This window comes from Carassius auratus, chromosome 28 (assembly GCF_003368295.1).
Source record: "Carassius auratus strain Wakin chromosome 28, ASM336829v1, whole genome shotgun sequence".
Classification (NCBI taxonomy): Eukaryota; Metazoa; Chordata; class Actinopteri; order Cypriniformes; family Cyprinidae; genus Carassius; species Carassius auratus.
In genome coordinates this window covers 5,015,129-5,069,323 of record NC_039270.1, presented here as the reverse complement: position 1 = coordinate 5,069,323, position 54,195 = coordinate 5,015,129, and the positions used below count along the sequence as shown (strand labels likewise).

The following is a 54,195-nucleotide window of genomic DNA, read 5'->3' as shown; positions in this document are numbered from 1 at the left end:
GTTCACAGTTTTTGTTCTCCATTGACATGTCACGACTCAAATTCGCTCAAAATAAATAAAAAATGTACAGGCAAATATGAAATAATTCGGGACCGATAGAGCAGTCAGTTATAACGAGCAGCAGCTCACAGTTAGCCGCCTCACTCACAGAAAGACGACAATAACGGTCATATTTTTAAATGTAGAAAGGCGCGAACCGATTCATTGTCCAGTTTCCTGAATGACAGCCAGATTAACCAATCATGATAGAAGTAATAAAATAAAACTACCAATGGGAGTTGTTTCAGTGTGATAAAGCAGCGAAATGTATATAGTTTTATTGTTGTTAATGATGATAATATTTAACATATACCTTTAGATTTTAGAATAGGTATCATGACTAAAATATTTTAAAATGCTATTAAAATAATTAATTTAAATAATTTAATATAAATAATTTAAAAGCTTGTTAACCTTTTTCTACCATTTAGCATTAAACATTTTTAACGTTGTTTCATTAAAACAACTGACCTTATTTCAGCCATATTTCAATGTTGAAAGTTGGTCATGTGCTGGAAGTTTTTCAACAGTTCATCTTTAAACGTTGAATCAACGTTGTTTCAACGTTGAAACCACAACTGACCTTTTTTCAACCATATTTCAACATTGAAAGTTGGTCATGTGCTGGATGTTTTTCAACCATTCAGCTTTAAACGTTGAATCAACGTTGTTTCAACATTGAAACCACAACTGACCTTATTTCAACCATATTTCAACATTGAAAGTTGGTCATGTGCTGGATGTTTTTCAACCATTCAGCTTTAAACGTTGAATCAACGTTGTTTCAACGTTGAAATCACAACTGACCTTATTTCAACCATATTTCAACGTTGAAGGTCGGTCATGTGCCGGCTGGGTAGTCATCAACAGCCATTAGGTAAATTGCCTTTAAGGTAAAATTGCGCATCAGAATGGACAAATTAGTTTAAGGGAGAAAAAAAGAAATAAAAAAAAATGCCAGCGAATGAACATGTACAAACTGTCAATAGTCGCAGTATCAGTATTGAAGGAGAAGTGCTGGATTTTCGTCTTTTTTTTCTTTTTTTTGCCCCGCAACTCACTTGAAGAACCCTTACAAAAAATAACCATGGTTTTATTATAGTAAAACTGTAGTAACCCATGGTTTTTTGGCGTATTGACTGCCATTTGTAAAACCACAGATTTACTACAAATACCATGGTTAAACTATGGTTAATATAGCAAAACCATGGTTAATTTGTGGTTACCATGGTTTAACTACAGTAACCATGGTTTTTTGGTTTTATTTGTAGTAAAACCATGGTCAATTTTCGTAAGGGTTAAGTTCAGATAAATGGAAACACCATACACTATGTAGCCTAACAATCCTTAATTGAAGAAATGTGGCAAAATATCTCAAGAGAGAACCTCATATTATTAAATTCAAAAGTGCTTTGCCTGCATCTTAAACCCTCTGTCAAACTTTCTGCGTCCGCGAGTCCGCTATGGACCGTTAGAAGGCGTGATGTAAAAATCGTCATTAGAGAGTGTGTGCAGAGGCTCTAGCAGACGACCGCGCGGACAGGTGCGCGTGGTCAGTTGGCTTCAAAAGCAAAATTGCACATGTGCAGGCAGTGTGAAGAAGCTCATTGCTACTCGAACCTGTGCAATCAGTCAATAAAAGAATATAAAGACAGCGATGTGCAATAATTCTGGGCAATTGTAGAACTGGCCATCAGCCTGCCCATTCAAAAGTATAAATTTAAGAAGTCTGCCTCCGCGCTGGCCGTGTACACGTCCGGATTGCTCATGCGGAAAGTATAACACAGGCGTTACAATCGCAACTTCTTTGTGTTACTCCTTTCAAGCTAAATCTCACAAAATTGGTCAGCTCCCGACAGCATCAGGCGTTATATTTATGGGGAGTAGAATTGTTTATTTCAATGAATGTAATAGATTATATATCATAATAGTTAGGCTATAATATTATAAATCAGGTTGGTTTGTATTGCTGACGTTATATGTAAATTATATGCGTAGACTTGCACTTAGACCATAGTGCGGCCCGCTGGAAAAAAAGGTTGAGAACATCTCGGTTACGTATGTAACCTTGGTTCCCTGAATGTTCCCGAGATGTTCCCTATCATAGGTCACTTCGATGCTGCGGTGACGTCACCACGTATGGGAACGATATACCAAAACGCCTGACGTACCTGATAACTGAGATCCGAGGAAGCATCTGCTCAAGCGGAGAGAACCCGGGAGCCAGGAGCCATCCTCACATCCAGACTGTAGGACTTGATAAAAGTGCTCGGTGAGGACCATCCTGCCGCAGCACAGATATCATCCATAGAAGATCCACTGAGAAAAGCTTGAGAAGAAGCCACAGCTCAAGTGGAATGAGCCTTAATTCCTAAGGGCGAAGCGAGTCCGCGCGCCTCATAGGCCAAAGAAATTGCCTCCACCAGCCAATGGAACATGCGCTGCTTTGTAACCGCATGGCCCTTACTTTTATGTCCAAGACAGACAAACAGCTGGTCAGAGTCACGCCAAGGGGCTGTACGATCCACATAAGTCTTTAAAGCTCTCACAGGGCAAAGACTTAGATCTCCTGACCCAGCCTCAGCAGGTGAAAAAGCTTCCAGGAACACTTGCTGAAAGCGAAAGAGGTTAGATGCGACCTTAGGAACATAGTTAGGCCTGGGCCGCAGCAGCACCTTCACAAAGCCCGGTGCAAATTCCATGCATGAGGGTGAAACAGAAAGAGCCTGTAAATCCCCAACTCTCTTGAGGGAGGATAAAGCCATGAGAAGAAGTGTCTTCAGTGTCAAGAATTTATCCGATACGGTCTCCAAGGGCTCAAACGGATGCCCTGATAAACCTAGCAACACAATGGATAAACCCCATGAAGGAACTCGCACAGGGCGGAAAGGCCTCAGCCGTCGCGCACGCTGTACGAAACGAGAAACTAGTGGATGACGCCTCATAGAGGCACCGCCTATGTATTCGTGGTAAGCTGAAATGGCTGCCACGTAAACCTTAAAAGTGGCTGGTGTTACGCCATCCGAAAAACAATCCTGGAGGAACTCCAGCACTGAAGCCACTGGGCAGTAAACTGGATCCACATTACGATTGCCACACCAGGCTGTAATCAGTCTCCACTTGAAAGCATATAAGCGTCTCGTAGAAGCTGCTCTAGAATTCAATATAGTCTCAGTGGTTTCAACAGAAAGACCGGGACATACTAATGCACTCCGCTCAGTGGCCACGCCCACAGTTTCCACAGATCCGGCCTCGGGTGCCAAATCAGCCCCTGTGCTTGTGATAATAAATCCTGTCTGAGGGGAATCTCCAAGGAGAGCCCGCTAGCAGACTGATCAGATCCGCAAACCACGGCTGCGTGTGCCATCGCGGAGCCACCAGCAGCAGCCGTTCCACTCTGTCCCGCCGTATTCTGCATAATACCGCTGGGATCAAACGAATCGGAGGAAAAGCATACAGACTGGTCCTGGGCCAGCTGTGAGCTAATGCATCCACGCCCAGGGGCGATGGGGGGCATAGGGAGAACCATAGCAGGCAATGCGTAGTCATGTTTGACGCGAATAAATCCACTTTCGCTTGCCGAATATCCGCCATAAAAGATTCACCGTCTGGAGGTGTAATCTCCATTCTCCCTGTTCCAGAGCCTGTCTGGATAGCATATCTGCTCCGAAGTTCAAACGTCCGGGGACATGAACAACTCGGATCGACAGAAATTTTCTCTGAGACCAGAGAAGAACACGTCTCGCCAGCCTGCACAGGGGCGAGAGCGTAATCCTTCCTAATGATTCAGGTATGAGACAAACGCTGTGTTGTCTGATCTGAGCAGCACAAGACGGCCGATCAGCAGATTCGCGAATTACTGGAGAGCCAGAAAACTGCCAGTGATTCCAACCGGTTTATATACCAACTGCGTTGTGCAGCTGTCCACACTCCATGGGCTGGTAGCCCTTGACAAACAGCTCCCCAACCGGTCAAAGACGCATCCGTCGTGACGGTCTCTGGGAAAGCTCAAATCCCCAGCCGAACCCCGGTAGGAGAAACTCGGTTGGCATCCATAGCTTTAATGACATCACACAACTCCGTGTCACCGAAATCGTCGGATGCGGAAGACAACGGGGTGAAATATTTCGTCTTTCCGCCCACTTTTCCACTGAAAAGGGCGCATGTGAAGTAACCCCAGACAAATTACGGGGAATGCCGCTGCCAATCGTCCAAGTGGTTAACAGACGGACGCCCTGGAGCCGCAACGGGGCCAGAGCTACATCCATGCATTGAGAAGTACGGGGTCTACGACTTCTATAGCCCCTTTGCTCAGCAGAGTTGACATCTCCTGTCACAACACTGCTATTACCATCAGTCTACCACCGTGGAAAGAATTCAGCGGAAAGAGGCGGGCCTCTAAAAAACTAATTGGTGTATCCGTGACAATTGTGCGTAACACCCATTGAGAAATGCCGGGCAAGCGTTCCACGCGACCCAAAACGATACTAGCAGTCTCAAATTTCTGCTTTCTGCAACGCTGTCATACACATAATGTCCGTGTACGGAAAAGCCTGTGGCATTCGTGCACAGGGGAAGTGTATGCATAAGAGCTATTGCGTCCCGTTGTGTATAATCCTGAACGTGTCCACGGCACGAATTAGACCAACGAATTGAACATCAGGCTCTGCCGCTAACTAAAACGGCGGCTGTGCGAGCCGTCATAAACGGGTCGTCTGTGTAAGACCCTTGAATCGCCCCTCAAGATCTGAAAGCTGGATTGCGCAGTGTCTGAGGGATTATTATTTATTATTTACGCCTGGCGTCACAGCCCGATCCAATGCTGCTCGAAGCGCTGTTTGCTGCGAGACAGTCAATGTTAGAGCGTAGGGACTGCAGTGAGAGTGTTGGATGCGCATTAGCGGTCCATCAGCACTCTATAGTGGAGGGCACAGTCCCTGGCGAACATGAAGTAAAGCGCATGCGTAAACTTGCTGCGTTTCGTTGTGTATAATCCTGAAGCGTATCCACGGCAGGATTTAATTCACCAAGATAAAAATCGGGCCACGTCGCCATTGCGAGAACGTGGCGGCTGTATGAGCAGTCATAAACTGGCCATCTCTGCCAGCCTTTTGTGCCGTCCCTCAAACTCTGAAGGCTGGATTGTGCAGAGTGTCTGAGGGGGCGCTCAAATGATAGCTCAATCCAATGATGCTCGAGGTGGCTTTGCTGCGAGACAGTCAATGTTAGAGCGTGGGGACTGCAGTGAGAGGGTTGGATGTGCATTAGCAGTCCAACAGCACTCTCTAGTGGAGGGCACAGACCCTGGCAAACATAGAAGGAAAGCGCAAGCGTCAAACTCGCCGCGTTTCGTTGTGTATAACCCTGAAGCGTGTTCACGGCAGGATTTAATCCAACAAGATAACATTAGGCCACGCCGCTAGCGAGAACGCGGCAGCTGTGTGAGCCGTCATAACTGGCCATATTCGCCAGTCTCTCGTGGCGTCCCTCAGACTCTGAAGGCTGGATTGTGCAGAGTGTCTGAGGGGGCGCTCAAATGATAGCTCAATCCAATGATGCTCGAGGTGCCTTTGCTGCGAGACAGTCAATGTTAGAGCGTGGGGACTGCAGTGAAAGGGTTGGATGTGCATTAGCAGTCCAACAGCACTCTCTAGTGGAGGGCACAGACCCTGGCAAACATGAAGTAAAGCGCATGCGTCAAACTCGCTGCGTTTCGTTGTGTATAATCCTGAAATGTTCACGGCAGGATTTAATCCAACAAGAAAACATTAGGCCACGCCGCTAGCGAGAACGCGGCAGCTGTGTGAGCCGTCATAAACTGGCCATATTTGCCAGCCTCTTGTGCCGTACCTCAAACTCTGAAGACTGAATTGTGCAGTGTCTGAGGGGCGCTCAAATGATAGCTCAATCCAATGATGCTCGAGGTGCCTTTGCTGCGAGACAGTCAATGTTAGAGCGTGGGGACTGCAGTGAAAGGGTTGGATGTGCATTAGCAGTCCAACAGCACTCTCTAGTGGAGGGCACAGACCCTGGCAAACATGAAGTAAAGCGCATGCGTCAAACTCGCTGCGTTAAGTTGTGTATAATCCTGAAGCGTGTTCACGGCAGGATTTAATCCAACAAGAAAACATTAGGCCACGCCGCTAGCGAGAACGCGGCAGCTGTGTGAGCCGTCATAAACTGGCCATATTTGCCAGCCTCTTGTGGCATCCCTCAGACTCTGAAGGCTGAATAGTGCAGAGTGTCTGAGGGGGCGCTCAAATAACAGCTCAGTTCAGTGACGCTCGAAGTGCTTGTGCTGCGAGACAGTCAATGTTAAAGCGTGGGGACTGCAGTGAGAGGGTTGGATGTGCATTAGCAGTCCAACAGCACTCTTCAGTGGAGGGCACAGACCCCGGCAAACATAGAAGGAAATGCATGCGTCAAACTCGCTGTGTTTCGTTGTGTATAATCCTGAAGCGTGTCCACGGCAGGATTTAATCCAACAAGATAAACATAGGGCCACGCCGCTAGAGAGAACGCGGCAGCTGTGTGAGCCGTCATAAACTGGCCAAATTCGCCAGTCTCTTGTGCCGTACCTCAAACTCTGAAGACTGAATTGTGCAGTGTCTGAGGGGGGCTCAAATAACAGCTCAGTTCAGTGACGCTCGAAGTGCTTGTGCTGCGAGACGGTCAATGTTAGAGTGTGGGGAAAGAACGAGAGGCTTCTCGTAAAGAACCGTAATAAGAGAATAAAATTTGCCGAAATAGACACGACTCGATACGTCTAGACGAGACTAGGTCGCGGCGGAGTTTGGCGCGATCCGCTCGGCTAGAGAGGTAGTCAAACGGCATCGCTATATAATAGCAGTCCGCCATGTCACTTAATCGTGGCAAAAACCCGCGCCGTTCGTGATATGCGCTCATAAGGCTGCTTCCAGGACCTCGAAACCTCTTGGTGGAGGTCCGTGAGAAGGGTAATTTATCCACAGCGCGGATAGCCACATAATAGCACACTGAGGAAGGGGAAGCGCGTTTCTCCTGTCCGCTCGGAGGGAGAGAACCACTTATGCTGGTCAGAGCCTACTCTGAGTAGAAGCTGCGGTTAGACCACATAGTATAAAAGCAAAACTGCTCTGATTAACGCGCTCGAGTAGGGGAGAGCGAGCAAGTGGAAAACTCCAGTGCATCACTGTACTCATAGTCAAGCCGCACATATCGCCCCTAACCAACACCTCGTGCGGGGCCTCGGCGACCGCAGAAGCGAACGGTGGGGGTTAGACGCGAGGCGACTGAAGAAATAGACTCCAGAGCGGATACTTTTCTTATTTTACCATAGCCGTAGGCTATCACAGAGAGAACATGAGAGAGGCTGCAAACAAATCTCTCATGAGTGCCTCCCTGTGATAAACCCATATACGGCTCTTACCTTTCGTTGACTCATCGCGTCCGCGAAAGAGGAGTTAACACTGCTCGAAGAAAATCGCTGGAGAACGCGAGATGATAGGGCACAGATGATTCGCTATTCCTGAAGGAATGAAATCTGAGCGAAATGGCGCGCTGCACCCAGGTATATCATGCGTGCGCATGCGTAGGGTGGTGCTATGCGCCATTTGGCCAATAGGATTGGCGGGATGGTATAGGGCTTCAGACATTTGTCACACCGGAGGTGTTCCCATACGTGGTGACGTCACCGCAGCATCGAAGTGACCTATGATAGGGAACCACTGATATAAAGGTTGCTGTCCCATTTTATACAGGAATTGTTCATTTTAAAAAATCGAATTATATTGTTAGTTTTAATTATATTGTTAACACAAGTTCATTTAGAACTTTTTTTTTACCTATAAACTCCTTGAGAATTTAAAGTTAGTTTAATAGTATTTAAATTCAAGTAAAAAAAAAAAAGGTTTTAATTTCTTCAATTATTTGTATTAATTAATAATATGTTACCATGTTTATTCTTGTAAAAAAAAAGGTGTTTATTCTTTAGGAAAACAAAGGAAAAAATAAGGGACAATCCGAATATTTGTTTTGCTTTACCTATTTATGTAAGCTACAATTATTCAAATAATAATAATAATAATAATAATAATAATAATAATAAAATAATGTCATTAAAAAATACCATTGGCCTGAGTAATTTTGACCATTATAGAATTGTGACTTTAAAGATTAGTCATATAGGTAGTAAAAATACTGTGAAATTAATAATGGCATGGATTTTAACTGAAGGTTTATGAAACATTAGCCAATAAAGCATTTTTTTAAACAACGGAACTTAAAGTTGTGAACTAAAATATTATTTCAACCATACAGCATGTGAATAAATAAAATGCATAATTTTCATAACATTTCATTATTCATAAAATGCATAACGTTTCTGGTGTTTGGATTTGTACTTCAATATACAAATTTCAGAATAGTCCTAGATCTCTTTAACAGCATTAGCTCAATGATATACGTCTTCCTTCCGTTAGACTTTTCCTGTCTTGTTAAATGTTGGGCTCATGATCAATAAGTTCGCCTCAATCTGATTCAGTAAAGTCAAACCGCAGACAGTGAAGCCTCTGAGACCCGCCCGCTGTGAGGCGGGAACAGAGGACTTCGCTTGGTCTTAAAGCCACCCGCAAACATCCACCATCACAAATAACAATGATTTTCGTAAAATAATGATTAATTATTAATTGATGATTTGTTATTATCATTATGGTCTTGTGAAAATAATAATATGGGTTGCGAGAAAATTATGAATACAAATAGTAGCCTAGTGCTGCTGAGTACAGGCATGTTTCAGCCCAGTAACACGCCGTTCCTCAGAGCCAAAACACAGACCGAATTCTGTTCAGCTGAAGGTGGTTGGGTTTTGGATAGTTATTCATGGCTTGTGGGGTCGAGATAACGGTGTGAATTGCTCTTTCCGCTTTAGTGAACTGATGCTCGTTCTGTTTATGATGAAATGTTCTGACACTGTGTTCAGATGGTTTGACACTATAGTGTGATGTCATCAAGTTTAGACACACTTTTCGCTGTGGGACACAGATGACAACTCTCCGTCTGGTGTAGACACAGACAGTGACTGCTCTATTTACAAATAAGTTCTATAAGAAAAAACAAAACAAAAAAAATCTAAACCAGTGGCATAACGAGATGGAAATATAAACTAGAAAAAATATTAAAAGGTCCTCCATCCATGACACTGACTCACTGCTGAGCTGCCAGTTTTCATCTGAACAGCTCTTAAAGGTGCCATCTGTAATGTTTGGCAAAAAAAATCAAGTCATACTCCACATTCCATACCAGATGGGGGCAGTATGCCTCAATAAAGTGAATTGGTCTACTCTAGAGTAACAAACGAGAAACGGCATAGTCTCTATGCTCCGCCCCTACTTTCACAACAACACTACAGCCATAGCCGAAGCCTAACTGTGCGTTCACACCGCCGGCATCTAGAGCGTCAAAAATCGTTCTTGCCGCTCTGCTCACGACGCTGCTGAAAGATTTGTGAGCGCTCAGACGCTCTAACGTAGATCGAATGCTTATTTTGTATTTAAAGCTGCCGCAAAGCAAACAAGCTTGTTGATCTTGTGCAGACTAACCACAAGGAGTTATAACCTCATTAAATATTGTTGTGGACGAAATATTAGGATCATTTACTTAAAATGAACAATCTCAGACACCTTGGTCCACGTATCACTTTTAAATTATTTTTTTATGTCCCTGTAGGCAAACAGGGACACATCATAGATTAATACAAACGCTAAACAGCAATAATCAACCTGTGGCTTTCACGCCACACATAAATTTTTTCACGCACAGAAAAACCACGAAGCAAAGAGGACACGGAGACCAACAGACTAGGCACAGGAGGTTAGTTATGATACATAGGGCTGTGCAAAAAATCGAATGCGATTTTCATGCACCTCTCATCAGTAAAGACGCTCCTGTAATAAGAAGTATATCTCCAGCATGTGCATTCAGATCAGGGTTGCCAGGTTTTCACAACAAATCCTGCCCAGTTGCTTCTTAAAACTAGTCCAAAACTAGCCCAATCGCGTTTCCGGGAGGTTCCCCGATAAAAATTGCTTCCCAGGGTTAAAATATAAATTTTTGGGAAGGGTTTCCCTGGTAAAATTAGCATTTTTAAAATTAGCAATTAGCACCAGTGTTGCCAAGTCTGTGGTGGTTGTTTTTCATGTCCGCTGGTCACAGCAAACCCAATACAAATAACGTGATATTTAGCCCCTAAAATGCGAATTATACCAAGGCAACCCTGCTAAAAAACCTATATTTTAACCCCGGGAAGCAATGTTTTATCGGGGAACCTTCTGGAAGCGAGATTGGGCTAGTTTTGAGAAGCAACTGGGCAGGATTTGTTGTGAAAACCTGGCAATCCTGATCTGAACACACGTGCTGGAGATATACTCCTAATTACAGGAGCGTCTTTACTGATGAGATGTACATGAGTAAAGACATGCACAGCCCTATATAATAAAATGGGTAACGTTAAGTTATAGCTAGCTAATTATCAAACGCAGCTACGGTTAGCCATCGCTAACATTAGCATGTTTATCGAACAGCCTATACATTTCTATGTTATAACTTCCCGAAAACAAATACACAAACATATAAAACAAACTTCTAGCGAAATACTAACAGCATCTAATTTGCAAGTTCGGAGTCGAACCTCATTTCTTTCAGGTCCATCAGTTGTCTCCAGCGATTAAAAGCAGTGCCGATGTTTACTCTGGTATTCTTATCGGATTTGATTTGTGATTCCGAGCGCGGTTGTTTCCCTGTAGCGGGTGTTGGTCTCTTGCCAAGGGCTTCAGCTATCCTTCCGCTCTCTTCTCTAAACTGAAAGTAGTGGGCTGTACTTTCCACACGATAGACATCAGGTTCAGGTACGCCCTGCGAGTTATTCGTGTATTGCAGGTTGGCTGGTGGTTATGTTGCCCGCATACCGCCTCCCACGGCCAAAACTGGTATTACAACACCTGTGGGCCCGGGGCTAGTAATGCTAATGCTAATTAAGGTTGATTTCGCTGCAGCACTATAACTTGACATTTTTTTAATGACATCATCGCCCTTATTTCTTCTCATTCTTTTGATGCGTGTAGGACATGTTATGGATATTTTTACCTCAATTTCTGCATATGGCACCTTTAAAGCTGAGTGGATGGTTAAATGCATGATGGGCTAGTATTAAAAAAAACAGCATCTTTCCAGCATTAAGGTAATAACAGTACTGTTTTTTTATCATCTTGTTGCAGTTTTGACTGCTAAATGAATGATAAAGAACTATATTAAAACTTGTTTTGTAAAAATTCTTCGTCATTTGAATATTGATTTAAAAATCGGTTTAAATCATAAATCAGATTTTTTTTTCTAAAAAAAAAAAAAAAAAAACTGGGATTTTTTTTTAGGCCATATGATATTACCCTACTTTAAAAGCAAGTAAAGAAGGTTCCCTTTAAAATTACTTTAGTTGTCAATTACTAAAGCTTTTTTTTTTACATCGTGTGAATGTTGTTGATTATAATGAGAGAACTTGAGTTTAATCGTGAGGACGTTTTATTAATTCTTTAGACACTAGGCGCTTTAACCACAAGTTATCAAACAAGCGCTTCAAAGCACATTTTCACAAATAGGTGTCAGTTTTGCCTCGCTGATGTGTTACATTTGACTGATTCAGTCACGGAAAATGAAAGAATAACACTATAGTTCAAATATTTAATATTCACAGATGAAAATGTGGTACTTATGTGGTTATGTGCATTTCTTAGAATGAATTCAAGCAGGATAAATGTCAAGCCTGTGCCTGTGCTTATATTTTCTGTAAGCTACATGGTATTAAACCATATTTTAGATTTGACATATTTAAAAGGTGTGCAGTATTATTTATATTATACGAATTATGTGTAATATTATTCAAAAGAAATTGTGGTTTACTTGCATCATAGCATTAAAAGTGTTAGCCTATTTTAGGGGGTAGGCTACATGGATTAATATGCAAAATGCCAATATTTACATATATTATGCCTATATTTTAATTCCAATTTTAAAATTCCTTTAATAAAAAACATGCATTTTTGTTTGCATTTTTGCAGACAAGCGGATCACTCGTACCGACCGGAAGTTCTCAGCGTTGACGTCGAGAACTTAAACAAAGAGGGGGAAAGCGTGGAGGGCTGCGTGCTAAGCTAAGGCTAAACCCACATCGACCAGCTCTGCCCAGCATCTTCCTTGCCAATGTACGGTCTCTGATGAATAAGATGGACGAACTAAAGATCTGGACCCTCACACAGAAATGGCTTATGGACTGTAATGTTATGTTTTTCACTGAAACATGGCTCTGCAACGATGTTCCAAACAGCGTGGTGCATATGGAAGGACGCTCTTTCTTCAGGGCTGACAGAGTAGCAGCAAGCTCTGGTAAAAACAAAGATGGTGGAGTATGCATTTATTTAAACAAATCATGGTGTAAAGACTGTCATTGTTGATACCTACTGCTCTGCTGATCTGGAGTGCCTGATTATCAAGTGCAGGCCATTCTATCTACCATGTGAGTTTACTTGCATTGTTTCTGCTGCAGTTTATGTACCTTCGGACGCTAATGCTAACGTGGCTATGAACGAACTTTGTGCTGCTATTAGCAAATTATAAACCCTGCACCCGGATGGAGCCTTTATTGTTGCAGGGGACTTCAATCACTGCACTTTAAGATCGGTTTCCCCTAAATTTCATCAAAATGTCTCCTGCACTACAAGGAGACATTAAACACTCGACCACGTTTATACTAATGTGACTGATGCCTACAAAGTCACACCCCTCCCCCATCTGGGTCAGTTTGACAACCTCTCTTTGTTCCTGCTCCCCAAGTATACCCGGTCATCAAATGTGTGAATCCTACAATAAGGACTGTTAAAATCTGGCTGGAAGGTGCTGACTCCACTCTTCAACATCAATTCCAGCACATAGACTGGAGTGTGTTTGCTGCCCAGGCCACCACAAACTCTCAGATTAATATTGACACTTACACCAACTCTGTCCTGGAGCACATCAACAGATGTGTGAACAGAGTGACCTCACACAAAAAAATACAAATTTTCCCCAATCAGAAGCCCTGGATGAACAGAGAGGTTCGCCTCCTGCTCAAAGCAAGAGATGCAGCCTTCAGGTCTGGAGACTGGGAGGCTTACAGCTCAGCCAGAGCCAACCTGAGGAAGGGTATCTGCCAGGCCAAACTCAAACATAAACAGAGGATTGAAGAACATTTCAATTCTTTTGTGGCAAGGCATACAATCTATCACAGATTACAAACCACCTAACTCTGTGCCCCCCTCCAGCTCTGCCTCCCTCCCAGATGAACTCAATCACTTTAATGCTTGTTTTGAACAAAATAATAAGGAGATCTCACTCAAAGCTGAGCATCATCCCAGTGAACTGCCTCTCACACTCTCCACATCAGATGTTTACTCCACTCTGTGTATCCCTGACGGAATACCTGGTCGTGTGCTTAAAGCCTGTGCGGAGCAGCTGGCTGCGGTCTTCACGGACATTTTCAATCTGTCCCTGGCTCAAACAACTGTCCCCACTGTCTTCAAAACCTCCACCATCGTGCCTGTACCGAAGCACTCCACTGCCTTAGTCCCTAAATCCTGTCTCCCTGCTACATTAAACCCATTCCAATTTGCCTATCGCAACAATAGGTCAACAGAGGATGCCATCTCAACAGCACTTCACTCTGCCCTCACCCATGGTGGTAGGTCTGATCAAGGATGACGATGAGTCAGCCTACAGGGATGAGGTGCAGCACCTGGCTATGTGGTGTGCCACCAACAACCTGGAACTAAACACCCAGAAGACAAAGGAGATCATTGTGGACTTTAGGCGGACTAGGAATCATGCACACACACCCATCTACATCAACGGAGCTGTAGTGGAGCGTGTGTCGAGTTTCAAGTTCCTTGGCATCCACATCTGAGATGACCTCACCTGGTCCCTAAACACCTCCACCCTAGTCAAAAAGACACAGCAGCGCCTTTACTTCTTACGGAGCCTTAAAAAAGTTCACCTCAGTCCCAGGATCCTAGCTGAATTCTACCACTGTACCATTGAGAGCATACTCACAAACTGCAATCCAGTGTGGTACAGCAATTGCTCTGCATCTGACCGCAAAGCACTCCAGCGGGTGGTGAAAACTGCTCAACGGATCACCGGCACCCAGTTAACTTCCATCGAGAACATTTATCACAAGCACTGTCTGGGCAGGGCAAGAAACATCATCAAGGATGCCTCTCACCCTAACCATGGACTTTTTACCCTCCTTCCATCCGGCAGGCGTTACAGGAGCCTACGCTCTCGAACTAGTAGGCTCAGGAAGAGCTTCTTCCCCGAAGCTGTGACCCTTCTGAATGCCACACCACCAATCTAACCTGCACCTGCTCTTTTACTGCACTGGTCACAGTACTTTACATACATTATTTTGCACTATTCATATTTTGCACAGACTGCACACTATAAATTGTCTAAAATTGTTACTGTACAAGCACAGTAAACCATTTCTACAAAAAATATCATTAAAAATACAAAATTACAAAAAATAGCACTACTGTTATTTTGCATATAATACATTGTTCAACAATACTTTGCACACTCATTCAACTGTATTTATTACCACTGTTCTCACGTTCCTACTATTCATAATGTATATATAATCCTTCATTGCTCTGTTCATAATGTACATACAATCCCTACATTGCATTCATATTTCTATTCTGTATATACTCTGATCAATATTATATGTAGCAACTCCACTGTACATTCTGTATATCATAGCTTTACTTACTCTGCACTTTTATGTATATAAAACACTATATTCTTGCACTTCTGGTTAGATGCTAACTGCATTTCATTAGCTCTGTACTTGTACTCTGCATAATGACAATAAAGTTGAATCTAATCTAATAAGCCATATATCCCCACCATCATACTGGTTAACTTACGCTCTTTGGACAATAAACTGGACTACATCCGATTAATACGCTCAACTCAGAGGACTGTAAGACTGTTGTGTTTTTGTGTTCAAAGAAACATGGCTAAGCAACAGCTTTCCAGATTGTGCCATTCAGATATTTAATATTTAAGGCTCAGAACGCTGCCTTCAGAGCTGGAGATTAGGTGGGCCTGAGAACAGCCAAGGCCAACCTATCCCGCGGCATCAGAGAAGCTAAAGCCGAGTTCAGACTCCACGATTTTAAAAGTAGTAGGGTCACTGTTCTTTTCACACTATCTTAGCCAGCATTCAGTCACTGCTGTGTTCACACTGCATGACTGTACAATAGGAAGAATCGCCAACAGCTCTGTCTGGCACGCAAACTATGACTAAGTAAACTACTAAGATTCTCCTTTTCCTATTTGGCGCCTAAACTCTGGAATAACCTACCTAACATTGTTAGGGAGGTAGACACACTCTTGCAGTTTAAATCTATATTAAAGACCCATGTCTTTAACCTGGCTTACACATAACATACTAATATGCTTTTAATATCCAAATCTGTTAAAGGATTTTTAGGCTGCATAAATTAGGTAAACCGGAACCGGGAACACTTCCCATACCACCCAATGTACTTGCTACATCATTAGAAGAATGGCATCTACGCTTTATTAGTATGTTTCTCTCTTATTCCAAGCTCACTGTAGCCACCAGATCTAGTCTGTTTCCAGATCAGAGGGTCACTGCAGTCACCCGGATCCAGTACGTATCCAGACCAGATGGTGGATCAGCACCTAGAAAGGACTTCTACTGCCCTTAAAAACAGCAGAGACCAGGGCAACTAGAGCCCCAGATACAGATCCCCTGTAAAGACCTTGTCTCAGAGGACCACCAGGACAAGACCACAGGAAACAGATGATTCTTCTGCACAATCTGACTTTGCTGCAGCCTGGAATTGACCAGGGCACCTGGAGCCCCAGATACAGATCCCCTGCAAAGACCTCATCTCAGAGGACCACCAGGACAAGACCACAGGAAACAGATGATTCTTCTGCACAATCTGACTTTGCTGCAGCCTGGAATTGAACTCCTGGTTTCGTCTGGTCAGAGGAGAACTGACCCCCCAACTGAGCCTGGTTTCTCCCAAGGTTTTTTTCTCCATTCTGTCACCGATGGAGTTTCGGTTTCTTGCCGCTGTCGCCTCTGGCTTGCTTAGTTGGGGTCACTTCATCTACAGAATATCGTTGACTTGACTGCAAATAAATGCACAGACACTATTTAAACTGAACAGAGATGACATCACTGAATTCAATGATGAACTGCCTTTAACTGTCATTTTGCATTATTGACACACTGTTTTCCTAATGAATGTTGTTCAGGTGCTTTGACCCAATGTATTTTGTTTAAAAGCACTATATAAATAAAGGTGACTTGACTTGAAATTTCACAACCAAACACCTGCGAGATGTGACAAGGAAACAAACATGGATCACTTCCAGTCTGCATATCGGTCCAACCGGTCGAACGATGATGTCCATCACCAATGCAATCCACTCAGCACACACACATATAGACAAAAAGGACTCGTACATCAGAATGCTGTTTATAGACTTCAGTTCAGCATTCAACACAATCATACCTCAACAACTCATTTACAAACTGGTCCAGCTTGGGTTCAATAATTCGCTGTGCAATTGGCTGTTGGACTTTTTGACTGGAAGACCTCAGGCAGGACGGGTCGGCAGCAACACATCCTACTTCATCACACTGAACAATGGGCCTCCCAAGGATGTGTGCTGAGCCCCCTCCTCTTCACTCTGCTGACCCACGACTGCACACCATCACACAACTCCAACCTCTTCATTAAGTTTGCGGATGACTGTGGTGGGTCTCATTAGCAGCAAGGACGAAAAAAAATAACTGGAGTGAGATAAGCCACCTGGCTGGATGGTGCAGTGACAACAATCTCTCTCTGAATGTGCAGGGAAGTATATTGTTGTTGACTTCAGGAGAGTGCACACAGCATGTTCCTCTGACCATCAACGGTGCAACTGTGGAGAGAGTGTGATGTGCACACCCAGGAACTTTGTGCTGCTCAGAGGACCTCTCCTGGACCGACAACACTGCAGCACTGGCAAAGAAGTCCCAGCAGCGTCTCTACTTCTTCCGCAAAAAAAGAAAAAAAAAATGCTGTGCACTCCGCCACGCAAATATTTAGTGCACACTCAAATAAAACCTCCTGCAACAACACGATGACGTCACATTTTCCAAGCTCAGCCAAGCAAAATTGCGGGCACATCGAGTATAAGCCAGCCTTGACAGAAAAAGGAACCGATGGCCGGCCAATCAGGGTTCGTCTTTGGGAGTTTTTTTTTTTCTTAAATTTTATTTATTGTTTGTAATTATTTTATTTAAATTTATGTGTGTGTACTTCTTACATGTTTTGTTGCTAAAATAAATGTAAATTCAAATCAGAGAGTCTTTCGTGTCTGGAATGGATGTATTAAGTCAATAAGGCATCAATAATATAATAAGATAACCTTGTTTGAAATGGGTTGGGCAAAAATAAAATTTTGGTTTTGTCTATACTTCTAGGTACTTATATTATATTGACTGGTTTGAATAGAATGTCATTAATAAAAAGAGACTAAAATACCACTTTCATTGAATAAAACTAGACTAAATGTCATGGGTTTTCATAGACTAAAACTAGACTAAAAAGAGTATGAATGTGACTAAAACTAATGACAGCTCTAGTGTATTTGTCGTTGATTGCTGTTTTTTCATGTCTGTTCAGATACTTGAGCATAGTTCACGCTATTCAAATACGAACCACAGGTGAAAAGATCTGTTGATTTCGTTACACACCCTGAAGAAATGCGGAAATAAGTGACTCCCAGTCTTTGAAAGTAATTAACATGGTTTATGAATTATTAGGTTTTCAAACCCCTTTGATTTGAAGCAGACAAATATGTATAAAATTTGTATTTCGGTTTGAGACCCATTCCAAAACCCCAGATTTACAAATGCTGAAACCGCACTCCCTGGCCTACCTTAATGATCCACTTAAATTCTCTTCGTGCCGTACCATCGAGGATGTTCCTCTGATGAAGACTGCCCTGGAAGTCACAAATGCTGTCAGTTTGACTGTGGGCCTGTTTGCGTGCTGCCTGTTTTCAGTGAGTTTCAGTTAATAATGGATGCTATGGCTGAAAACACACACAGTAGTAACCCAATGAATTCCATGTACGTTCTAAGAGACTTTGCCTTTTGTTGTTCTCCTCTAAAGTCGGTTTGAATTCATCCCTTAGGATGGTTTTAAGGACAGGATGGCTTTACAAAATAAAGCCGAATAATACTTTGAACGGTGGTCCTCAATTCCAGTACTGGAGACCCCCTGCTTTGCACACTTTGTATGTCCCCCTTATTTAACACTCCTGAACATCAGCTTGTCAGGAGAGAGAGCCATGAACTGGACCAACAAGTTGATCTCAATCAGGTGTGTTAAATAAAGGAGACCTGCAAAATGTGCAAAGCGAGGGGGCCCCAAGGACTATAAAATTGAGAACCACTGACGTGGAATAGAATTCTTTCTGTAGCTAAAACTTGTTATTCATGCTTTGAATGTTTTGTTGTATAACGAAGTGGCATACTGTCTATATCAGGGTTCCTCAAATCTTGCCCTGCACTGCAGAAGTTGGCTCCAAACCTTATCAAAGTCGCCTGCATGTGATTTTTCTAATGATCCCAAAGACATTGATTGGCACTGATTAGCATGCCCAAGTGTGTTTGATTAGGGTTGGACCTTAACTCTGCAGTAATGTGGATCTCGAGGTCCAGATTTGAGGATTCCTGGTCTATATGCACAAACTACAGCTGACTATCTGTGTTCACGCAGTGAAGCCGGGTCAGTGTCCCGTACCGGAGATGATTCCACTGTGTGCTAAAAGCTGTTTCCGTGATGGCCAGTGTCCTGCCACGCAGAAATGTTGCCCAACCACCGGTGGCTTTGCATGCAGTGAACCACGTGGTCAGGGAAGAGGTCAAGCAAGTTGCCAGGGAAGCGGAGCTGGTCAGGGTGCAGGACAGGGAAGCGGAGCTGGTCAGGGTGCAGGACAGGGAAGCGGAGCTGGTCAAGGTTCAAGACAGGGAAGCGGGGCTGGTTAGGGCGCCGGACAGGGAAGCGGGGCTGGTCAGGGAGCCGGTCAGGGAAGCGGAGCAGGTCAGGGTCAGGGAAGCGGAGCAGGTCAGGGTCAGGGAAGCGGAGCGGGTCAGGGTCAGGGAAGCGGAGCGGGTCAGGGTGCCGGACAGGGAAGCGGAGCTGGTCAGGGCGCCGGACAGGGAAGCGGAGCTGGTCAGGGCGCAGGACAGGGTGCAGGTCAGGGAAGCGGAGCCGGCCAGGGAAGCGGAGCTGGTCAGGGAGCCGGACAGGGGCAGGGAAGCGGAGCTGGTCAGGGAGCCAGACAGGGTCAGGGAAGCGGAGCTGGTCAGGGAGCCGGACAGGGAAGTGGCGCAGGACAGGGAAGTGGAGCTGGTCAGGGAGCCGGACAGGGTCAGGGAAGCGGAGCGGGTCAGGGCGCCGGACAGGGCAGCGGCTATGGACAGGGCGCAGGTCAGGGCAGCAGCTATGGACAGGGTAGTGGAGCTGGACAGGGAAGCGGACAGGGCCAGGGAAGCGGAGCTGGTCAGGGAGCCGGACAGGGCCAGGGAAGCGGAGCTGGTCAGGGAGCCGGACAGGGTCAGGGAAGCGGAGCGGGTCAGGGCGCCGGACAGGGCAGCGGCTATGGACAGGGCGCAGGTCAGGGCAGCAGCTATGGACAGGGTAGTGGAGCTGGTCAGGGAGCCGGACAGGGTCAGGGAAGCGGAGCTGGTCAGGGAGCCGGACAGGGAAGTGGCGCAGGACAGGGAAGTGGAGCCGGTCAGGGTGCAGGACAGGGTCAAGGAAGTGGCGCAGGACAGGGAAGCGGAGCCGGTCAGGGCTCAGGACAGGGGAGCGGAGCCGGTCAGGGCTCAGGACAGGGTCAGGGAAGCGGAGCTGGTCAGGGAAGCGGAGCTGGTCAGGGAGCCGGACAGGGCCAGGGAAGCGGAGCTGGTCAGGGAAGTGGCGCAGGACAGGGAAGCGGAGCTGGTCAGGGAAGTGCAGGACAGGGAAGCGGAGCCGGTCAGGGTGCAGGACAGGGTCAAGGAAGTGGCGCAGGACAGGGAAGTGGAGCCGGTCAGGGCTCAGGACAGGGTCAGGGAAGCGGAGCCGGTCAGGGAAGCGGAGCTGGTCAGGGAGCCGGACAGGGCCAGGGAAACGGAGCTGGTCAGGGAAGTGGCGCAGGACAGGGAAGCGGAGCTGGTCAGGGAAGTGGCGCAGGACAGGGAAGCGGAGCTGGTCAGGGAGCCGGACAGGGTCAGGGAAGCGGAGCTGGTCAGGGCGCCGGACAGGGCAGTGGCTATGGACAGGGAAGTGGAGCTGGACAGGGAAGCGGCTATGGACAGGGTGCTGGACAGGGCAGCGGCTATGGACAGGGAAGTGGAGCTGGACAGGGAAGCGGCTATGGACAGGGTGCTGGACAGGGAAGTGGAGCTGGACAGGGAAGCGGAGCTGGACAGGGTGCTGGACAGGGCAGCGGCTATGGACAGGGCAGCGGCTAAGGACAGGGCAGCGGAGCTGGACAGGGAAGCGGAGCTGGACATGGTGCTGGACAGGGCAGCGGCTATGGACAGGGAAGCGGAGCTGGACAGGGCAGCGGCTATGGACAGGGCTATGGACAGGGCAGCGGCTATGGACAGGGCAGCGGAGCTGGACAGGAAAGCGGCTATGGACAGGGCAGCGGAGTTGAACAGGGAAGCGGCTATGGACAGGGAAGCGGAGCTGGACAGGGAAGCGGCTATGGACAGGGTGCTGGACAGGGCAGCGGCTATGGACAGGGAAGCGGAGCTGGTCAAGGAAGCGGCTATGGACAGGGTGCTGGACAGGGAAGCGGAGCTGGTCAAGGAAGCGGCTATGGACAGGGTAACGGAGCTGGTCAGGGAAGTGGCGCAGGACAGGGAAGCGGAGCTGGTCAGGGAAGTGGCGCAGGACAGGGAAGCGGAGCTGGTCAGGGAGCCGGACAGGGTCAGGGAAGCGGAGCTGGTCAGGGCGCCGGACAGGGCAGTGGCTATGGACAGGGAAGTGGAGCTGGACAGGGAAGCGGCTATGGACAGGGTGCTGGACAGGGCAGCGGCTATGGACAGGGAAGTGGAGCTGGACAGGGAAGCGGCTATGGACAGGGTGCTGGACAGGGAAGTGGAGCTGGACAGGGAAGCGGAGCTGGACAGGGTGCTGGACAGGGCAGCGGCTATGGACAGGGCAGCGGCTAAGGACAGGGCAGCGGAGCTGGACAGGGAAGCGGAGCTGGACATGGTGCTGGACAGGGCAGCGGCTATGGACAGGGAAGCGGAGCTGGACAGGGCAGCGGCTATGGACAGGGCTATGGACAGGGCAGCGGCTATGGACAGGGCAGCGGAGCTGGACAGGAAAGCGGCTATGGACAGGGCAGCGGAGTTGAACAGGGAAGCGGCTATGGACAGGGAAGCGGAGCTGGACAGGGAAGCGGCTATGGACAGGGTGCTGGACAGGGCAGCGGCTATGGACAGGGAAGCGGAGCTGGTCAAGGAAGCGGCTATGGACAGGGTGCTGGACAGGGAAGCGGAGCTGGTCAAGGAAGCGGCTATGGACAGGGTGCTGGACAGGGAAGCGGAGCTGGTCAGGGCGCTGGACAGGGTCAGGGAAGCTGTGCAGGACAGGGAAGCGGTCAAGGGAATTGTCGGCGATGTGGCCAAGGTCAATGTTGAGGTCAGGGAGATGTTCCTGGGAATTTTGCATAATACTTTCTGGAGATCTTTTCTAGTGCTTTTATTCAAATGGCATGTTTTCCCTGATTGCTCAGTTTAGAAAGATTTTCTGTCTCTACCACTACTACAACCTCCTAAAATAAATAATTGCTTGGTTTGAAGAGTTGGTGTTTCGTATCACTTGGCCGTTTTCTCACATAAATGGTCTCTGGCATCAGTGCTGTAAGTTTCTCTCCCTGAGTACTGGATAATAATTGCATGAGAAAATCATGATTTTTTTATTTTTTTTATTTTTTTTGGTGTGTGTATTAAATTTATTCTTGCCAAAGCTGAATAGTCTGCAGCCATTACTCCTGTCTAAAATCATTGTATTATGCTGATTTGATGCTCTAGACACATTTCATTATGGCTGAAAACAGTTTGTAGGGCGCAAGTGACACTTCCATAAGCTCTTGTGATTCTGCTGAGGCAATATGTTCAAGACAGCATGTTTCTAAAAGACGTTGATTCTTAAACCGTTGTACTAATAAACCTAGGAATAGCATAACCTGTGTTACAGGTCAAAAGCTTATTGTGGATTTAGAATTGAAGTAAAGCTTGGTGTGTTTGTGAAAATAAACTAAGTAAAAGAGGCTAGATTTAAAATGTTTCATGGTAAGGTTGTTGCGACAAACCGGTTTGGGAGACAAACGTGATATTCAAAGTAATGATTATCGATAGCGTGTTAATTTGGTGTGCGTGACGATATACCAGTATTCGCCACATGTAAATACTCCAGCACCACTACCTGGCTTAGCTCCCAGGTGGCAGTATTGTGCCTTAACACCTGTCATACAAGAAGATGATGCTGCCACTCTGAGGAGAGCTGTGTTCATCATAGTATATTGCCATTATTTTACTAGTCCTAGACTGAGAAATGTTATATTAACCTGTTAACAGCGGGTTTTCTCTGTTCATAGAGTACATCTAAATAAAAATGTATTTAATAAGTACCACATTTTCTTTACTCGTCTTGTTTTTGTATTTGCAATCAATATGGCACTTTATTTCTTTGCTCAAATCTATTAACCGTTACATGATTAAAACCGAGCAAACCCATTGCTACATTAATCTTGTAAAATGTTAAGTTGGTCGTAGTGCCACACACTTAATGCCTCATCTGCGGTCATTCTTCAATGAGGTTCATTAGTTGACATTAGTTAATTACATGTATAAATAAATAATAATGAACAATATTTCCACAGCATTGATTTATCTTGGTTCATGTTAATTTGAGCGTTTACTTATGCATTATTAAAATCTCAAGTTGTTTTTGTAAACGTTCATGTACTGTGAACTAACATGAACAATGAACCACCCTAGTTTTATTGACATTAACAAAGATTAACCAATTGTGTAATCAATGTATTGTTCACTGTTAATTCTTGTTAGTTAATGCATTAATGTAAATTCTATATTATCTATATTATCCATGTATTTTGTAATTTTGTTTACGTTTATATATTTTTTGGGGTGGATGTGCAAAATGTAATGACCCTTACGAAAAATAACCATGGTTTTATTATAGTAAAACTGTAGTAACCCATGGTTTTTTGGCGTGTTGACCACCATTTGTATAACCACAGATTTACTACAAATACCATGGTTAAACTATGGTTAATATAGCAAAACCGTGGTTATTTTGTGGTTACCATGGTTTAACTATAGTAACCATGGTTTTTTGGTTTTATTTGTAGTAAAACCATGGTTAATTTTCGTAGAGGGAAAAGGAATACATATTACATTCAAGTTAAATCGTTTTGATACGTATGTGTTCAAATGAATGTAATAACTTTTCTTGTACATCTTTTTTTATTATTTGGGGAAAATTACACCTACAAGGTCAGGGTCCAAGCCAAATTTCATCCATTTTCTTCAGGAGACTTGAGGACTACTGCACCAGTTTGGAGAACAATGTTAATAATAAGCAAACAAGACTTGTAACTTTTACGAATATACAGTTGTTGATTACTGAATAAATGGTTTGCACACTCTTGTACATTACTGTTGTAAGTTTTGTTCTGGGTAATTTTCAAACACACCTACTGGTACCACAACATGATCGCTGTAGCACCTGACCACTGCATATTCATTTTGCAGTTGATAGTGTCGCCATAGAAATGCACCATCCTCTCCTAATTAGGCTAGCTTAATTTATGACATGGCTAGAACGCAGCATTCAGCTGGTCCAACCCCAATCAAACACACCTGAACTAGCTAATCAAGGCATTTCAGATCACTGGAAAGCTACAGGCAGGTGAGTTTGATTGGGGTTGGAATTGACCTGTTCTTGAATCTTTAAAATTCGATTTTACAGAGGTTGATATTGCAGCAACACGTATTTGTCTTAGTTTTGTGCGGTTTGCTCACAGGCTGGGAGGATGACAGCTCGAGTGTATTTCTCGTTGATTGCTGTTTTTTCGTGTCTGTTCGGATACTTGAGCATAGCCCACGCTATTCAAAGACGAACCACAGGTGAAAAGATCTGTTGATTTCATTACACACCCTGAAGAAATGCGGAAATAAGTGACTCCCAGTCTTTGGAAGTAATTAACACGGTTTATGAATTATTAGGTTTTCAAACCCCTTTGATTTGAAGCAGACAACTATGTATAAAATTTGTATTTCGGTTTGAGACCCATTCCGAAACCCCAGATTTAAAATTGCTGAAACCGCACTCCCTGGCCTCTCCTAATGATCCACTTGAATTCTCTAGTGGATGGTTTCTGTCCGGCGAGGCTGACGGTCGTGCCGTTCCATCGAGGATGTTCCTCTGATGAAGACTGCCCTGGAGGGCACAAATGCTGTCAATTTGACTGTGGGCCTGTTTGCGTGCTGCCTGTTTTCAGTGAGTTTCAGTTAATAATGGATGCTAAGGCTGAAAACACACACATTAGTAACCCAATGAATTCCATGTACGTTCTAAGAGACTTTGCCTTTTGTTGTTCTCCTCTAAAGTCGGTTTGAATTCATCCCTTAGGATGGTTTTAAGGACAGGATGGCTTTACAAAATAAAGCCGAATAATACTTTGAACGGTGGTCCTCAATTCCAGTACTGGAGACCCCCTGCTTTGCACACTTTGTATGTCCCCCTTATTTAACACTCCTGAACATCAGCTTGTCAGGAGAGAGAGCCATGAACTGGACCAACAAGTTGATCTCAATCAGGTGTGTTAAATAAAGGAGACCTGCAAAATGTGCAAAGCGAGGGGGCCCCAAGGACTATAAAATTGAGAACCACTGACTTGGAATAGAATTCTTTCTTTAGCTAAAACTTGTTATTCATGCTTTGAATGTTTTGTTGTATAACGAAGTGGCATACTGTCTATATCAGGGTTCCTCAAATCTTGCCCTGGAGGTCCAATGCACTGCAGAAGTTAGCTCCAAACCTTATCAAAGTCGCCTGCCTGTGATTTTTCTAATGATCCCAAAGACATTGATTGGCACCGATTAGCATGCCCAAGTGTGTTTGATTAGGGTTGGACCTTAACTCTGCAGTAATGTGGATCTCGAGGTCCAGATTTGAGGATTCCTGGTCTATATGCACAAACTAAAGCTGACTATCTGTGTTCACGCAGTGAAGCCGGGTCAGTGTCCCGTACCGGAGATGATTCCACTGTGTGCTAAAAAGCTGTTTCCGTGATGGCCAGTGTCCTGCCACGCAGAAATGTTGCCCAACCACCGGTGGCTTTGCATGCAGTGAACCACGTGGTCAGGGAAGAGATCAAGCAAGTTGCCAGGGAAGCGGAGCTGGTCAGGGTGCAGGACAGGGAAGCGGAGCTGGTCAGGGTGCAGGACAGGGAAGCGGGGCTGGTCAGGGCGCCGGACAGGGAAGCGGGGCTGGTCAGGGAGCCGGTCAGGGAAGCGGAGCAGGTCAGGGTCAGGGAAGCGGAGCAGGTCAGGGTCAGGGAAGCGGAGCGGGTCAGGGCGCCGGACAGGGAAGCGGAGCGGGTCAGGGCGCCGGACAGGGAAGCGGAGCCGGCCAGGGAAGCGGAGCTGGTCAGGGAGCCGGACAGGGCCAGGGAAGCGGAGCTGGTCAGGGCGCCGGACAGGGTGCAGGTCAGGGAAGCGGAGCCGGCCAGGGAAGCGGAGCTGGTCAGGGAGCCGGACAGGGTCAGGGAAGCGGAGCTGGTCAGGGAGCCGGACAGGGAAGTGGCGCTGGACAGGGAAGCGGAGCTGGTCAGGGAGCCGGACAGGGTCAGGGAAGCGGAGCTGGTCAGGGCGCAGGACAGGGCAGCGGCTATGGACAGGGCGCAGGTCAGGGCAGCGGCTATGAACAGGGTAGTGGAGCTGGACAGGGAAGCGGACAGGGCCAGGGAAGCGGAGCTGGTCAGGGCGCCGGACAGGGTGCAGGTCAGGGAAGCGGAGCTGGTCAGGGAGCCGGACAGGGCCAGGGGAAGCGGAGCTGGTCAGGGAGCCGGACAGGGTCAGGGAAAGCGGAGCTGGTCAGGGGAGCCGGACAGGGAAGTGGCGCAGGACAGGGAAGCGGAGCCGGTCAGGGCGCAGGACAGGGTCAGGGAAGTGGCGCAGGACAGGGAAGCGGAGCTGGTCAGGGAGCCGGACAGGGAAGTGGCGCAGGACAGGGAAGCGGAGCTGGTCAGGGAGCCGGACAGGGAAGTGGCGCAGGACAGGGAAGCGGAGCCGGTCAGGGCGCAGGACAGGGTCAGGGAAGTGGCGCAGGACAGGGAAGCGGAGCCGTCAGGGCTCAGGGACAGGGAGGGTCAGGGAAGCGGAGCCGGTCAGGGAAGCGGAGCCGGTCAGGGCGCAGGACAGGGTCAGGGAAGTGGCGCAGGACAGGGAAGCGGAGCCGGTCAGGGCTCAGGACAGGGTCAGGGAAGCGGAGCCGTCAGGGTGCAGGACAGGGTCAGGGAAGCGGAGCCGGTCAGGGAAGCGGAGCCGGTCAGGGAAGCGGAGCCGGTCAGGGAGCCGGACAGGGCCAGGGTCAGGGCGCAGGACAGGGTCAGGGAAGTGGCGCAGGACAGGGAAGCGGAGCCGGTCAGGGCTCAGGACAGGGTCAGGGAAGCGGAGCCGGTCAGGGTGCAGCGCAGGACAGGGAAGCGGAGCTGGTCAGGGAGGCGGACAGGGAAGTGGCGCAGGACAGGGAAGCGGAGCCGGTCAGGCGCAGGACAGGGTCAGGGAAGTGGCGCAGGACAGGGAAGCGGAGCCGGTCAGGGCTCAGGACAGGGACAGGGAAGCGGAGCCGGTCAGGGCTGCAGGCGTCAGGGAAGCGGAGCGACAGGGCCAGGGAAACGGAGCTGGTCAGGGAAGCGGCGCAGGACAGGGAAGCGCGGCAGACAGGGAAGCGGAGCTGGTCAGGGAAGCGGCCACAGGACAAGGGAAGCTGGAAGCTGGTCAGGGAGCCGGACAGGGTCAGGGAAAGCGGGAGCTGGTCAGGGGCGGCGCCGGACAGGGCAGCTGGCTATGGACAGGGAAGTGGAGCTGGACAGGGAAGCGGCTATGGACAGGGTGTTGGACAGGGCAGCGGCTATGGACAGGGCAGCGGCTATGGACAGGGCAGCGGAGCTGGACAGGGAAGCGGAGCTGGACATGGTGCTGGACAGGGCAGCGGCTATGGACAGGGCAGCGGCTATGGACAGGGCAGCGGCTATGGACAGGGCAGCGGCTATGGACAGGGCAGCGGCTATGGACAGGGAAGTGGAGCTGGACAGGGAAGCGGCTATGGACAGGGTGCTGGACAGGGCAGCGGCTATGGACAGGGCAGCGGCTATGGACAGGGTGCTGGACAGGGCAGCGGCTATGGACAGGGAAGTGGAGCTGGTCAAGGAAGCGGCTATGGACAGGGTGCTGGACAGGGAAGCGGAGCTGGTCAAGGAAGCGGCTATGGACAGGGTGCTGGACAGGGAAGCGGAGCTGGTCAGGGCGCTTGACAGGGTCAGGGAAGCTGTGCAGGACAGGGAAGCGGTCAAGGGAATTGTCGGCGATGTGGCCAAGGTCAATGTTGAGGTCAGGGAGATGTTCCTGGGAATTTTGCATAATACTTTCTGGAGATCTTTTCTAGTGCTTTTATTCAAATGGCATGTTTTCCCTGATTGCTCAGTTTAGAAAGATTTTCTGTCTCTACCACTACTACAACCTCCTAAAATAAATAATTGCTTGGTTTGAAGAGTTGGTGTTTCGTATCACTTGGCCGTTTTCTCACATAAATGCTCTCTGGCATCAGTGCTGTAAGTTTCTCTCCCTGAGTACTGGATAATAATTGCATGAGAAAATCATGATTTTTTTTTTTTTTTTTTTTTTTTTGGTGTGTGTATTAAATTTATTCTTGCCAAAGCTGAATAGTCTGCAGCCATTACTCCGGTCTAAAATCATTGTATTATGCTGATTTGATGCTCTAGACACATTTCATTATGGCTGAAAACAGTTTGTAGGGCGCAAGTGACACTTCCATAAGCTCTTGTGATTCTGTTGAGGCAATATGTTCAAGACAGCATGTTTCTAAAAGACGTTGATTCTTAAACCGTTGTACTAATAAACCTAGGAATAGCATAACCTGTGTTACAGGTCAAAAGCTTATTTTGGATTTAGAATTGAAGTAAAGCTTGGTGTGTTTGTTGAAAATAAACTAAGTAAAAGAGGCTAGATTTAAAATGTTTCATGGTAAGGTTGTTGCGACATACCGGTTTGGGAGACAAACGTGATATTCAAAGTAATGATTATCGATAGCGTGTTAATTTGGTGTGCGTGACGATATACCAGTATTCGCCACATGTAAATACTCCAACACCACTACCTGGCTTAGCTCCCAGGTGGCAGTATTGTGCCTTAACACCTGTCATACAAGAAGATGATGCTGCCACTCTGAGGAGAGCTGTGTTCATCATAGTATATTGCCATTATTTTACTAGTCCTAGACTGAGAAATGTTATATTAACCTGTTAACAGCGGGTTTTCTCTGTTCATAGAGTACATCTAAATAAAAATGTATTTAATAAGTACCACATTTTCTTTACTCGTCTTGTTTTTGTATTTGCAATCAATATGGCACTTTATTTCTTTGCTCAAATCTATTAACCGTTACATGATTAAAACCGAGCAAACCCATTGCTACATTAATCTTGTAAAATGTTAAGTTGGTCGTAGTGCCACACACTTAATGCCTCATCTGCGGTCATTCTTCAATGAGGTTCATTAGTTGACATTAGTTAATTACATGTATAAATAAATAATAATGAACAATATTTCCACAGCATTGATTTATCTTGGTTCATGTTAATTTGAGCGTTTACTTATGCATTATTAAAATCTCAAGTTGTTTTTGTAAACGTTCATGTACTGTGAACTAACATGAACAATGAACCACCCTAGTTTTATTGACATTAACAAAGATTAACCAATTGTGTAATCAATGTATTGTTCACTGTTAATTCTTGTTAGTTAATGCATTAATGTAAATTCTATATTATCTATATTATCCATGTATTTTGTAATTTTGTTTACGTTTATATATTTTTTGGGGTGGATGTGCAAAATGTAATGACCCTTACGAAAAATAACCATGGTTTTATTATAGTAAAACTGTAGTAACCCATGGTTTTTTGGTGTGTTGACCACCATTTGTATAACCACAGATTTACTACAAATACCATGGTTAAACTATGGTTAATATAGCAAAAACCGTGGTTATTTTGTGGTTACCATGGTTTAACTATAGTAACCATGGTTTTTTGGTTTTATTTGTAGTAAAACCATGGTTAATTTTCGTAGAGGGAAAAGGAATACATATTACATTCAAGTTAAATCGTTTTGATACGTATGTGTTCAAATGAATGTAATAACTTTTCTTGTACATCTTTTTTTATTATTTGGGGAAAATTACACCTACAAGGTCAGGGTCCAAGCCAAATTTCATCCATTTTCTTCAGGAGACTTGAGGACTACTGCACCAGTTTGGAGAACAATGTTAATAATAAAGCAAACAAGACTTGTAACTTTTACGAATATACAGTTGTTGATTACTGAATAAATGGTTTGCACACTCTTGTACATTACTGTTGTAAGTTTTGTTCTGGGTAATTTTCAAACACACCTACTGGTACCACAACATGATCGCTGTAGCACCTGACCACTGCATATTCATTTTGCAGTTGATAGTGTCGCCATAGAAATGCACCATCCTCTCCTAATTAGGCTAGCTTAATTTATGACATGGCTAGAACGCAGCATTCAGCTGGTCCAACCCCAATCAAACACACCTGAACTAGCTAATCAAGGCATTTCAGATCACTGGAAAGCTACAGGCAGGTGAGTTTGATTGGGGTTGGAATTGACCTGTTCTTGAATCTTTAAAATTCGATTTTACAGAGGTTGATATTGCAGCAACACGTATTTGTCTTAGTTTTGTGCGGTTTGCTCACAGGCTGGGAGGATGACAGCTCGAGTGTATTTCTCGTTGATTGCTGTTTTTTCGTGTCTGTTCGGATACTTGAGCATAGCCCACGCTATTCAAAGACGAACCACAGGTGAAAAGATCTGTTGATTTCATTACACACCCTGAAGAAATGCGGAAATAAGTGACTCCCAGTCTTTGGAAGTAATTAACACGGTTTATGAATTATTAGGTTTTCAAACCCCTTTGATTTGAAGCAGACAACTATGTATAAAATTTGTATTTCGGTTTGAGACCCATTCCGAAACCCCAGATTTAAAATTGCTGAAACCGCACTCCCTGGCCTCTCCTAATGATCCACTTGAATTCTCTAGTGGATGGTTTCTGTCCGGCGAGGCTGACGGTCGTGCCGTTCCATCGAGGATGTTCCTCTGATGAAGACTGCCCTGGAGGGCACAAATGCTGTCAATTTGACTGTGGGACTGTTTGCGTGCTGCCTGTTTTCAGTGAGTTTCAGTTAATAATGGATGCTAAGGCTGAAAACACACACAGTAGTAACCCAATGAATTCCATGTACGTTCTAAGAGACTTTGCCTTTTGTTGTTCTCCTCTAAAGTCGGTTTGAATTCATCCCTTAGGATGGTTTTAAGGACAGGATGGCTTTACAAAATAAAGCCGAATAATACTTTGAACGGTGGTCCTCAATTCCAGTACTGGAGACCCCCTGCTTTGCACACTTTGTATGTCCCCCTTATTTAACACTCCTGAACATCAGCTTGTCAGGAGAGAGAGCCATGAACTGGACCAACAAGTTGATCTCAATCAGGTGTGTTAAAGGAGACCTGCAAAATGTGCAAAGCGAGGGAACCCCAAGGACTATAAAATTGAGAACCACTGACTTGGAATAGAATTCTTTCTTTAGCTAAAACTTGTTATTCATGCTTTGAATGTTTTGTTGTATAACGAAGTGGCATACTGTCTATATCAGGGTTCCTCAAATCTTGCCCTGGAGGTCCAATGCACTGCAGAAGTTAGCTCCAAACCTTATCAAAGTCGCCTGCCTGTGATTTTTCTAATGATCCCAAAGACATTGATTGGCACCGATTAGCATGCCCAAGTGTGTTTGATTAGGGTTGGACCTGAACTCTGCAGTAATGTGGATCTCGAGGTCCAGATTTGAGGATTCCTGGTCTATATGCACAAACTAAAGCTGACTATCTGTGTTCACGCAGTGAAGCCGGGTCAGTGTCCCGTACCGGAGATGATTCCACTGTGTGCTAAAAGCTGTTTCCGTGATGGCCAGTGTCCTGCCATGCAGAAATGTTGCCCAACCACCGGTGGCTTTGCATGCAGTGAACCACGTGGTCAGGGAAGAGGTCAAGCAAGTTGCCAGGGAAGCGGAGCTGGTCAGGGTGCAGGACAGGGAAGCGGAGCTGGTCAGGGTGCAGGACAGGGAAGCGGGGCTGGTCAGGGCGCCGGACAGGGAAGCGGGGCTGGTCAGGGAGCCGGTCAGGGAAGCGGAGCAGGTCAAGGTCAGGGAAGCGGAGCAGGTCAGGGTCAGGGAAGCGGAGCGGGTCAGGGCGCCGGACAGGGAAGCGGAGCGGGTCAGGGCGCCGGACAGGGAAGCGGAGCGGGTCAGGGAAGCGGAGCTGGTCAGGGAGCCGGACAGGGCCAGGGAAGCGGAGCTGGTCAGGGCGCCGGACAGGGTGCAGGTCAGGGAAGCGGAGCCGGCCAGGGAAGTGGAGCTGGTCAGGGAGCCGGACAGGGTCAGGGAAGCGGAGCTGGTCAGGGAGCCGGACAGGGAAGTGGCGCTGGACAGGGAAGCGGAGCTGGTCAGGGAGCCGGACAGGGTCAGGGAAGCGGAGCTGGTCAGGGCGCCGGACAGGGCAGCGGCTATGGACAGGGCGCAGGTCAGGGCAGCGGCTATGGACAGGGTAGTGGAGCTGGACAGGGAAGCGGACAGGGCCAGGGAAGCGGAGCTGGTCAGGGCGCCGGACAGGGTGCAGGTCAGGGAAGCGGAGCTGGTCAGGGAGCCGGACAGGGCCAGGGAAGCGGAGCTGGTCAGGGAGCCGGACAGGGTCAGGGAAGCGGAGCTGGTCAGGGAGCCGGACAGGGAAGTGGCGCAGGACAGGGAAGCGGAGCCGGTCAGGGCGCAGGACAGGGTCAGGGAAGTGGCGCAGGACAGGGAAGCGGAGCTGGTCAGGGAGCCGGACAGGGAAGTGGCGCAGGACAGGGAAGCGGAGCTGGTCAGGGAGCCGGACAGGGAAGTGGCGCAGGACAGGGAAGCGGAGCTGGTCAGGGAGCCGGACAGGGAAGTGGCGCAGGACAGGGAAGCGGAGCCGGTCAGGGCGCAGGACAGGGTCAGGGAAGTGGCGCAGGACAGGGAAGCGGAGCCGGTCAGGGCTCAGGACAGGGTCAGGGAAGCGGAGCCGGTCAGGGTGCAGGACAGGGTCAGGGAAGCGGAGCCGGTCAGGGAAGCGGAGCCGGTCAGGGCGCAGGACAGGGTCAGGGAAGTGGCGCAGGACAGGGAAGCGGAGCCGGTCAGGGCTCAGGACAGGGTCAGGGAAGCGGAGCCGGTCAGGGTGCAGGACAGGGTCAGGGAAGCGGAGCCGGTCAGGGAAGCGGAGCCGGTCAGGGAAGCGGAGCCGGTCAGGGAGCCGGACAGGGCCAGGGAAGCGGCGCAGGACAGGGAAGCGGCGCAGGACAGGGAAGCGGCGCTGGTCAGGGAGCCGGACAGGGTCAGGGAAGCGGAGCTGGTCAGGGCGCCGGACAGGGCAGCGGCTATGGACAGGGAAGTGGAGCTGGACAGGGAAGCGGCTATGGACAGGGTGCTGGACAGGGCAGCGGCTATGGACAGGGTGCTGGACAGGGCAGCGGCTATGGACAGGGAAGTGGCGCAGGACAGGGAAGCGGAGCCGGTCAGGGCGCAGGACAGGGTCAGGGAAGTGGCGCAGGACAGGGAAGCGGAGCCGGTCAGGGCTCAGGACAGGGTCAGGGAAGCGGAGCCGGTCAGGGTGCAGGACAGGGTCAGGGAAGCGGAGCCGGTCAGGGAAGCGGAGCCGGTCAGGGAAGCGGAGCCGGTCAGGGAGCCGGACAGGGCCAGGGAAGCGGCGCAGGACAGGGAAGCGGCGCAGGACAGGGAAGCGGCGCAGGACAGGGAAGCGGCGCTGGTCAGGGAGCCGGACAGGGTCAGGGAAGCGGCGCTGGTCAGGGCGCCGGACAGGGCAGCGGCTATGGACAGGGAAGTGGAGCTGGACAGGGAAGCGGCTATGGACAGGGTGCTGGACAGGGCAGCGGCTATGGACAGGGAAGTGGAGCTGGACAGGGAAGCGGCTATGGACAGGGTGCTGGACAGGGCAGCGGCTATGGACAGGGCAGCGGCTATGGACAGGGCAGCGGCTATGGACAGGGCAGCGGAGCTGGACAGGGAAGCGGAGCTGGACATGGTGCTGGACAGGGCAGCGGCTATGGACAGGGCAGCGGCTATGGACAGGGCAGCGGAGCTGGACAGGGCAGCGGCTATGGACAGGGAAGCGGAGCTGGACAGGGCAGCGGCTATGGACAGGGTGCTGGACAGGGCAGCGGCTATGGACAGGGTGCTGGACAGGGCAGCGGCTATGGACAGGGCAGCGGCTATGGACAGGGCAGCGGCTGGACAGGGAAGCGGCTATGGACAGGGAAGCGGGCTGGACAGGGCAGCGGCTATGGACAGGGTGCTGGACAGGGCAGCGGCTATGGACAGGGCAGCGGCTATGGACAGGGCAGCGGCTATGGACAGGGCAGCGGCTATGGACAGGGTGCTGGACAGGGCAGCGGCTATGGACAGGGAAGCGGAGCTGGTCAAGGAAGCGGCTATGGACAGGGTGCTGGACAGGGAAGCGGAGCTGGTCAAGGAAGCGGCTATGGACAGGGTGCTGGACAGGGAAGCGGAGCTGGTCAGGGCGCTTGACAGGGTCAGGGAAGCTGTGCAGGACAGGGAAGCGGTCAAGGGAATTGTCGGCGATGTGGCCAAGGTCAATGTTGAGGTCAGGGAGATGTTCCTGGGAATTTTGCATAATACTTTCTGGAGATCTTTTCTAGTGCTTTTATTCAAATGGCATGTTTTCCCTGATTGCTCAGTTTAGAAAGATTTTCTGTCTCTACCACTACTACAACCTCCTAAAATAAATAATTGCTTGGTTTGAAGAGTTGGTGTTTCGTATCACTTGGCCGTTTTCTCACATAAATGCTCTCTGGCATCAGTGCTGTAAGTTTCTCTCCCTGAGTACTGGATAATAATTGCATGAGAAAATCATGATTTTTTTTTTTTTTTTGGTGTGTGTATTAAATTTATTCTTGCCAAAGCTGAATAGTCTGCAGCCATTACTCCGGTCTAAAATCATTGTATTATGCTGATTTGATGCTCTAGACACATTTCATTATGGCTGAAAACAGTTTGTAGGGCGCAAGTGACACTTCCATAAGCTCTTGTGATTCTGCTGAGGCAATATGTTCAAGACAGCATGTTTCTAAAAGACGTTGATTCTTAAACCGTTGTACTAATAAACCTAGGAATAGCATAACCTGTGTTACAGGTCAAAAGCTTATTTTGGATTTAGAATTGAAGTAAAGCTTGGTGTGTTTGTGAAAATAAACTAAGTAAAAGAGGCTAGATTTAAAATGTTTCATGGTAGGGTTGTTGCGACATACCGGTTTGGGAGACAAACGTGATATTCAAAGTAATGATTATCGATAGCGTGTTAATTTGGTGTGCGTGACGATATACCAGTATTCGCCACATGTAAATACTCCAGCACCACTACCTGGTTTAGCTCCCAGGTGGCAGTATTGTGCCTTAACACCTGTCATACAAGAAGATGATGCTGCCACTCTGAGGAGAGCTGTGTTCATCATAGTATATTGCCATTATTTTACTAGTCCTAGACTGAGAAATGTTATATTAACCTGTTAACAGCGGGTTTTCTCTGTTCATAGAGTACATCTAAATAAAAATGTATTTAATAAGTACCACATTTTCTTTACTCGTCTTGTTTTTGTATTTGCAATCAATATGGCACTTTATTTCTTTGCTCAAATCTATTAACCGTTACATGATTAAAACCGAGCAAACCCATTGCTACATTAATCTTGTAAAATGTTAAGTTGGTCGTAGTGCCACACACTTAATGCCTCATCTGCGGTCATTCTTCAATGAGGTTCATTAGTTGACATTAGTTAATTACATGTATAAATAAATAATAATGAACAATATTTCCACAGCATTGATTTATCTTGGTTCATGTTAATTTGAGCGTTTACTTATGCATTATTAAAATCTCAAGTTGTTTTTGTAAACGTTCATGTACTGTGAACTAACATGAACAATGAACCACCCTAGTTTTATTGACATTAACAAAGATTAACCAATTGTGTAATCAATGTATTGTTCACTGTTAATTCTTGTTAGTTAATGCATTAATGTAAATTCTATATTATCTATATTATCCATGTATTTTGTAATTTTGTTTACGTTTATATATTTTTTGGGGTGGATGTGCAAAATGTAATGACCCTTACGAAAAATAACCATGGTTTTATTATAGTAAAACTGTAGTAACCCATGGTTTTTTGGTGTGTTGACCACCATTTGTATAACCACAGATTTACTACAAATACCATGGTTAAACTATGGTTAATATAGCAAAACCGTGGTTATTTTGTGGTTACCATGGTTTAACTATAGTAACCATGGTTTTTTGGTTTTATTTGTAGTAAAACCATGGTTAATTTTCGTAGAGGGAAAAGGAATACATATTACATTCAAGTTAAATCGTTTTGATACGTATGTGTTCAAATGAATGTAATAACTTTTCTTGTACATCTTTTTTTATTATTTGGGGAAAATTACACCTACAAGGTCAGGGTCCAAGCCAAATTTCATCCATTTTCTTCAGGAGACTTGAGGACTACTGCACCAGTTTGGAGAACAATGTTAATAATAAAGCAAACAAGACTTGTAACTTTTACGAATATACAGTTGTTGATTACTGAATAAATGGTTTGCACACTCTTGTACATTACTGTTGTAAGTTTTGTTCTGGGTAATTTTCAAACACACCTACTGGTACCACAACATGATCGCTGTAGCACCTGACCACTGCATATTCATTTTGCAGTTGATAGTGTCGCCATAGAAATGCACCATCCTCTCCTAATTAGGCTAGCTTAATTTATGACATGGCTAGAACGCAGCATTCAGCTGGTCCAACCCCAATCAAACACACCTGAACTAGCTAATCAAGGCATTTCAGATCACTGGAAAGCTACAGGCAGGTGAGTTTGATTGGGGTTGGAATTGACCTGTTCTTGAATCTTTAAAATTCGATTTTACAGAGGTTGATATTGCAGCAACACGTATTTGTCTTAGTTTTGTGCGGTTTGCTCACAGGCTGGGAGGATGACAGCTCGAGTGTATTTCTCGTTGATTGCTGTTTTTTCGTGTCTGTTCGGATACTTGAGCATAGCCCACGCTATTCAAAGACGAACCACAGGTGAAAAGATCTGTTGATTTCATTACACACCCTGAAGAAATGCGGAAATAAGTGACTCCCAGTCTTTGGAAGTAATTAACACGGTTTATGAATTATTAGGTTTTCAAACCCCTTTGATTTGAAGCAGACAACTATGTATAAAATTTGTATTTCGGTTTGAGACCCATTCCGAAACCCCAGATTTAAAATTGCTGAAACCGCACTCCCTGGCCTCTCCTAATGATCCACTTGAATTCTCTAGTGGATGGTTTCTGTCCGGCGAGGCTGACGGTCGTGCCGTTCCATCGAGGATGTTCCTCTGATGAAGACTGCCCTGGAGGGCACAAATGCTGTCAATTTGACTGTGGGACTGTTTGCGTGCTGCCTGTTTTCAGTGAGTTTCAGTTAATAATGGATGCTAAGGCTGAAAACACACACAGTAGTAACCCAATGAATTCCATGTACGTTCTAAGAGACTTTGCCTTTTGTTGTTCTCCTCTAAAGTCGGTTTGAATTCATCCCTTAGGATGGTTTTAAGGACAGGATGGCTTTACAAAATAAAGCCGAATAATACTTTGAACGGTGGTCCTCAATTCCAGTACTGGAGACCCCCTGCTTTGCACACTTTGTATGTCCCCCTTATTTAACACTCCTGAACATCAGCTTGTCAGGAGAGAGAGCCATGAACTGGACCAACAAGTTGATCTCAATCAGGTGTGTTAAAGGAGACCTGCAAAATGTGCAAAGCGAGGGAACCCCAAGGACTATAAAATTGAGAACCACTGACTTGGAATAGAATTCTTTCTTTAGCTAAAACTTGTTATTCATGCTTTGAATGTTTTGTTTTATAACGAAGTGGCATACTGTCTATATCAGGGTTCCTCAAATCTTGCCCTGGAGGTCCAATGCACTGCAGAAGTTAGCTCCAAACCTTATCAAAGTCGCCTGCCTGTGATTTTTCTAATGATCCCAAAGACATTGATTGGCACCGATTAGCATGCCCAAGTGTGTTTGATTAGGGTTGGACCTGAACTCTGCAGTAATGTGGATCTCGAGGTCCAGATTTGAGGATTCCTGGTCTATATGCACAAACTAAAGCTGACTATCTGTGTTCACGCAGTGAAGCCGGGTCAGTGTCCCGTACCGGAGATGATTCCACTGTGTGCTAAAAGCTGTTTCCGTGATGGCCAGTGTCCTGCCATGCAGAAATGTTGCCCAACCACCGGTGGCTTTGCATGCAGTGAACCACGTGGTCAGGGAAGAGGTCAAGCAAGTTGCCAGGGAAGCGGAGCTGGTCAGGGTGCAGGACAGGGAAGCGGAGCTGGTCAGGGTGCAGGACAGGGAAGCGGGGCTGGTCAGGGCGCCGGACAGGGAAGCGGGGCTGGTCAGGGAGCCGGTCAGGGAAGCGGAGCAGGTCAAGGTCAGGGAAGCGGAGCAGGTCAGGGTCAGGGAAGCGGAGCGGGTCAGGGCGCCGGACAGGGAAGCGGAGCGGGTCAGGGCGCCGGACAGGGAAGCGGAGCGGGTCAGGGAAGCGTAGCTGGTCAGGGAGCCGGACAGGGCCAGGGAAGCGGAGCTGGTCAGGGCGCCGGACAGGGTGCAGGTCAGGGAAGCGGAGCCGGCCAGGGAGGTGGAGCTGGTCAGGGAGCCGGACAGGGTCAGGGAAGCGGAGCTGGTCAGGGAGCCGGACAGGGAAGTGGCGCTGGACAGGGAAGCGGAGCTGGTCAGGGAGCCGGACAGGGTCAGGGAAGCGGAGCTGGTCAGGGCGCCGGACAGGGCAGCGGCTATGGACAGGGCGCAGGTCAGGGCAGCGGCTATGGACAGGGTAGTGGAGCTGGACAGGGAAGCGGACAGGGCCAGGGAAGCGGAGCTGGTCAGGGCGCCGGACAGGGTGCAGGTCAGGGAAGCGGAGCTGGTCAGGGAGCCGGACAGGGCCAGGGAAGCGGAGCTGGTCAGGGAGCCGGACAGGGTCAGGGAAGCGGAGCTGGTCAGGGAGCCGGACAGGGAAGTGGCGCAGGACAGGGAAGCGGAGCCGGTCAGGGCGCAGGACAGGGTCAGGGAAGTGGCGCAGGACAGGGAAGCGGAGCTGGTCAGGGAGCCGGACAGGGAAGTGGCGCAGGACAGGGAAGCGGAGCTGGTCAGGGAGCCGGACAGGGAAGTGGCGCAGGACAGGGAAGCGGAGCTGGTCAGGGAGCCGGACAGGGAAGTGGCGCAGGACAGGGAAGCGGAGCCGGTCAGGGCGCAGGACAGGGTCAGGGAAGTGGCGCAGGACAGGGAAGCGGAGCCGGTCAGGGCTCAGGACAGGGTCAGGGAAGCGGAGCCGGTCAGGGTGCAGGACAGGGTCAGGGAAGCGGAGCCGGTCAGGGAAGCGGAGCCGGTCAGGGCGCAGGACAGGGTCAGGGAAGTGGCGCAGGACAGGGAAGCGGAGCCGGTCAGGGCTCAGGACAGGGTCAGGGAAGCGGAGCCGGTCAGGGAAGCGGAGCCGGTCAGGGAAGCGGAGCCGGTCAGGGAAGCGGAGCCGGTCAGGGAGCCGGACAGGGCCAGGGAAGCGGCGCAGGACAGGGAAGCGGCGCAGGACAGGGAAGCGGCGCTGGTCAGGGAGCCGGACAGGGTCAGGGAAGCGGAGCTGGTCAGGGCGCCGGACAGGGCAGCTGCTATGGACAGGGAAGTGGAGCTGGACAGGGAAGCGGCTATGGACAGGGTGCTGGACAGGGCAGCGGCTATGGACAGGGTGCTGGACAGGGCAGCGGCTATGGACAGGGAAGTGGCGCAGGACAGGGAAGCGGAGCCGGTCAGGGCGCAGGACAGGGTCAGGGAAGTGGCGCAGGACAGGGAAGCGGAGCCGGTCAGGGCTCAGGACAGGGTCAGGGAAGCGGAGCCGGTCAGGGTGCAGGACAGGGTCAGGGAAGCGGAGCCGGTCAGGGAAGCGGAGCCGGTCAGGGAAGCGGAGCCGGTCAGGGAGCCGGACAGGGCCAGGGAAGCGGCGCAGGACAGGGAAGTGGAGCTGGACAGGGAAGCGGCTATGGACAGGGTGCTGGACAGGGCAGCGGCTATGGACAGGGAAGTGGAGCTGGACAGGGAAGCGGCTATGGACAGGGTGCTGGACAGGGCAGCGGCTATGGACAGGGAAGTGGAGCTGGACAGGGAAGCGGCTATGGACAGGGTGCTGGACAGGGCAGCGGCTATGGACAGGGCAGCGGCTATGGACAGGGCAGCGGCTATGGACAGGGCAGCGGAGCTGGACAGGGAAGCGGAGCTGGACATGGTGCTGGACAGGGCAGCGGCTATGGACAGGGCAGCGGCTATGGACAGGGCAGCGGAGCTGGACAGGGCAGCGGCTATGGACAGGGAAGCGGAGCTGGACAGGGCAGCGGCTATGGACAGGGTGCTGGACAGGGCAGCGGCTATGGACAGGGCAGCGGAGCTGGACAGGGAAGCGGCTATGGACAGGGAAGCGGAGCTGGACAGGGCAGCGGCTATGGACAGGGAAGCGGAGCTGGACAGGGCAGCGGCTATGGACAGGGTGCTGGACAGGGCAGCGGCTATGGACAGGGCAGCGGCTATGGACAGGGCAGCGGCTATGGACAGGGTGCTGGACAGGGCAGCGGCTATGGACAGGGAAGCGGAGCTGGTCAAGGAAGCGGCTATGGACAGGGTGCTGGACAGGGAAGCGGAGCTGGTCAAGGAAGCGGCTTTGGACAGGGTGCTGGACAGGGAAGCGGAGCTGGTCAGGGCGCTTGACAGGGTCAGGGAAGCTGTGCAGGACAGGGAAGCGGTCAAGGGAATTGTCGGCGATGTGGCCAAGGTCAATGTTGAGGTCAGGGAGATGTTCCTGGGAATTTTGCATAATACTTTCTGGAGATCTTTTCTAGTGCTTTTATTCAAATGGCATGTTTTCCCTGATTGCTCAGTTTAGAAAGATTTTCTGTCTCTACCACTACTACAACCTCCTAAAATAAATAATTGCTTGGTTTGAAGAGTTGGTGTTTCGTATCACTTGGCCGTTTTCTCACATAAATGCTCTCTGGCATCAGTGCTGTAAGTTTCTCTCCCTGAGTACTGGATAATAATTGCATGAGAAAATCATGATTTTTTTTATTTTTTTTGGTGTGTGTATTAAATTTATTCTTGCCAAAGCTGAATAGTCTGCAGCCATTACTCCGGTCTAAAATCATTGTATTATGCTGATTTGATGCTCTAGACACATTTCATTATGGCTGAAAACAGTTTGTAGGGCGCAAGTGACACTTCCATAAGCTCTTGTGATTCTGCTGAGGCAATATGTTCAAGACAGCATGTTTCTAAAAGACGTTGATTCTTAAACCGTTGTACTAATAAACCTAGGAATAGCATAACCTGTGTTACAGGTCAAAAGCTTATTTTGGATTTAGAATTGAAGTAAAGCTTGGTGTGTTTGTGAAAATAAACTAAGTAAAAGAGGCTAGATTTAAAATGTTTCATGGTAGGGTTGTTGCGACATACCGGTTTGGGAGACAAACGTGATATTCAAAGTAATGATTATCGATATCGTGTTAATTTGGTGTGCGTGACGATATACCAGTATTCGCCACATGTAAATACTCCAGCACCACTACCTGGTTTAGCTCCCAGGTGGCAGTATTGTGCCTTAACACCTGTCATACAAGAAGATGATGCTGCCACTCTGAGGAGAGCTGTGTTCATCATAGTATATTGCCATTATTTTACTAGTCCTAGACTGAGAAATGTTATATTAACCTGTTAACAGCGGGTTTTCTCTGTTCATAGAGTACATCTAAATAAAAATGTATTTAATAAGTACCACATTTTCTTTACTCGTCTTGTTTTTGTATTTGCAATCAATATGGCACTTTATTTCTTTGCTCAAATCTATTAACCGTTACATGATTAAAACCGAGCAAACCCATTGCTACATTAATCTTGTAAAATGTTAAGTTGGTCGTAGTGCCACACACTTAATGCCTCATCTGCGGTCATTCTTCAATGAGGTTCATTAGTTGACATTAGTTAATTACATGTATAAATAAATAATAATGAACAATATTTCCACAGCATTGATTTATCTTGGTTCATGTTAATTTGAGCGTTTACTTATGCATTATTAAAATCTCAAGTTGTTTTTGTAAACGTTCATGTACTGTGAACTAACATGAACAATGAACCACCCTAGTTTTATTGACATTAACAAAGATTAACCAATTGTGTAATCAATGTATTGTTCACTGTTAATTCTTGTTAGTTAATGCATTAATGTAAATTCTATATTATCTATATTATCCATGTATTTTGTAATTTTGTTTACGTTTATATATTTTTTGGGGTGGATGTGCAAAATGTAATGACCCTTACGAAAAATAACCATGGTTTTATTATAGTAAAACTGTAGTAACCCATGGTTTTTTGGTGTGTTGACCACCATTTGTATAACCACAGATTTACTACAAATACCATGGTTAAACTATGGTTAATATAGCAAAACCGTGGTTATTTTGTGGTTACCATGGTTTAACTATAGTAACCATGGTTTTTTGGTTTTATTTGTAGTAAAACCATGGTTAATTTTCGTAGAGGGAAAAGGAATACATATTACATTCAAGTTAAATCGCTTTGATACGTATGTGTTCAAATGAATGTAATAACTTTTCTTGTACATCTTTTTTTATTATTTGGGGAAAATTACACCTACAAGGTCAGGGTCCAAGCCAAATTTCATCCATTTTCTTCAGGAGACTTGAGGACTACTGCACCAGTTTGGAGAACAATGTTAATAATAAAGCAAACAAGACTTGTAACTTTTACGAATATACAGTTGTTGATTACTGAATAAATGGTTTGCACACTCTTGTACATTACTGTTGTAAGTTTTGTTCTGGGTAATTTTCAAACACACCTACTGGTACCACAACATGATCGCTGTAGCACCTGACCACTGCATATTCATTTTGCAGTTGATAGTGTCGCCATAGAAATGCACCATCCTCTCCTAATTAGGCTAGCTTAATTTATGACATGGCTAGAACGCAGCATTCAGCTGGTCCAACCCCAATCAAACACACCTGAACTAGCTAATCAAGGCATTTCAGATCACTGGAAAGCTACAGGCAGGTGAGTTTGATTGGGGTTGGAATTGACCTGTTCTTGAATCTTTAAAATTCGATTTTACAGAGGTTGATATTGCAGCAACACGTATTTGTCTTAGTTTTGTGCGGTTTGCTCACAGGCTGGGAGGATGACAGCTCGAGTGTATTTCTCGTTGATTGCTGTTTTTTCGTGTCTGTTCGGATACTTGAGCATAGCCCACGCTATTCAAAGACGAACCACAGGTGAAAAGATCTGTTGATTTCATTACACACCCTGAAGAAATGCGGAAATAAGTGACTCCCAGTCTTTGGAAGTAATTAACACGGTTTATGAATTATTAGGTTTTCAAACCCCTTTGATTTGAAGCAGACAACTATGTATAAAATTTGTATTTCGGTTTGAGACCCATTCCGAAACCCCAGATTTAAAATTGCTGAAACCGCACTCCCTGGCCTCTCCTAATGATCCACTTGAATTCTCTAGTGGATGGTTTCTGTCCGGCGAGGCTGACGGTCGTGCCGTTCCATCGAGGATGTTCCTCTGATGAAGACTGCCCTGGAGGGCACAAATGCTGTCAATTTGACTGTGGGACTGTTTGTGTGCTGCCTGTTTTCAGTGAGTTTCAGTTAATAATGGATGCTAAGGCTGAAAACACACACAGTAGTAACCCAATGAATTCCATGTACGTTCTAAGAGACTTTGCCTTTTGTTGTTCTCCTCTAAAGTCGGTTTGAATTCATCCCTTAGGATGGTTTTAAGGACAGGATGGCTTTACAAAATAAAGCCGAATAATACTTTGAACGGTGGTCCTCAATTCCAGTACTGGAGACCCCCTGCTTTGCACACTTTGTATGTCCCCCTTATTTAACACTCCTGAACATCAGCTTGTCAGGAGAGAGAGCCATGAACTGGACCAACAAGTTGATCTCAATCAGGTGTGTTAAAGGAGACCTGCAAAATGTGCAAAGCGAGGGGACCCCAAGGACTATAAAATTGAGAACCACTGACTTGGAATAGAATTCTTTCTTTAGCTAAAACTTGTTATTCATGCTTTGAATGTTTTGTTGTATAACGAAGTGGCATACTGTCTATATCAGGGTTCCTCAAATCTTGCCCTGGAGGTCCAATGCACTGCAGAAGTTAGCTCCAAACCTTATCAAAGTCGCCTGCCTGTGATTTTTCTAATGATCCCAAAGACATTGATTGGCACCGATTAGCATGCCCAAGTGTGTTTGATTAGGGTTGGACCTGAACTCTGCAGTAATGTGGATCTCGAGGTCCAGATTTGAGGATTCCTGGTCTATATGCACAAACTAAAGCTGACTATCTGTGTTCACGCAGTGAAGCCGGGTCAGTGTCCCGTACCGGAGATGATTCCACTGTGTGCTAAAAGCTGTTTCCGTGATGGCCAGTGTCCTGCCACGCAGAAATGTTGCCCAACCACCGGTGGCTTTGCATGCAGTGAACCACGTGGTCAGGGAAGAGGTCAAGCAAGTTGCCAGGGAAGCGGAGCTGGTCAGGGTGCAGGACAGGGAAGCGGAGCTGGTCAGGGTGCAGGACAGGGAAGCGGGGCTGGTCAGGGCGCCGGACAGGGAAGCGGGGCTGGTCAGGGAGCCGGTCAGGGAAGCGGAGCAGGTCAAGGTCAGGGAAGCGGAGCAGGTCAGGGTCAGGGAAGCGGAGCGGGTCAGGGCGCCGGACAGGGAAGCGGAGCGGGTCAGGGCGCCGGACAGGGAAGCGGAGCGGGTCAGGGAAGCGTAGCTGGTCAGGGAGCCGGACAGGGCCAGGGAAGCGGAGCTGGTCAGGGCGCCGGACAGGGTGCAGGTCAGGGAAGCGGAGCCGGCCAGGGAAGTGGAGCTGGTCAGGGAGCCGGACAGGGTCAGGGAAGCGGAGCTGGTCAGGGAGCCGGACAGGGAAGTGGCGCTGGACAGGGAAGCGGAGCTGGTCAGGGAGCCGGACAGGGTCAGGGAAGCGGAGCTGGTCAGGGCGCCGGACAGGGCAGCGGCTATGGACAGGGCGCAGGTCAGGGCAGCGGCTATGGACAGGGTAGTGGAGCTGGACAGGGAAGCGGACAGGGCCAGGGAAGCGGAGCTGGTCAGGGCGCCGGACAGGGTGCAGGTCAGGGAAGCGGAGCTGGTCAGGGAGCCGGACAGGGCCAGGGAAGCGGAGCTGGTCAGGGAGCCGGACAGGGTCAGGGAAGCGGAGCTGGTCAGGGAGCCGGACAGGGAAGTGGCGCAGGACAGGGAAGCGGAGCCGGTCAGGGCGCAGGACAGGGTCAGGGAAGTGGCGCAGGACAGGGAAGCGGAGCTGGTCAGGGAGCCGGACAGGGAAGTGGCGCAGGACAGGGAAGCGGAGCTGGTCAGGGAGCCGGACAGGGTCAGGGAAGCGGAGCTGGTCAGGGCGCCGGACAGGGCAGCGGCTATGGACAGGGCGCAGGTCAGGGCAGCGGCTATGGACAGGGTAGTGGAGCTGGACAGGGAAGCGGACAGGGCCAGGGAAGCGGAGCTGGTCAGGGCGCCGGACAGGGTGCAGGTCAGGGAAGCGGAGCTGGTCAGGGAGCCGGACAGGGCCAGGGAAGCGGAGCTGGTCAGGGAGCCGGACAGGGTCAGGGAAGCGGAGCTGGTCAGGGAGCCGGACAGGGAAGTGGCGCAGGACAGGGAAGCGGAGCCGGTCAGGGCGCAGGACAGGGTCAGGGAAGTGGCGCAGGACAGGGAAGCGGAGCTGGTCAGGGAGCCGGACAGGGAAGTGGCGCAGGACAGGGAAGCGGAGCTGGTCAGGGAGCCGGACAGGGAAGTGGCGCAGGACAGGGAAGCGGAGCTGGTCAGGGAGCCGGACAGGGAAGTGGCGCAGGACAGGGAAGCGGAGCCGGTCAGGGCGCAGGACAGGGTCAGGGAAGTGGCGCAGGACAGGGAAGCGGAGCCGGTCAGGGCTCAGGACAGGGTCAGGGAAGCGGAGCCGGTCAGGGTGCAGGACAGGGTCAGGGAAGCGGAGCCGGTCAGGGAAGCGGAGCCGGTCAGGGAGCAGGACAGGGTCAGGGAAGTGGCGCAGGACAGGGAAGCGGAGCCGGTCAGGGCTCAGGACAGGGTCAGGGAAGCGGAGCCGGTCAGGGTGCAGGACAGGGTCAGGGAAGGGGAGCCGGTCAGGGAAGGGGAGCCGGTCAGGGAAGCGGAGCCGGTCAGGGAGCCGGACAGGGCCAGGGAAGCGGCGCAGGACAGGGAAGCGGCGCAGGACAGGGAAGCGGCGCTGGTCAGGGAGCCGGACAGGGTCAGGGAAGCGGAGCTGGTCAGGGCGCCGGACAGGGCAGCGGCTATGGACAGGGAAGTGGAGCTGGACAGGGCAGCGGCTATGGACAGGGAAGTGGCGCAGGACAGGGAAGCGGAGCCGGTCAGGGCGCAGGACAGGGTCAGGGAAGTGGCGCAGGACAGGGAAGCGGAGCCGGTCAGGGCTCAGGACAGGGTCAGGGAAGCGGAGCCGGTCAGGGTGCAGGACAGGGTCAGGGAAGCGGAGCCGGTCAGGGAAGCGGAGCCGGTCAGGGAAGCGGAGCCGGTCAGGGAGCCGGACAGGGCCAGGGAAGCGGCGCAGGACAGGGAAGCGGCGCAGGACAGGGAAGCGGCGCAGGACAGGGAAGCGGCGCAGGACAGGGAAGCGGCGCAGGACAGGGAAGCGGCGCTGGTCAGGGAGCCGGACAGGGTCAGGGAAGCGGCGCTGGTCAGGGCGCCGGACAGGGCAGCGGCTATGGACAGGGAAGTGGAGCTGGACAGGGAAGCGGCTATGGACAGGGTGCTGGACAGGGCAGCGGCTATGGACAGGGAAGTGGAGCTGGACAGGGAAGCGGCTATGGACAGGGTGCTGGACAGGGCAGCGGCTATGGACAGGGCAGCGGCTATGGACAGGGCAGCGGCTATGGACTGGGCAGCGGAGCTGGACAGGGAAGCGGAGCTGGACATGGTGCTGGACAGGGCAGCGGCTATGGACAGGGCAGCGGCTATGGACAGGGCAGCGGAGCTGGACAGGGCAGCGGCTATGGACAGGGAAGCGGTGCTGGACAGGGCAGCGGCTATGGACAGGGTGCTGGACAGGGCAGCGGCTATGGACAGGGCAGCGGCTATGGACAGGGCAGCGGAGCTGGACAGGGAAGCGGCTATGGACAGGGAAGCGGAGCTGGACAGGGCAGCGGCTATGGACAGGGTGCTGGACAGGGCAGCGGCTATGGACAGGGCAGCGGCTATGGACAGGGTGCTGGACAGGGCAGCGGCTATGGACAGGGAAGCGGAGCTGGTCAAGGAAGCGGCTATGGACAGGGTGCTGGACAGGGAAGCGGAGCTGGTCAAGGAAGCGGCTATGGACAGGGTGCTGGACAGGGAAGCGGAGCTGGTCAGGGCGCTTGACAGGGTCAGGGAAGCTGTGCAGGACAGGGAAGCGGTCAAGGGAATTGTCGGCGATGTGGCCAAGGTCAATGTTGAGGTCAGGGAGATGTTCCTGGGAATTTTGCATAATACTTTCTGGAGATCTTTTCTAGTGCTTTTATTCAAATGGCATGTTTTCCCTGATTGCTCAGTTTAGAAAGATTTTCTGTCTCTACCACTACTACAACCTCCTAAAATAAATAATTGCTTGGTTTGAAGAGTTGGTGTTTCGTATCACTTGGCCGTTTTCTCACATAAATGCTCTCTGGCATCAGTGCTGTAAGTTTCTCTCCCTGAGTACTGGATAATAATTGCATGAGAAAATCATGATTTTTTTTATTTTTTTTGGTGTGTGTATTAAATTTATTCTTGCCAAAGCTGAATAGTCTGCAGCCATTACTCCGGTCTAAAATCATTGTATTATGCTGATTTGATGCTCTAGACACATTTCATTATGGCTGAAAACAGTTTGTAGGGCGCAAGTGACACTTCCATAAGCTCTTGTGATTCTGCTGAGGCAATATGTTCAAGACAGCATGTTTCTAAAAGACGTTGATTCTTAAACCGTTGTACTAATAAACCTAGGAATAGCATAACCTGTGTTACAGGTCAAAAGCTTATTTTGGATTTAGAATTGAAGTAAAGCTTGGTGTGTTTGTGAAAATAAACTAAGTAAAAGAGGCTAGATTTAAAATGTTTCATGGTAGGGTTGTTGCGACATACCGGTTTGGGAGACAAACGTGATATTCAAAGTAATGATTATCGATATCGTGTTAATTTGGTGTGCGTGACGATATACCAGTATTCGCCACATGTAAATACTCCAGCACCACTACCTGGTTTAGCTCCCAGGTGGCAGTATTGTGCCTTAACACCTGTCATACAAGAAGATGATGCTGCCACTCTGAGGAGAGCTGTGTTCATCATAGTATATTGCCATTATTTTACTAGTCCTAGACTGAGAAATGTTATATTAACCTGTTAACAGCGGGTTTTCTCTGTTCATAGAGTACATCTAAATAAAAATGTATTTAATAAGTACCACATTTTCTTTACTCGTCTTGTTTTTGTATTTGCAATCAGTATGGCACTTTATTTCTTTGCTCAAATCTATTAACCGTTACATGATTAAAACCGAGCAAACCCATTGCTACATTAATCTTGTAAAATGTTAAGTTGGTCGTAGTGCCACACACTTAATGCCTCATCTGCGGTCATTCTTCAATGAGGTTCATTAGTTGACATTAGTTAATTACATGTATAAATAAATAATAATGAACAATATTTCCACAGCATTGATTTATCTTGGTTCATGTTAATTTGAGCGTTTACTTATGCATTATTAAAATCTCAAGTTGTTTTTGTAAACGTTCATGTACTGTGAACTAACATGAACAATGAACCACCCTAGTTTTATTGACATTAACAAAGATTAACCAATTGTGTAATCAATGTATTGTTCACTGTTAATTCTTGTTAGTTAATGCATTAATGTAAATTCTATATTATCCATGTATTTTGTAATTTTGTTTACGTTTATATATTTTTTGGGGTGGATGTGCAAAATGTAATGACCCTTACGAAAAATAACCATGGTTTTATTATAGTAAAACTGTAGTAACCCATGGTTTTTTGGTGTGTTGACCACCATTTGTATAACCACAGATTTACTACAAATACCATGGTTAAACTATGGTTAATATAGCAAAACCGTGGTTATTTTGTGGTTACCATGGTTTAACTATAGTAACCATGGTTTTTTGGTTTTATTTGTAGTAAAACCATGGTTAATTTTCGTAGAGGGAAAAGGAATACATATTACATTCAAGTTAAATCGTTTTGATACGTATGTGTTCAAATGAATGTAATAACTTTTCTTGTACATCTTTTTTTATTATTTGGGTAAAATTACACCTACAAGGTCAGGGTCCAAGCCAAATTTCATCCATTTTCTTCAGGAGACTTGAGGACTACTGCACCAGTTTGGAGAACAATGTTAATAATAAAGCAAACAAGACTTGTAACTTTTACGAATATACAGTTGTTGATTACTGAATAAATGGTTTGCACACTCTTGTACATTACTGTTGTAAGTTTTGTTCTGGGTAATTTTCAAACACACCTACTGGTACCACAACATGATCGCTGTAGCACCTGACCACTGCATATTCATTTTGCAGTTGATAGTGTCGCCATAGAAATGCACCATCCTCTCCTAATTAGGCTAGCTTAATTTATGACATGGCTAGAACGCAGCATTCAGCTGGTCCAACCCCAATCAAACACACCTGAACTAGCTAATCAAGGCATTTCAGATCACTGGAAAGCTACAGGCAGGTGAGTTTGATTGGGGTTGGAATTGACCTGTTCTTGAATCTTTAAAATTCGATTTTACAGAGGTTGATATTGCAGCAACACGTATTTGTCTTAGTTTTGTGCGGTTTGCTCACAGGCTGGGAGGATGACAGCTCGAGTGTATTTCTCGTTGATTGCTGTTTTTTCGTGTCTGTTCGGATACTTGAGCATAGCCCACGCTATTCAAAGACGAACCACAGGTGAAAAGATCTGTTGATTTCATTACACACCCTGAAGAAATGCGGAAATAAGTGACTCCCAGTCTTTGGAAGTAATTAACACGGTTTATGAATTATTAGGTTTTCAAACCCCTTTGATTTGAAGCAGACAACTATGTATAAAATTTGTATTTCGGTTTGAGACCCATTCCGAAACCCCAGATTTAAAATTGCTGAAACCGCACTCCCTGGCCTCTCCTAATGATCCACTTGAATTCTCTAGTGGATGGTTTCTGTCCGGCGAGGCTGACGGTCGTGCCGTTCCATCGAGGATGTTCCTCTGATGAAGACTGCCCTGGAGGGCACAAATGCTGTCAATTTGACTGTGGGACTGTTTGCGTGCTGCCTGTTTTCAGTGAGTTTCAGTTAATAATGGATGCTAAGGCTGAAAACACACACAGTAGTAACCCAATGAATTCCATGTACGTTCTAAGAGACTTTGCCTTTTGTTGTTCTCCTCTAAAGTCGGTTTGAATTCATCCCTTAGGATGGTTTTAAGGACAGGATGGCTTTACAAAATAAAGCCGAATAATACTTTGAACGGTGGTCCTCAATTCCAGTACTGGAGACCCCCTGCTTTGCACACTTTGTATGTCCCCCTTATTTAACACTCCTGAACATCAGCTTGTCAGGAGAGAGAGCCATGAACTGGACCAACAAGTTGATCTCAATCAGGTGTGTTAAAGGAGACCTGCAAAATGTGCAAAGCGAGGGGACCCCAAGGACTATAAAATTGAGAACCACTGACTTGGAATAGAATTCTTTCTTTAGCTAAAACTTGTTATTCATGCTTTGAATGTTTTGTTGTATAACGAAGTGGCATACTGTCTATATCAGGGTTCCTCAAATCTTGCCCTGGAGGTCCAATGCACTGCAGAAGTTAGCTCCAAACCTTATCAAAGTCGCCTGCCTGTGATTTTTCTAATGATCCCAAAGACATTGATTGGCACCGATTAGCATGCCCAAGTGTGTTTGATTAGGGTTGGACCTGAACTCTGCAGTAATGTGGATCTCGAGGTCCAGATTTGAGGATTCCTGGTCTATATGCACAAACTAAAGCTGACTATCTGTGTTCACGCAGTGAAGCCGGGTCAGTGTCCCGTACCGGAGATGATTCCACTGTGTGCTAAAAGCTGTTTCCGTGATGGCCAGTGTCCTGCCACGCAGAAATGTTGCCCAACCACCGGTGGCTTTGCATGCAGTGAACCACGTGGTCAGGGAAGAGGTCAAGCAAGTTGCCAGGGAAGCGGAGCTGGGGTGCAGGGAGCGGGTGCAGGACAGGGAAGCGGAGCTGGTCAGGGTGCAGGACAGGGAAGCGGAGCTGGTCAGGGTGCAGGACAGGGAAGCGGGGCTGGTCAGGGCGCCGGACAGGGAAGCGGGGCTGGTCAGGGAGCCGGTCAGGGAAGCGGAGCAGGTCAGGGTCAGGGAAGCGGAGCAGGTCAGGGTCAGGGAAGCGGAGCGGGTCAGGGAAGTGGAGCAGGTCAGGGAAGCGGAGCGGGTCAGGGCGCCGGACAGGGAAGCGGAGCTGGTCAGGGCGCCGGACAGGGAAGCGGAGCTGGTCAGGGCGCCGGACAGGGAAGCGGAGCTGGTCAGGGCGCCGGACAGGGCGCCGGACAGGGAAGCGGAGCCGGTCTGGGTGCAGGTCAGGGAAGCGGAGCCGGCCAGGGAAGCGGAGCTGGTCAGGGAGCCGGCCAGGGAAGCGGAGCTGGTCAGGGCGCCGGACAGGGTGCAGGTCAGGGAAGCGGAGCCGGCCAGGGAAGCGGAGCTGGTCAGGGAGCCGGACAGGGCCAGGGAAGCGGAGCTGGTCAGGGCGCCGGACAGGGTGCAGGTCAGGGAAGCGGAGCCGGCCAGGGAAGCGGAGCTGGTCAGGGAGCCGGACAGGGTCAGGGAAGCGGAGCTGGTCAGGGAGCCGGACAGGGTCAGGGAAGCGGAGCTGGTCAGGGAGCCGGACAGGGTCAGGGAAGCAAAGCTGGTCAGGGAGCCGGACAGGGAAGTGGCGCAGGACAGGGAAGCGGAGCTGGTCAGGGAGCCGGACAGGGTCAGGGAAGCGGAACTGGTCAGGGCTATGGACAGGGCAGCGGCTATGGACAGGGCGCAGGTCAGGGCAGCGGCTATGGACAGGGTAGTGGAGCTGGACAGGGAAGCGGACAGGGCCAGGGAAGCGGAGCTGGTCAGGGCGCCGGACAGGGTGCAGGTCAGGGAAGCGGAGCCGGCCAGGGAAGCGGAGCTGGTCAGGGAGCCGGACAGGGCCAGGGAAGCGGAGCTGGTCAGGGAAGTGGCGTAGGACAGGGAAGCGGAGCTGGTCAGGGCGCCGGACAGGGAAGCGGAGCTGGTCAGGGCGCCGGTCAGGGAAGCGGAGCTGGTCAGGGAGCCGGACAGGGCCAGGGAAGCGGAGCTGGTCAGGGAGCCGGACAGGGAAGTGGCGCAGGACAGGGAAGCGGAGCCGGTCAGGGTGCAGGACAGGGTCAAGGAAGTGGCGCAGGACAGGGAAGTGGAGCCGGTCAGGGCTCAGGACAAGGAAGCGGAGCCGGTCAGGGCTCAGGACAGGGTCAGGGAAGCGGAGCCGGTCATGGAAGCGGAGATGGTCAGGGAGCCGGACAGGGTCAGGGAAGCGGAGCTGGTCAGGCCGCCGGACAGGGAAGTGGCGCAGGACAGGGAAGCGGAGCTGGTCAGGCCACCGGACAGGGAAGTGGCGCAGGACAGGGAAGCGGAGCTGGTCAGGGAAGTGGCGCAGGACAGGGAAGCGGAGCTGGTCAGGGAGCCGGACAGGGTCAGGGAAGCGGACCTGGTCAGGGCGTTGGACAGGGCAGCGGCTATGGACAGGGCGCAGGTCAGGGCAGCGGCTATGGACAGGGAAGTGGAGCTGGACAGGGAAGCGGAGCTGGACAGGGTGCTGGACAGGGAAGCGGCTATGGACAGGGAATCGGAGCTGGACAGGGAAGCGGCTATGGACAGGGTGCTGGACAGGGCAGCGGCTATGGACAGGGAGTAATTGGCGAGGAGACAGTATAAAATGCCAGGAGAGATGGAAGCAAGCGAGAGAGAGACGGACTGTTGACCCGAACCGGAAACGGAAACCGGAAGGAGTAAACCGAAAGTGTTGTGCAACTGTGTCAGAATAAAAGTCACCATTTGGTGTTTGTAAACTTTCTGTTAGTTTTTGTTAAATAAATCCGTCAGCAGTCCAGCCGACCCCTTTGTCCTCTTCTTTTCCTCCAACGAACATACTACACTGGTGCCGAAACCCGGGAAGGAAGAGGGGCCGCCACCGACATGCAAAGGCCGTCCTCCACACCGCTTGCGGACATCATCGCCTCCCTCGCGGACAACATCGCCTCCCTCGCGGTCCTGCACCGCGAACAACACCAGACCCTGCTGGACTTGAGGACCAACCAGGAGAGGCGCTTCCAAGCCATCGTCTAGGACCAGCAGGAGAACTGCGAGAGGTTCCGGAGCTGGATTGATCGGGAGGATCGCGCTGAGGCCGCCCACCGCACCCATGCACCTGCCGTTACACAAGATGGGGCCCCAAGACGATCCGGAGGCCTTCCTGGAGCTTTTCCAGAAGTCGGCAGAGGCATGCGGCTGGCCCCACGAGCAGTGGCCGGTGCGCTTCATTGCCCTGCTCTCCGGCAAAGCCCAGGTGCGACAACTTCTGGTGGCGAACCTCCTGGTCTTCGACGACCTGAGGAGGGCCATCATCCAGCGGGTCGGCCGGTCGCCCGAGCAACATCGTCAGCGCTTTCGGTCCCTGGACTTGGTAGAAGCTGGTCGGCCCTTCGCGATGGCCCAACAGCTCCAAGACTCCTGCCGCAAGTGGCTACTGTCCGAGGGAAGTGACGTGGAGCATGTCATTGACCTGGTGGTGCTGGAGCAGTTCGTCGCTCAGCTACCCAAGAAGATGGCCGAGTGGGTCCAGTGCCACCGCCCCACGTCACTGGACTCTGCCATCCAGTGGGTAGGTCTGGGTGTTGGTGTTGCGGGGACCCAGAGCATTTTGTGGACAGGTGTCCAGTGATGGAGGTGGGGACGATGATCCAGGTCCCGGACGTCTGACAGGTCACCCCCAGTCAGGCTGGTGAGTACCAAATACCTGTGAGTATCAAGGGGGGTACATATCTGGCCTTGGTGAATTCAGGATGTAACCAAACCTCAATCCATCAAAGCCTGATTCAGCCTGGGGCATTGGATACAAGCCGTGTGGTTAAGGTGCGGTGCATACACGGGGTTGTGGTGGGAGCCAGCTGTATAATAGGGGAGCTAGGTTACGCAAATTTGCACCAGGAGAGAAAGTACTTGTATTACTCCCAACATCGAGCTCTAAGTTAATGGCTAAGTGGCAGGGACCGTTTGAGGTCGCACAACAGGTCGGAGATCTCGATTATGAGGTAATACGGTCCGATAGGAA

General features: G+C 48.8%; 3 protein-coding genes and 2 long non-coding RNA genes across 5 annotated transcripts; all 5 read left to right on the top strand.

The window, feature by feature from the left end:
• The first annotated feature begins 24,158 nt into the window (after positions 1–24,158).
• Positions 24,159–25,506, top strand: LOC113047508 (uncharacterized). Its single transcript, XR_003276261.1, has 3 exons — positions 24,159–24,352; positions 24,594–24,725; positions 25,456–25,506. It is a non-coding gene; the product is annotated as an uncharacterized LOC113047508 (long non-coding RNA).
• A 5,913-nt stretch (positions 25,507–31,419) lies between these two features.
• On the top strand, positions 31,420–33,774 carry LOC113046542 (fibroin heavy chain-like; the record flags this gene model as incomplete). The annotated part of the gene is made up of 4 exons (XM_026207354.1): positions 31,420–31,600; positions 31,751–32,158; positions 32,909–33,115; positions 33,476–33,774. Coding segments are annotated over exons 1-4 (1,095 nt in total), but the record flags the coding sequence as incomplete, so codon positions are not given.
• A 4,042-nt stretch (positions 33,775–37,816) lies between these two features.
• Positions 37,817–40,099, top strand: LOC113046541 (fibroin heavy chain-like; the record flags this gene model as incomplete). The annotated part of the gene is made up of 4 exons (XM_026207353.1): positions 37,817–37,997; positions 38,148–38,636; positions 39,405–39,431; positions 39,720–40,099. Coding segments are annotated over exons 1-4 (1,077 nt in total), but the record flags the coding sequence as incomplete, so codon positions are not given.
• A 4,016-nt stretch (positions 40,100–44,115) lies between these two features.
• LOC113046540 (fibroin heavy chain-like) lies at positions 44,116–47,437 on the top strand. Its single transcript, XM_026207352.1, has 3 exons — positions 44,116–44,296; positions 44,447–44,935; positions 46,814–47,437. The coding sequence occupies exons 1-3, from the start codon at positions 44,116–44,118 to the stop codon at positions 47,194–47,196; spliced, it is 1,053 nt and encodes a 350-aa protein (XP_026063137.1). The 3' UTR covers positions 47,197–47,437.
• A 2,128-nt stretch (positions 47,438–49,565) lies between these two features.
• Positions 49,566–51,029, top strand: LOC113047509 (uncharacterized). The gene is made up of 3 exons (XR_003276262.1): positions 49,566–49,769; positions 50,011–50,142; positions 50,869–51,029. It is a non-coding gene; the product is annotated as an uncharacterized LOC113047509 (long non-coding RNA).
• The last annotated feature ends 3,166 nt before the right edge of the window (positions 51,030–54,195 follow it).

Bases quoted from the DNA above. Each gene is read 5' to 3' on its own strand.
- LOC113046540 (XM_026207352.1), top strand. From the start codon at position 44,116: ATGCACAAACTAAAGCTGACTATCTGTGTTCACGCAGTGAAGCCGGGT. The intron at 44,297-44,446 runs GTCAAGCAAGTT...GAAGCGGAGCAG, and splicing joins ACCACGTGGTCAGGGAAGAG to GTCAAGGTCAGGGAAGCGGA. The intron at 44,936-46,813 runs GCGGAGCTGGTC...AGGGCAGCGGAG, and splicing joins ACAGGGTGCAGGTCAGGGAA to CTGGACAGGGCAGCGGCTAT.